Here is a 72,089-nt window from a genome sequence, read left to right as displayed (position 1 = left end):
ATTGTTGGGGCAAGAACCGGGGAAACCCCGGGAATGGTGGAGCACGATACTCAGGAAATCAAGGGAACCAGCGTAACAACAACTCTCAGCTTCGCCTTGAATATAAAGGAGGCAATAAAGCCTCATCTTCTGGAGCCCAAGGGAACCAGCGCCCCGGGAGGAGGAAACTTCTTTGCCATTACTACAGCGGAGGAGCCTAGCACCTTGATTCCTAAGACAGAAGGTAAAGTCATTTCCGGATTACTGTTATTGCTTGGTAAGTCCGCCCGTGTCTTATTTGATTCTGGGACCGACAAGTCTTATGTTTCTAAGTCATTTGTGAGATCCTTGGACTGTTCTGTTAATGTATGCCCTATAATGCATAGAGTTTACTTACCTGATGGATCAACGGTATCATGTAATACAAAGTTGATTGATTGCCCATTAGTGATCCAGGGTAAGGAGTTCCATGTAAACCTGATTGTATTTGACTTAGGAGGGTTTGATATCATTCTAGGAATGGACTGGCTAGGTAAACACAGGGCAGTGATTGAGTGCTATGAGAGGAATGTAAAGGTCGGGAACAATCCAGGGGATCAAGTAGCTTTTAATGATGGGACCATGCCTAATATTGAGCTAGAGATGATTGAGAGGCTTACAACCTTTCCAAAAAGAAGTGGGGAAGCCCAGGTCTACTACATGAGCGAGTCAACATACAAGGAGGTCGACTTAAGCAAGATCTTGATAGTACGAGAATTTTTTGATGTATTCCCTGATGATCTACCTGGGTTACCTCCAAAGAGAGAGATTGATTTTCACATTAACCTAGTTCCAGGGTCAAGCCCGATTTCAAAGGCACCATATAGAATGGCACCACTTGAGTTGGCTGAACTAAAAACCCAACTCGAGGAGTTACAAGATAAAGAGTTTATCAGACCAAGTGTATCACCATGGGGAGCTCCAGTGTTGTTTGTAAAGAAGAAAGATGGGTCTTTGAGGCTATGCATTGACTACTGGGAGTTGAACAAAATCACCATCAAGAACAAGTATCCACTTCCCAAAATTAATGATTTATTTAACCAGTTGAAAGGAGCCAGAGTTTTCTCTAAAATTGACCTGAGATCTGGTTACTATTAGTTGAGGATAGCGGAGGAAGACATTCCTAAAACTGCTTTCCGCACCAGGTATGGGCACTATGAGTTTAGAGTGATGCCGTTTGGGTTAACCAATGCCCCTGCAGCATTCATGGACTTGATGAATCGAACATTCCACGACTATCTTGATAAATTTGTAGTGGTTTTCATTGATGATATCTTGGTGTACTCTAAGACAGAGAAAGATCATGAGGAGCACTTAAGATTGGTATTAACACGATTGAGGGAAAGGAGCTTTCATGGGAAGTTGAGCAAGAGTGAATTCTGGTTGGATCGAGTTGTCTTCCTAGGTCATGTAATCTCAAAAGATGGCATAACAGTGGACCCCGAGAAGATAAGGACTATCATTGATTGGCCAGCACCGACTAGTGTAACTGAGGTAAGGAGCTAAATGGGTTTGGCAAGTTATTACCGAAGATATGTTGATGGGTTTTCTAAGATCGCACTACCGATCACCAGTTTGGTTCGAAAGAATACCAAGTTTGTGTGGTCAAAAAAGTGCGAACGGCTCTAGTGCTTGTTTTGCCCGAGAATGGGAAAGAGTTCACGGTATACAGTGACGCATCTTTAGAGGGCTTGGGTTGTGTACTCATGCAAGAGGGGAAAGTGATTGCCTACGCATCGAGATAATTGAGGCCAAATGAGAAAAACTATCCAGTGCACGATTTAGAATTAGCCGGAGTCATATTTGCCTTAAAAATTTGGAGGCATTATCTCTACGGCACTACTTGCAAGATCTACACCGATCACAAGAGTTTGACTTATCTGTTTACACAGAAGGAGCTTAACATGAGGCAGAGAAGGTGGCTAGAATTGATGAAAGATTATGACCTCACTTTGGAGTATCATCCCGGGAAGGCAAACCGTGTAGCAGATGCCTTAAGCCGAAAACCGAGAATGGTCATTAATGGACTAATTTCAGTGCCCTACGAGATTTTTGTGGAGATAAAGGAGCTAGAATTGATTGTGGTTAAGAAGGGATCATACAACAGCGTTCTCAATGCTATGAGTACAACACCGAGTCTACATGAGGAGATCCATGAGCTACAATAGTATGATGACTTCTTGTCAGAGTTGAAGATTGGTATTGAAAAGGGTGTAGTAAAAGACTTCAGTATTGCTAAAGATGGGAGTATTCATCTAGAGGGAAGGTTATGCGTGCCCCGAGATCTTGAATTGATAGAGAAAATACTCAAGGAGGCACATTCGACTATGTATTCTGTCCACCCAGGAAGGGATAAGATGCTAGCAGATTTAAAACAATACTTTTGGTGGATGAACATGAAGAAGGATGTCGAGGATTTCATAGCTCGATGTCTAGTATGTCAGCAAGTCAAGATTGACCACCAGCGCACTCCGGGGGAATTGCAACCACTTCCTGTGCCTAAGTGGAAGTGGGAATCAGTGAGTATGGACTTTGTTGTTGGATTGCCCCGTTCAAGAAGAGGAAATGATTCTATTTGGGTGATTGTTGATCGACTCACTAAGACTGCCAGATTAATTCCTGCGAAAGTAACTTGGAAAGCAAAACAATTGGCCGATGCTTATGTGAAAGAAGTACTTAGACTACATGGTTGTAACATCCAGGAAAAACTCAGATCGTTAAAAGAGAGATTTTTATATTTTAAAAGAAAATCAAGCAGGACCCGAGTTAAACCAAGATGTCATAAAGGCACGAGTAAACGAAATTTTTAAAGTTAAAACTTGCGGATCGAGTTCTACTCGAGTTATTGTAGATTAATTAGTGATATCGTAGTCTTAGCAGCGGATAAAAGATATGAAACCAAAAGTCCAAGGAGTACACCTTGAGAGCGAAGTCGCCTCTTGAATAAATCCATTTCTAAAAAGCTAATAAAGTTCGAAATATTAATCCTTCCGTACTCGATCTCTTTTATTCTTCAGATGTAATCCTCACTCCCCAGCCTGCAACTTAACTTACTGCTAGTTATTAACCCCGTAAGGTAAAACAACATCATCGCAGGATCGTTAAGATCAAAGGTACACGTCAGCAAAAACATCTCTTATAACATTAATATTATAACATAAAGCACAATGGCAACTTACCATACGTCGGCTACAGTTCAATATTTACTTTTTAATAAATTTCAAATGATTCATTGAGTCAGTCAGCCATACTGCTGTACTTTTCCTGGCCATACTGCCGGACCAAACCCCAAACTTCAAGAGTGAGACAATACATTAGGGGGAGCTAACCCCTAAGCAAGTCTCTACCATAGGCAACACGCCTTACTTCGGTGCCTATGGTTAAGTATGCATACCCCCGCGGTGGCTCATAATGCCCCCATAAACCGCGAGTAAAATTCTTTCCACCAATTGACGTCATACTACGTCTACTTTAAAGCTAGTGAGGTCATACTACCTCTACTCATCAAGTTATTGAAATCATATCTCTTGATTAAGAAAGCATAGCATCATCTTCATACTTTATTCAATATATTATTATTATTATCATTCCTTTATAACAACCAATCCACGATGTACAAAGTTTTACTGCGTGTACGTACCTTAAGAAAGCAAAAGCAAATCTTAAATGAACCTATCAAATTTCCGTCACGAATCGACTTCCTACACGATTCAATCGTACATACGGGAATAAGAATATATTCACTTTCTCAAACCACAATCAAGGCGCACACACACACACGTCTAACATCCAACCAGACTTGCAAACAATTCATGATCACACAACATATTTCATCACAACATAACATCAAATAAAATTCAGATTTAGTATTGTGTCCAGAACAGTAAGTTAACACTGTCAAACTGAAATTCCGACTTCACCATTGCGTCCGGAAGGCGTCAAAACTCCCGGGTACCAATTTTCATAATTCATAATGTACTCTAAGTATTTTTAACCTATTTTCAAGCCAAAAAGTGTCTCAAAAACATATTTTTTTTACCATTTTTCTAACCCTACGGGATTCACCAAAACTCATCAACAAATGAATTCCAAATGGTATATTGCCTATCAAATATTAATGACCAAATTTATATAATTCTTATGAACCATCTTTGAGATTAAATTCATTGTTCACATATAAAAAACATACACACACATTTTTTTTACATGAACATTCATATTTATATATAAATTTTAAAATCACCCATCACACAAACCAATCCTATTCTTCACATATATGCATATCTAAAAACTCTAAAAAGAAACATTCTTCATCAATTTAGATAGAAAAATACATCCCAAAATCATACATGAAATTTTAAATTTATAAATTAAACATGTACTATAAGATAACACATATAATAATTATAGAATTTTAAATTAAAATTTAAGAATCAACATAGATTAAGAATTACACTTACAATTGTAAAAGAAAACACCAAATGATGAAGGGTAGTGGAGTTGGGAATGTGGATTAGGAGGAATTTTGAGAGGATATGTTTTTTTTTTTGTCATTGGAAACTTTAGAAAAGAAAGGATGTCAACAATGAAATTGATTAAGGAATTAAGAAGGGTTAATTATATGAGATTAATGCCTTGATCCTTCATTACCCTAAGGGAGTTACAAGCTCCACCAAGAGTCCTTTTTATTTTATATTTTTTTTGAAAATAAAAGATGGGTTAAGGAAAATTTTGGGCCCAAATAGTTCTAATTGCCAAAAAGGATTTCAAATCTCATGACCAAGCCCAATAATAAATAAAATATATATATATAGAAATAATATTACTAGTGAATTATTAAATATATCAGAAAGAATATATCGGGAAAATATCGGGGTGTTACAATGGTATACCGATGACAATAGTTTCAGATCGAGATCCAAAATTTGTGGCTCGATTTTGGAATGAGCTACAAAGGGCATTCAGCACGACCCTTAATTACAGCACCGCTTTTCACCCAGCTACATATGGGCAGACAGAGAGGACCATCCAAACCCTAGAGGATATGCTTCGGGCATGTGCCCTTGATTTTCAGTGTTCGTGGGAGGACATCTTACCATTGATAGAATTCTCCTACAACAATAGTTACCAGAGTAGTATTGGTATGGCTTCGTATGAGGCCTTATATGGCCAAAGGTGTAGGACACCACTTTATTGGGATACCGGGAGGCCCGGCGTGCTCGTTGGACCAGAGATGATCAGAGAGACCGCTGAACAAGTCAGAATCATTAGAGACCGAATGAAGGCTGCCCAAGATCGACAGAAATCTTACGCAGACCATAGGAGGAAGAAACTTGAGTTCCAAGTCGGTGAGAAAGTGTTCCTTAAAGTCTCGCCAACAAAGGGAATTAAGAGGTTCGGAATGCAAGGGAAGCTTGATCCTCGGTACATTGCACCCTATGAAATTTTGCGCAGAGTTGGGGAGGTAGCTTATGAGTTAGCATTACCCCCACAATTAGCTAAGGTTCACAATGTGTTCCATGTGTCGCAATTGCGCCGGTATGTGTTTGATCCATCACATGTTCTCCAGTATGAGCCGATTCAACTTGTTGAAAGCTTGCAGTATGAGGAGAAGCCCCTGAGGATCCTCGGTCGAGAGGTTAGAATATTCCGTAGCCGCACGATTCCACTTGTGAAAGTGCTATGGAGTGGACAGGATGCCGACAGTGCTACTTGGGAAAAAGAGGACGACATGTTAATTAGATACCCTTACTTATTTGAGTGATGTATTTATAAACATTAGTTTGAGTTAGTTTCGAGGACGAAACTCTTGTAAGAAGGGAAGACTGAAACAGTCGTAATATTAGGAGATTTCATTAGTCATTTTTAGCGCCTAATTTTTCTTATATATTTGTTCGTTACTAATTATAATTTAATTAGTGATGGTAGTAATTTAAAAACTCTCTACAATGATTAGAAACTTGTTAATTCGTAACGCGATTATGAATCGTAACAAATAACGTAAACTTTGGAGGTAAAACTTAAAGTTGAGCAACTACCCATAACAGTTCAAAAAAAATTTAATTATTATCCAAGCATATTATATAACCATGATGGAAGTAAATTAAATATTTCTCACATATACAAGTGATTTTTAAACATGAAGTACAAGTTACATAACTTGTTACATGTACAACAATTTTTACCCAAACTTTAAACTATCTTAGATAAACATTTCTTATACCATAATAGACCAAATTGAGGACAAAAAGCACTCCAAATCAGCCCTAAGCAGCAGCTAATATGGCTGTCCCAAATCCTCTTAGTAGCTCCGTGTTCACTTACACACTAAAGCCAATCACACTACCCAAAACCCTTTTGTTCTACCCAAAGCTTGTGCATCATTACAAGCATGCAAAAGACAAATATTTGAAGCAAAAACACTCCATTTTCTGAATAATTATTCAGCCATAAACCCCAACACATTGCTCCCAAGTTCATCCATGAACAAACACTAGAATCCTTCAAACTTTCAATAACTACAACACCTTCTTTTCTCATCAAATCTCCTTCAAAAACCCATCTAAAACTTCTGAAAATTTATGTTTATAAACTCAAATCTCCCATAAAAATAATCTTCATCTTAAGAGCTTTCCACAGACACCAAACTTGAAGAAATCCACCAAGTATAGAGTAAGTTATGTTCATTTCCTTATTCCACTAGTTTTGTTAAAACTTGTTCATGTAAAACATTTTTTTACATGAATCTTTCTATAAACTAAGATCATTATAAAATGAGTATTTTATCTCTAAACTAAGAAAATCATCACTTATAAATCTATAAAAATAGGCCATAATAGAAAGTAAGAAAATGCATTTCCACAAACATATAAATTTTGTTACTTAAAGGATTCAAATAAAATTATGGGACTTAACTAAGTATGTTGCTCAACATAATAAGTATACTCTAAATATATTAAAATCATCACAAGTATTAGTCTAACAACTCCAACTTGGAAAAATTAAGTGCATGTTAGAAATCCAAAATTATTATTGATTTTTGGATGAATGCAATATGTTTAGTTGAAGAGTTGGAGTTGAGACTTGAAGGGCAAGGACCCGAAGTTAGAACCGCATCTAAGAACGCGTAGGAGCTTACGGAATAATTATATAGGCTTGGAGTCGAGGTATGTCACATGGGGTGATTTTTAAAGGATTTAATAACAAGTTGGGAAAGTTTGTGTATAAACTTTTTTTTTTTAAAAGAGAAGTTCTTAAATCTTGAAAAATGATGTCAAAATGATAAATTTGAGTATGGAATAATTTATTACATGTATTATTATTGTGGGCATCATGCATATTGATTTTATAAATTATTGTATGTTTAAAGGCATGTTTAACACTACTTTGTGAAAGTTATTGTGATGGAAATGATTATATGAATTTGAAAATATTTGAAATTCATTTTAAAAGAAATTTTCAGTAGCTATATGTTAATACTTTTTGCTGAGATTATTCATTAAATTGATATTTTAATGGATTTTAAGGTGTTAAATACTCTTATCATAAAATATGGTATTAGATGAACTCTTCATCATCAAAAATAATTAATAAAAACATATTATAATGTCTCCAACAAGATTTGGCCAGAATATATTTAGTTTGGAATTTTATTTTTTTTATTATTTTTGAATAATCGTTAAATTGTTTAACGGTAAATTGTAAAATGGTAAAATATAAAATAATTACCAAACAAAGACATATGGACTTGAAATTTTTATCACATACTCATATGGACAGTAGGTAAAATTGGTAAAATTTTGGGAAGGTTTCGTTCACATTTAAGGACCTTAATAATTTTTACTCGGTTATTAATAATCGGTAAGTTTGAAAACGGTAACATATAAAATAAATACTAAATGACGTCTTTTGGACATGAAAATTTTATGAGACACTTATATAAACAGTAGATACATGTTCAAAAATTTATATGGATTTTCATGACCATATATGGACTTAAATAAATTTTATTCGGTTTATTGGTAAAATAACGATATTAATTATTAAAAATAGCCCACATGATTTTTAAATGGTTATTTAAAATTTTCTACCCCTTAAAATAGCTTCTGGAATATCATATAATTTTTATAATATTTTATTCGGACTCAAATAATTTTAAACATATTTTATTCTATTTATCGATAAAATATCTGTACAAAATAATAAAACATCATACATGAGTTTTATAAGTTCAAATAGCCTAATAAACATATTATATAACTTCTGGAACTTTGGTATAATTTTATATAATAAATTATTAATTATTTACTAATTTATCAAATTAATAGACAATGTTTATTTATTAAAAAGTGTAATATTGTTAATTAAATTTGGGTAAAAATAGACCTATAAAAAAAATTTATAATTATATTAATAACCTACTGCCACATAGTATAAATTAAGTTTAAATTAGATGGTTTATAAATTTTACGGATTTAAGACACCATTTAAATAACGGTAAATACTCAAATTGTCGAAAGTAATTGTAAGATAGTTATAAATTTGCATAACCAATTATAATTTGATGGGACAACCTTAAATTCATTTTAAATAAGGTATTATAATGACTTGATTAATTTGGGTCTTGTTGGAGAATTAATATGTACTTTGTAAATCAATTATCGATTTTATTACCGGCAAAACTATCTCGTATTTAAGAAAATAGTGTTTTATGAAATCTTCTGTCGTAATGATTTTATAGACTTATGAATCATATTCTAGTTGTTTTGAATGAATTTCGAAACCCTTTAAAGTTATATTTACTTTACGAAGGATTGAAACGAAACATTTTAGTGGTTTCCTTAAAAAAAAACATTGTATTGAACTTTAATTACTTTTTGTTACGATGCATTTCCATACATGCTAGTGATGCCCCAATATAATACAAAGGTTATGTTTAATGATATAATTATGCTAAGCATGTTTTACCCATGTGGGAAATATTATGATTTGATTTTGCTAAGTCGCAAATAAAGTATGTTTTGCTATGTGCAAATAAAAGATGTTTATCATATTGAAAAACTTGATACTTTTGACATTCAAATGCTATTAAAATTACAAGATATATATTATGTACAAAAAAATGTTTTAGCCTAAATGGCGGGTACATATGCCACAACAAATGTTGTGTGCATGATTAAACGGCTCACCAATGCTGAGCGCGTATTGTTCACAATACCATTGTGTTACACTTGCCGGACATGTCGCGGACGGTAGACCGACTACCAAACGAGTCACAGGATGACTCACAGAGTACCCATGTAAACTTATGATATGAGTTTGAAATTGATTTAGATCCATTGAGATCTTATGATTTATGATGAAAAATGAGAATTTGAAATGACTATAGAGCCATTGAACTGGATTTGAATCATAATATGATTTATCAAATGAAAAAGCATATTTCAAAATGAATTTACTCAAAAAAAGGGGTTTCAATAACTTGTTTGACGGACACCAGTGTGTTTATACTTAGCCTTTTTGCTGATACTATGCTTTGTATGTTTTTCCAATGGTTTTGTTTTTAGAGTAAAACCCTATGGCACCTCGACGGAGAATGGATATGCGAGCGGAAGATGAACCTGTGCTGGAGTATGACTCCCCTTTTGTTTAGATCTCGTTATTTTATTTGAGAGACTATTAGTTTAGATTTAGAATAATTTAAGGATGTAATTTGAACTTTGGACTTACTTTGATTTGGTTGTAATTTTTCCTATATTTTGGAAAGTTAAGACTTCCGTTATATTGCTTGGATATTGGTTTGACCTTTAAGTAACCCCTTAATTGTGTTGGCAAAAGTAAGCTTCCGCTTGATTAATACTAAATTCCAGTTAGTGTTTGCCTTCATAATTCAAGGCGGTTACAGGTGGTGCAGTCTCAAGCGGGGGAATTTGTAAAAGGGGATTTAATTAGGGAGTCATTATAGGAGAAGTAGTTTAGGTAAAGTGTCAGGTTTAGATTTTTTTTTTCTTTTTGCGCTAGTTTTTCAAGGGAGAGATTTATCCCACCACTCTAAATTTTTATTTTTCGAATAATTTTTTTTCATCCAGTTTTTATGAAATATCAGTGGTAGTACTTTTTTAAAGAAAATTTCACATGGTAGCATCCAGTTTATCCACTATCTAATTGTCATGGCATTTTCCGTAAAGTTCTTGTTAAATTCCGTTTAATTCATCATTTTGTAAGTGTTTTCCAAATCGTAGCTTTTAGTTTTTGTTTAATTCACCATTTTAACGTTTAATTTACCGTTTTATTTAATACCCATAAGTGTTATAATAATTATGTTTTCATTCAAATTGTTGGCATTTCATAAGGTCAAATTGTTGGCATTTCATAAGGTTAAATTGTTGGCACTAATAAATAATTCCAATCAACCTATCAAAAAAATCGACAATTCTAGTCAACCAATCAAAATAATAGAAATAAACAAATAATTATTACATATTACATATTATACAAATTACAATTAACTGGTTGTGCTTATAATATAATTCATATGATATGGCCATATGAGAAAATAAGCTTAATATTAGATGCTCAATGCTAAGTAGAGTAGTGCGGCTAAGAATTATGTGTCGCGAATTATGTAGGTGCAATATAAGATGTTGAGCTTAATATTCCTAGTGGGGTATTTGTTTATTGTTGACTTGCAAAGAAGAGAACAAATCATGAACACACACTTTTTCGGGCCGGCTCGCGGGCCAAACACCAAATTCCAAACCCGTCCCAAAAAAATCGAGCCACTTATTTTCTACCCAAACCTGCCCATCGGGCCATATTTTGGTACCCAAACCCTCACTTTTTCGGGTCGGGTCGGACCGGGCCGCCCATAATCACCTCTAGAATGAGTATGGCAAAAAAAACACGACCCGTTAACCCACCGACCCGTGGCTTATAATATTATATTATGGGCGGAGTACTCGACCCGCCTTAATCAGGTGGGTCATAGGCCACAAAATAAATTAAAACGGATACTCGCCGACTCGTTATATTAGGATTTTTTTTTTGAATAATAATTTATTTGTACGCCAAGGGGTCATTAGAGTAATGCTAAACTAATAATACTCCATTAAATAATAAGATAAAAAAATTAGTCAGTAACTCACAAGTGTTGCCAATTACAACTATATTAAAGATTAAGAATCAAAAGTCAATAACTAATGTCATGAAGACTTGAAAATGAAACTTCAAAAAAATGGTCAGTAACTAATATCATAATAAAGACTTGAAGGTACCAAGCAGCTAAGTCGATGGTTAGCTCCGTTGATGATTATCCATAATCACGCAAGAAAGGTAAGATTTTAAATAGCTCGAGTCTAGAAAATAAAAAAATTGCAAAAACCAAAAGTGAGGAACAAACGGGTACCCGGTGTCCCGACCCAACTTATTCGGATACTCCAAATCCGAGTATCCGTATAAATTGGGCCGGGACACGGGCTGTTAAAAAAGGTAACCGAAATGTCTGGTACTCGCTAATGAACACCTCTAATCGTAAGGGAGGAAGGAATGACTTTTGAAATTTACACTTCAAAGTAACATTCAAAATTACATGGTAACGATCAAACTAACGTTTTTGTATGTTTAAGGCTACAGAAATTTTAAATGCAAAAGTTGGATGCTATAGTGTGGAAAATTCTTTAAAAAGTGTTACCAGTAGCATTTCATAAAACCTGGATGCTACCATGTGGAATTTTTCTTATATAAAAAGCAATATTTTTGAAAAGTGTTGTATTATATACTACTTCCTCCATTCTAAATTAGTAGCAATATTAGAAAAATGACACTATTTATTCATCACTCTCAATCTGTGGTTAGTTTTTTTAATCTATAAGTTAAAATATAATCAAGTGAGATCTTGTTTGATTCGTCTCATTGCGAAGATTATTAATATCAAATTTTAATAATTTTTTATAATACATAATTAAAGATATTAAGTATTGAATTAGTACATTGAATTGCACGAAAAGTAAACGTTGCAAGTAAATTGGAATGGAGAAAGTAGTATCCAACACTTCATTTAAATTTTTATATAAAATTAAAATTTCAGAGCTAAAAGCAACATATAAAATAAGTGTTGCAAACAAAATGTTGCTGTAGACTTATATTGTGTAGTAGTGTGACGTGTGCATTCATGTCCAGTGGTAAGTTTTGTTGCAAACATTGATAATCTTGGTGACCATCAGGGTTGGTCTTGATATTTGAAAAGTCCGAGGTGAAACGTGTATAATAGGACTCCTAATTTTTTTTTCAACATCATTAAGAAATTCCAATATTTATACTTCCTCCAATTCACTATTAAATGCATTATATTTAATGTACTTATTCAATCCTTAATATCTCTAATTATGGATAATTAAAAATTATACTTATTCAATCTTTAATATCTCTAATTATGCATAATTAAAGATTATAAAAAGTTGATACAAATAATCCTTACATTGAGACGAATCAAATAAGATCTCACTTGATCATGCTTTAACTTATAGATTAAAAATAAAATATAAATTAAGAATAAGAGTTGAATAGTGTTCAAAACGCAAATGGGCAATAATAGTGAATTGGAGGGAGTATAACAATTGATTGATATAGACTTATCAACAACTATAGTTTATATAACATTGATAATCCTCTAATTGTTAAAAATTAGTAATCCCAAATAAGAAAATTAAAATAACATGAGATTAGTAAAAAAAACATATTTGAATCAATAAAAATTTCATTATTCCGTGATTATTTTACTCAATAAAAATAATTTTAATTTAGAAAAAAAATTTAATTCGCTAAAAAAATGATAAAAGCGAAGCTTAACAAAAAAATGATCTATTTTGTTATAACTTGACCCATTTCATTATATCCGTGTATTGCACGAGTTTTCAAATCCAGTATTCCTATTATACTAAAATCCCATACCCACTTTGCAAGCAAATTTAAGAATACTAAAATAGCTACTCTTGTGAGAGACTATATCTCGGTGAGACAACTTAAAAGTACGAAACACATATGCTAATAATTACATTAGTTGAGTCATTCAACTCATGCATGAGAAACGTCTAACGTTGAGACCGTCTAATACAATAATTTGTCATACTAAAATGGGTGTTAAAAATTAGTCCAATTAGCCTTAATATTTAGAAAAAAACGGCCCAAAAAAATTCAAGCCCTAAAACAAAAGAATGAACACGCCATTTTCATCCTCTTCATCCCCATCTAATAACTTCAAGCCTCATTAATGGCGGAAGATACTACATATACCTAGACTTTGGGGCCCTGGGCGGTGGCCCTCCTCGCCCACCCCCAAGGTCGGACTATGTGACCATCTCCACATAAAGGAGCTTCAAGATTCAAGCCTATCTCAGAATATTAGTCATCTTACTTGGGTCCAAAAACTTATTACTGACGACAACAAGAAGAGAAGGGTGGGACATCCTCATTTGACTAGATTTCCAAATAAGATGGATAAGGCTTTATGTCCCAAGAGATCATGTGGTATTTTTCGAGAGAGGAATATAATAAGAAAACTTGTCCCAATCGAAATAATGGAGCGCCAAGGTGATAAATTATGTTAAGCTTCTTTGAAAATTGCAACTTATATTTAAATGTTATTGTCTTTCCATGACTAGTAATGGATTCTTACTTATTTGTTCATGTTTTTCCATTGTAGTTGAAATGGAAGAGGTTTTTCTAGATGCACTTGACCCTTTGCTACTTGAGAGTGCTATGTCTTGCATAATATACGTTACGAAACATTCACAACCCAATTTAAAATACAATGCCAGATATGAATGTTGGATAACATACTTTTGTCATTTTTTTAGAAACTTCAATGAAATTTGCAATGTTATTATGATTTATTTAAAAACATATTTTGTTTTAATTTTTTCATTTTAGTTTTAAAAAATTGTATTTTTTGGTGTTATGGAAGGAATATTGGATGTTGTGGAAATAGAAAACTATAATTTGAGAAATGTGAAGATGTTGAGTTGTACTGGTGAGTATTAAGCGATTTTTGTTTGCTATATAGTATATTCAGGTTTGCCTAATTAATAGGGGATAATATATCCTTAGTGGACAATAATTTTGTAAGTTAATATCATGTGGTATTATTAGGGAATTTCGAGACAATATACAGCATTTATGTAAATAACTCAGATGTATATATTAGACTTTATTTTTTATATAAATTCTCTTTATTAATAATAATAATGATAATGATCAAGATTACTTCCCATTCACTATAAAAATATACCTGCCAACATATCATATCAATTAACTACTCTATATAAACAAAACTATTTAGAAATCATTCTTTAAATGAAACTTAGATACCCATAACAGGTTGAATTGCTTTATGCTATGTTTGAAAACGATAATTTCATTAGAAAATTAAGAATTGATTCAAATTTAATGTTTTACAAATAAATAAAATTAATTTGGGTTTGAGTCAATTCCACCATTATTTTAGAAGCAGTTATAGTTGAGAATTTGAAAATGATTTCAAACCTTATCATTCTCAAATTCGTTCATTATGATTTCATAATTTAAATCTACAATTAAAATGAATGGTTATTTTCAAATACAACCTCATGATTTTTCAAAAAAATTCTTTTTGCCTTAGAACCAAGAAACTCCACATAACTTTCAATTCTGGCATGTTTTACGGCTGATTTTACATGGAGATTGAAATACTTGCTCCAATACTCTGTTAACTATAGCAATATTGCAGCTCACACTACATCTACTAATCTACAGAAGAATGGTGACATGGCATGTGTGGAAGCCCTCCTCAACACTGGTGACGTGGCATGTGAAGAAGCTCCAACAAAAGCAACTTTCTTACTAGCTAGGATTATGTTTAATAGTTTGTTAGAATGTATTTAGTCATTAGTTTAGTTTTTCTGTTATGTAAATCAAGTTAGTAATAAAGTAGTTATAACTAACTTATGTTTCTATATCTGAGAGTCTATATATATGCTCTCCCATCTTGTATTAATGATATATGATTCATTGAATAAAAACTCTTACTAATCTAGATAAATTGCAAAGTTATTTGATGCCATGAATTAAAGCTCATTTTGTTCCTTATAAGTTTTATTCATATAATTATTATACTTTTTGCACTCTTATTATGACCCATAAATAAATGTGTAATATTATTATGTTTGGGGTGTTCATACTTTCCATTCCTCCTTTCTGGTTTGTTTATAAATTGAGTATTGTTTTTCAAAATCATCGTAATGATATCATATGTTAGGATTGCAGATTATGTTAATATTAATATAGCATGTCATTGTTGTTGTGTCTGGTTACTTGTTAGTTTATTTATAAACCCTAATGTTATTCCTAGGACCAAATCCATAAAACCTTTATCATCTGAACCAATATAATAAGATCGACCGCACAACTAGTCTTATTATTCTCATTTTATAAAAATGATTTCATTATATAGTTCTAATTAGATATATCCAATAAATGAAAAATACTCACCTAATATATATATATATATATATATATATATATATATATATATATATATATATATATATATATATATATATATATATATATATTGTGATTTTAGAAAAAGATTATAGAACTTGCGACCCTTATCTTGCCTCTATTGTACTGTAACTAGCTTATGTTGTGTATTATTGTCTCTATTATGAGATTCATTTCGATTGTTGAACATGCATTCTCATACTTCCTTCTTAGCATACTTCGTCCATCGTAATAGTATGTATTTTTAGAATATAATGGTTACGTACTATTCACAAGCTTTGACAACATAACCAATCACTTGCCTTAAAGTTTTTACAAGTGTTTTTCACATTTAAATCACGTTATAAGTCGAGTTAAGTCACTGTTTCTGCACAATTTGGATAATAATCTAGTCAAAATTGGTTGTAGTAGGGATTTAATATACATTAGTAGGTATTTAAAGTATGTGAAGTAGGTGTTTTTGATAGGCAAAGTAGGTGTTTCCGCCTTCTTTATTAGTTGATATATTACTATTTCTGCATCGTCACTTTCTATAGCCTTTTTCATTAGCCAAGTTTTGTTTCAAATCACAATTAATTCAAATAATAAACACCTATTTTACTTGCCATAAACACCTAGTTTACATATATTATACACCTATTTCATACACCATAAAAACACATGCTTTTCATACAATAAATATTTACTTCACATACCCTAAACACCTAGTTAGAATATGATAAACACCTACTTCATAGCATAAACACCAACTTTACATACAATAAACACCTTCATATACCATTAACACCTACTTTGCATTCAATAAACACATACTTTACAAACCGTAAACGTCGAGATAGCATAAACACCATGTACAAAAACACCTACTTTATATACATAGAATATCTACTTCTCATAGAATAAACACCTATTTTGCAAATAATAAACACATACTTCATATACCATAAACACATACTTTAAATACCATAAACACTTACTTTGGATGCTATAAACATCTACTTTTCATATCTTAAACATCTATTGTTTATCATAAACATCTACTTTATATACCATAAAAACTACTTTGAATACCTTAAATATCTACTTCATATACCCTTATAAAATTTAGTGGTATTGTTATCTTCATCAATGATCAAATCTTCCCCATCAACTCGATCTAAATACCAATCAAATTTTATTTTTAAATATATTAACAATTAAGGGAAATAAAAAAAATATTCAGTAGGAATCGTGCATTGCATATATTATACCCGTAGTTTCATATGTATTGTTTTTGAGATGTAAAATTGTCGAATTCAAGTATCAAATCTTTCTTGTGATTATTGATTATTTTAATATTTGATTAGAGGGGAATGTCGAAAAAACTGATTAGAGGAAGGAATGAAGTTGTTTTAGAATGTATAATAGAGGAAGCTATTTTGAAATGTGTGTTTGTATTATGATATAAGCTTTTTTATTGTATTTTTCTATTTTTCAAAATGTATAAATGAGTTGAGTGTGCATGACGTCTTATATAGAGACTGTTCTTTCATACGAATGTCTAATATATATATATATATATATATATATATATATATATATATATGTATATATATATATATATATATATATATATATATATATATATATATATATATATATATATATATATATATATATATATATATATATATATATATATATATATATATATATATATATATATATTTATTTATTTATTTATTTATTTATTTTTAATATAAAAGGAGAGCATTGGTTTTAACTGTTCATATTTTAACTGTTCATCTTACTCCATTCTTTCGTCTCATCTACCCTCCGTTGCTTCTCAATGGCGTCCAAAAATTTTAGGGCTTCTGTAATAAGATAAATATGGGATGAATATATTTTGGGATATATTTGCTATATATGGCTTAATCTAAATTAGGTAGCCAATTATCTTGATTGATTCCCTTGCCTATTATCTTGTAAATATATAGTTATGCTATTGAATGAAAAGATAGACAATTAAGCTTCCTTCCTCAATACAGTTTTTCATGGTATCGGAGCGTTTTTTTAACCCCCGAAATATGACAGGCGGTGGTGAACCACCACCACCACCACCTCTTAAAATGGAACCAAACTCCCCTTTTTATCTAGGACCACAAGATAAACCCGGAGAATTCATCACAGTTGTACGATTAAAGCTCGATAATTTTGACGATTGGTCTCATGCGATTTATGTGGCTCTTTCATCTCGTCGCAAGTATGGTTTCATTGATGGAACCATCATCAATGTCATATCTCCTGCTACTAATGATGATTGGGTCACGATACATTGTATGCTTGTTTCGTGGCTCATGAGTACCATTGATCCAGAAGTGAAATCTTTGCTTTCGCATTATGATAATGCAAAGAATTTATGGGATGATTTAAAGGAGAGATTTTGTGTGATCAATGGACCGCATATGCAACAACTAAAGGCAAAGATCAATAGGTGTGAGCAAACAAAGACCATGTCAGTTGCAACTTATTTTGGTAAATTGAAAGTCTTGTGGGATGATCTTGCCAAATATGAACCTCTGATTAGATGTAAGTGTGGTCTATGCACTTGTGGAGTTGGGAAGCAACATGAAACAAGGCGAGAGAATGACATATTACAACAATTTCTGTTAGGCCTTTATTCCGATTATTACGCTTCTTTACGATCTAATTTACTATCACACGAACCCTGCCTTCCTTAAAAAGAGCCTATCAACAAATTTCCCAAGAGGAACGTGTTCAAGGCATATCACAAGTGAGAGATGAGAAGCCGGAAGTTGCGGGTTTTGCTGTTCGCATGGAAAATAGGGCTAAGCCACGACTTAGTCGAGCAGAAAAGGCCGCGTTAACGTGCACCTATTGTCACCAAAGGGGCCATGATACCTCCTAATGTTTTGAACTTCATGGGGTTCCGGACTGGTATGTGGAGAAGTACGGCTCTCCTGGTGCAGATTCGAAGGGTACATCGAAAGCGAAACATGCTCCTACTAATGCAGGTCGTGGTCGTGGCGTTGTGAAGGCTAATGCTACGACCTCAAATGCTCAACCCACACCACCTATTGGGACCGACACACAGCCACTTTTGGGGTTCACTGCCGAACAGTGGCAGTCGTTGGTTCAAGCCTTTGGTACACCCCCACTTCCTTCAAGGTTGAATGGTGAGTGGATTATTGATACGGGATGCTCTCATCACGTCACGGGAAATTTATCATGTTTAACCAATATCAAGGAAGTGCCACCATTTCCTGTTGGTCTCCCGGATGGCAAAAATACTGTAGCAGTTAAGGAGGGTGATGCCAAGCTCACAAATAACATCACCCTCACTAATGTTCTTATTGTTCCCAAATTGCACTGTAATTTAATTTCGGTTTCACAATTAAGTGATGATTTAAATTGTTGTGTCATAACTAATTCATCTCAATGTACTATACAGGATCTACACACGAGGGAAGTGATTGGCACGGGTGATCGACGGGATGGACTTTATTTCTTGCGTGAGGATACAATGGTGCAAGCTGTTTCGGCTGTTTCGGTGGATAACTCGTCTTCCTTGGAGTTGTGGCACAGTAGATTGGGGCATCCTTTCGAGAAACTTTTAAAGTGGCTTCCTTTTTTTAATAATACACCATGTAGTTTACCAAAAGATTGTGAAGTTTGTTATCGTGCTAAGCAACCTAGGAGTAGTTTTCCTTTGAGTGAAAATAAAACAACTCGGATTTTCGAGTTAGTACATTGTGATTTATGGGGTCCATATGACAAACTCTCTTCTTGTGGTGCTCGTTATTTTTTGACTATCGTAGATGATTTTTCTCGTGCCGTTTGGGTTTATTTATTAATTGATAAAAAGGAGGTTTTTCGTATATTCATGTCTTTTATTGCTATGATTGACCGACAATTTGGCCAAAAATTTAAAATTGTTCGTAGTGATCATGGAACTGAATTTAACTGCTTGAAAGATTATTTTTTGGTGACTGGAATATTGTTTCAAAAATCTTGTGTCGGCACTCCTCAACAAAATGGGAGGGTCGAACGAAAACATAGACATATTCTTAATGTTGCTCGGGCTTTGAGGTTTCAAGGGGGGTTGACGATTGATTTTTGGGGTGAATGCGTATTAGCCGCTGCTCATGTTATTAATCGAACACCATCTAGCATTTTAAATAAACGTACTCCCTATGAAGTCCTGTTTGGTTATCCTCCCTCTTTTAAGGAGTTACGTGTTTGGATCTTTGTGTTTTGCTCACAATCAACGGGCAAAAGGGGATAAATTTGCAAGCCGAACTAGGAAGTGTATTTTTGTTGGATATCCTTTTGGTACGAAGGGTTGGAGTCTCTTTGATTTGGACACTAAAAAATTTTTCGTGTCACGTGATGTAAAATTTTTCGAGCATGTTTTTCCTTATTTACAATCGGAGGATAAAAATCTTGTGCCTGAGAATGAGCAAAATGGTTTGGGAATTAATTTGGATCTTTGTGATTATTATGACACTGATTTGGGCCAGCTGCCAGCTCCATGCGTGCAGCCCCTACCTATGGCACAGCAGGCATTACAGCAGCCTGAAACAGCACCAACACAAGAGCTGTTGCAGCAAGCTGCACAGCCTGTTGCCATGCCAATAACTTCTACTGCAGGGGGGCCGGCCACATGTCCACCAGTAGCGTCTCCTGCAGTAGGGGATGATGTTCCTCCATCCAATCATAGTACCACAGCAGGTGCAGAAACAGATGAGAATATGGGTCGTGGTTTTCGAGAAAAATATTCTAATGTTCGGTATAGGGATTATGTTACTCATACCGTGTTCACGCAAAGTCCATCCCCCGACTCACCAACGCCCACATCACAACCTCCCTCAGGTATGCCCTATCCTATAGCACATTATGTTAGTGGTGACAAATTTTCTGTGAAACACCGAAATTTTATTGCATCTGTTACAGCAGGGAAGGAGCCTACATCTTTCAAGAAAGCAATGAAAGATGACGAATTGCGTAAAGCTATACAGGAAGAAATAAGTGCCTTGGAGAATAATGGTACGTGGGTAATGGAGTATCTTCCACCGGGCAAGAAAGCCTTAGGAAGCAAATGGGTGTACAAAATTAAGTTCAAGTCTGACGGTAGCATTGAAAGGTTGAAGGCACGATTGGTGGTCTTTGGTAATTATCAGGTTGAAGGGATAGATTATGATGAGACTTTTGCCCCGTATCAAAAATGGTTACAGTACGAGCCTTTCTAGCAATTACTGCTTCTAAGAACTGGAAGTTGCATCAAATGGATGTGCATAACGCATTTTTGCACGGTGACCTCGATGAGGAAGTTTACATGAAACTTCCTCCAGGCTTTCATTCGGATTCTCCTGGTACGGTTTGTTGCCTAAAAAAATCCTTATACGGATTAAAGCAGGCACCACGATGTTGGTTTGCAAAATTGGTCACCGCCTTGAAGAGGTACGGGTTTTTACAGTCCTATTCCAATTATTCACTCTTTACATACACTAAGGGTGAGGTTCACTTAAATGTGTTAATATATGTTGATGATTTGATAATTTTTGGCAATAGTTCCGCTGCAATTAAGGCTTTTAAAGAGTATCTTTGTTCTTGTTTCCATATGAAAGATCTTGGTGCTCTGAAATTTTTTCTTGGGATTGAAGTTGCTCGTAGCTCTAAAGGGCTATTTCTTTCTCAACGAAAATATGCACTCGATATTATCACTGACACAGGCCTTTTGGGTAGTAAACCGGCAGCCTCCAATAGAGCAAAATCATCATCTTGGGCGTGCTAATGGAGCCCTTTTCAAAGATCTCGAGTCTTATCGCCGATTGGTAGGACGTCTTATATATTTGGTTGTTACTCGTCCTGACTTGGCGTATGCGGTGCACATATTATCTCAATTTCTGAATGAGCCTAGACAAGAGCATTGGGATGGGGCTTTACGTGTAGTACGATACTTGAAGGGTACTCTGGGACAAGGCATTTTACTTCACTCGGATAGTGACTTGTCTTTGACTGGATGGTGTGATTCTGATTGGGCAGCTTGCCCACTTACTCGGCGATTTCTCACAGGTTGGTTGGTGTTTCTGGGACAGTCTCCTATTTTTTGGAAAACTAAAAAGCAACACACGGTTTCTCGATCATCCGCAGAAGCAAAGTATCGGTCTATGGCAGCAATAACATGTGAGTTAAAATGGTTGAAAGGTCTATTGTTGAGTTTGGGTGTACATCATCCGAAAGCTATACCTCTATTTTGTGATAGTCAATCTGCTTTGCATATCGCCCAAAATTCAATTTTCCATGAGCGAACAAAACACATTGAGGTGGACTGTCATTTTGTTTGTGATGCAATTCGTGACGGTTTGATAGCTCCTTCCTACATGTCTACTACAGATCAATTGGCTGACGTTTTTACAAAAGCTTTGGGGACTCAACGGTTTGACTACTTAATTAGCAAGTTGGGCATTCTTGATTTACATGCTCCAACTTGGGGGGTAATAAGATAAATATGGGATGAATATATTTTGGGATATATTTGCTATATATGGCTTAATCTAAATTAGGTAGCCAATTATCTTGATTGATTGCCTTGCCTATTATCTTGTAAATATATAGTTATGCTATTGAATGAAAAGACAGACAATTAAGCTTCCTTCCTCAATACAGTTTTTCATTCTGACTCATTGGTATTTTTCTTTTCTTACTACTTACTCCTGGTGATGAGGGTTGACTATGTCCGGCTTGTGATTGCAAAGCTGACTGCATTGACTTGATTAATGATTTTCAGGGAATCAAGCTTTCAGTTGAGGACAATTGAGAGGTACTACAAGGCATTTCCCTTTACTGTTGACATCTTTTTGTTGCTTCTCATTCTAATGCTGTTATGTACCTGTAGAAAGTTTACCCCGAAGCAGTAGCAACAGAAAATGGCAAAGGGTTGGATGATATTATGGTGGAAACAACTTGTTTTTCTTAATAATATGGTGGCAGAATAAGATTTACCTTTTTCCTTGTTTGTTTTTAAAAAAAATGTTTGCTTCCTTACTTACTAATTGGTTTATGTTGTAGAAATACTAATGGATGATCGAATGCAACAAGAGGGGGGGGTGAATTGTTGTGTAGTAGGTTTAAGATTTTTGCCTCTAATTTTTGCGGAATTATATTAAGTAAAGGACAAAACTTAAACTTAAAAACGAAAAGAATAATAAAAGAAGACAAGGATTTTTACGTGGAAACCTTCTCGGCCTAATAAGAAGGAAAAACCACGACCCCCCGGGATTTCAAAATTCTCACTATGTTAAGGCAATCAATTACAATTACACATAACAGTGTTTTGCTTCACTTGAAGCTTCTCAATACTCTAAACGCTTTACTCAAAGCTTCTCTACTTAGGCCCACTTCTCTTCTCTTCTCTTCTCTTCTCTTCTCTTCTCTCGTTTCTATTCTCTATTCCCTTAGACTTCCCATAAGTCTAATTACAACAAAACACTCAAATACCCTTTACAAGGCCAATTCTCAAGAGGATAAGAATTAAAATAATTACTTAAGAAAAATATAATAAATTAATTGGCATTGGAAAACTGAAAATATTTTTCTTAAGATGATCTCCCTTTAATGGACACTCTTGAATCCTAAAAGGATTGATTTTTGATTCGAGCAAAGTCCCTTCTATTTATAGAGGGAACAGCCAGCAGTTACCATAAGCATAACGTCCACTATCTCACACATACCTCCACTACCCCCACGTTCTCAAAACAAAAGGTGGTGGAATTATGAAAGTGTCCGGCTGTTATTTGCTCAAGGAAAAATCAGTTTCCTTAATGCTAAAAATAGCATAGGAGTTTAAAACATAAGATCCTAAAAAATAGGAGATCTAAATCTAATCAAGAAAAAGTCTTGGGCTATTTTTAGAAAACCTAAAAATAGATTTGCCAATTAACTTACTAATTAATTTAAGCAATTAAATTAATTCTAAACCATTACATCAACTTAAAAACAGAAAATAATTAATTCGCAATTTTTCAGTCGATGCTATTCTTCAGACCTGCTACGTAGGAACAGTGTACTGTCTCCAGCTTCAACTTCAGTCAGAATGTTCATTTTAGGAACAGTAGACTGTACGTCTACTTTGAACATTATAACACTTATCTAACATCTTGGACATATTAAGACATGTACATCTTCCACGAACCAAGTCATAGGCTTCATCAACGATTCAAATTAAATCGGATATATACCTACAAAACAATCTCTAAAAATATGTTTGTTTATTAAAAGTGAAGTCATCATCAAAACCTTAAGAGGCCAACAAATTCCCCCTTTTTGATGATGGCAAACTTTATAAACAAACTTAAGTGAAACAAAATTCATAGAGCATACTAGAGATTAAAGTAACTCTAATTAACTTAGCAAATCAACTTGTTAGAATATAATTTACCAAGCATTCATAAACGAACAGTTTACTCTAAAATATCAAATATTTTTCAAAAAGTTTTTAAAATTAATTAACTTAAAACTTAAATGAAATAAACTAAGTTAAACGAAAATAAATAAAAACTAACATAACGAAAATAAATAAAAACTAACATAATAATAAAAATAAATAAAAACTAACATAATAAAACTATAATAAACCTAATAATAATAAACATAACTTATTAAGTATTTTCACAGAATCAAATATTCATGAGGACTTCATGAGAACTTCAACAAACTTAGCAACACAGATGATCACTAAACTAGCATAAACACAGCAGCACACATATCATTCATAAGAATCAATATAAATCAACAAGATATGTAACTGTGTATTCACTGCTCCTGTTAAGTTTGTGCAATAATCTTCCCCCTTTTGACATCAATCAAAAAGAATTGGGAGTTATCAAATCTCAGCACAAACCATATAGATTTGTTAGTGATGAAAACAACAAACAACAATAATAAAAGCAAGTGCTATGAACAATGATTAAAACCTGCATAGAGTTAATTGTCACAGACCATAGAAAATAAAAACAAAGAAAAGTAGCAATTGTTCAAAGTTACAACAACCATGTACCCCAGATGGTACAAGGCAAAAAGAGAAATTGTTTGATAAGTGATACAGCCAACAAAATTTTTTAAACCAGAGGGAGAGGGTTCAAGGGTCAGTCTCTTCATCAATGTACTCAGTCTGCACCTCCACTGTGTCCAGCTTGGCACCAAGGCGTTGTTCCATTTGGTTTAGCTGATCCACAATTGAAGCAAGCGAGACACGAGTTTCATCCTGAAATGCAATGAATTGAGACTGTAGATCAAGGAGCTTGGAAAGAATGGAATGTAAGGTAACTGCAGGAACAGAGTCAAAGTTAGTACAGCCAATATTGGGTGAAGTGTGTGATTGTGGTGGTGGTGTACACGGGATAGGTGATAGTGGTGGTGATGGAATTTGATGTGGTGGTGAATTGGCTGGCTTGGGAGAGGTAGGTTCATCAGGTGTTGGCTCAGGGATGGTGTCAGAAGGTGTTTCATCAACCAAAGTAGCCTTGCGTTTCGAGGCCAACCTCCTACTCTTCCTTTGTATTGACTTAGCCTTTTTCCTCAGAGCTATCACAATCTCTTCATCACTTGTATCATCACAAAGATTGTGATGAGCCTCTTCTCCTAAGGCTCCCTCCTGTTCTGCTTCCCCCTTACTAGGTTCTCCATCCTGTTCCCCTTTTTCTTCTGTTTCAATATGGTCAGTGGGAACAGGCTCTTGCTCCTTTTCCTCTTTTTCTTCCTGATCTCTCTCTCTCAAATTTTCTTCTTCTTTTTCAATATCTTCCTCATCAGATTCTACTTCAACAACCCCCTCATGCATCAATACCCCCTCATCATTCAATTTCAAATGCAAATTTTGTAAACATTTAGCACCAATTTTCATATTGGGACCTATTGGGAATTCCAACCCTTCCAATGGGACCTCAAACTTCCTAAAAATCCATGTTAACAACCCTCCATAACCAATGAAACTTTTCTTTTCAATGCAGTCTGATAAATGAGAGATCATCAACGAAGGAAAATTTATTTAAATATGTTTTTCCATGCAGTAAATCAAGGTGGCATCACGCAAACTCACTTGACTACGTTTTGAGTTTCGTGGTAAAATGAATCTGCGAGCAACATTATACAATAATTTATGCATAGGGGACAGAACATTGTGACTTATCTTCCCCTTTTTATCAATTCCTAAAAATTTAAAAATTGTTCGTTCATTGATGCCTGAAAATGCAATCTTTGACCCAATATGATATGTATCAAAACCAACATTTGGAACATTAAACCATTTCCCTAATAATGCGCTGTTAAATTCAATTTTAACAGTTTTAACAACACTAGTACACATACCGCCATCATTAGAGAAATTTACAATAAATTCTCTCATTAGGTTTGGAAAAATTGAATTGCAACTGAAATTTGACATTAACAGTTCCCATTCTTGATACTGTAAAATCTCATGCAATCTAGGAAAGTTCGTAGAATCATACCAATATTTGTCCAACCCGAACCCTACAGTCATCTCCTTTGAAACTTCTTCTGCGCTGTTTGGATCAACCTGCTTCGATCGCTTAACTACTCTAGAAGATGAACCACCTGTTGACATTTTTCTTTTGGTACTAGTGGGTTCAGTGGAGTGTTTTGGTGATTCTTGTGTGGTTTCAGTTGGTGTGGGTGGTGCATCCTGCAGTAATGGTGGTGGAAGTACTACTCTTAGTGGTTTTGGTTGATCGGGCATACAGGATTTGGGAGTTTTCTTGCCTGATTTAGAGGATTTGGGGGTTTTCATTTTTGAATTTTGAAGGTTTTGAGAAAGGAAGAAGGACGGTTCTTGAGTGAGAGATTGAGAGAAGGTTTGGGAAGGTGACGTGAAGCAGGGGTTTTTAAATTATTGAAGTGACGGTTACTCCTCCAAGTCCCATCTCTTTATTGCTTTGCATTACTTGAGTGAAGAAGAACCGTTTTCCCAAAAGCTCTCAATTTAAGTTGACCGTAAAAAAAATGTGAAATATGAATAAAATATAAAATAGGAAATAAAGAAATTAATTATGATTTTATGAATTATTATGAAGAAAATAATGAACATATTGCTTTGGTCTGTTTGAATTAACAACATGCAAATGTAAAAACATTCATAGTACAAACTTTATTACGTGTTTACTTGATCCATGCAATAATTGATTTTCAATCAAAATATTGAGATTGATTCCTGATTTTTTCATTCTCATGATGCTTCAATGGGAAATATATGCAACTAACTTTAGTGGAGCTTAATCATACCAAGTTCCAATCTCATTTTTTCATATTGTTCCCTAGGAAGTGGTTTGGTCAGAATATCAGCAACTTGTTCATTTGTGTTAACATGCTTCAATACAATATTTTTGTGTTCTACGTTATCCTTTAGAAAATGATGTCTAATGTGTATATGTTTAGCACGTGAATGATGCACTGGATCTTTAGATATACATATGGCACTAGTATTATCACAATAAATAGGAATGCATTCAACTTTAATACCAAAATCTCTAAGTTGCTGTTTTATCCAAAGCATTTGGGAACAACAAGCTGCTGCTGCTACGTATTCAGCTTCTGCAGTGGATAATGCAACTGTGTTTTGTTTCTTGGAACTCCATGAAACTAAACATGAGCCAAGATATTGTACCATACCTGATGTACTTTTTCTATTAACAAGATCACCTGCATAATCTGCATCACTAAAACCTTTTAAATCATAAACATCACTTTTAGGATAAAATAGGGACAAGTCGTCTGTTCCCTTCAAATATCTCAAAATTCTCTTTACTGCCGTGAGATGTGATTCTTTAGGACTTGATTGAAATCTTGCACATAAACCAACACTAAAAGAAATATCAGGTCTACTTGCAGTTAGATACAATAAAGAACCTATCATGCCTCTATACATGGTTTGATCTACGTTGGTCCCATTTAGGTCTTCATCTAGTCTAACATTGGTAGCCATAGGTGTATGGTTGGTTTTAGCATTGTTTAGTCCATATTTCTTAAGAAGTTCTTTAATGTATTTTTGTTGATGAATAAAAATACCATTTTCAGTTTGTTTAATTTGCAAACCAAGAAAGAAATTTAATTCTCCCATCATGCTCATTTCAAATTCTGTACCCATAAGGTTAGCAAATTCTTTACATAATGAATCATTAGTAGCACCAAAAATAATGTCATCAACATAAATTTGAACAACCAAAATATTAGAACCTTTATTCTTAAAGAACAAGGTTTTGTCGATTTTTCCTCTTACAAAGTTATTTTGAATCAAAAACTTTGAAAGTCTTTCGTACCATTGTCTAGGAGCTTGCTTCAAGCCATATAGGGCTTTGTCAAGCTTGTAGACATGATTAGGACAAGAGGTATTTTCAAAACCTGGGGGTTGTTCCACAAAAACTTCTTCATCAAGATAACCATTCAAAAAAGCACATTTCACATCCATTTGATATAGTTTAAAATTCATAAATGCAGCAAAAGAAATTAAGATTCGAATAGCCTCTAACCTTGCTACTGGAGCAAAAGTCTCAGTGTAATCAATACCTTCTTGTTGATTATAACCTTTAACCACGAGTCTAGCTTTATTTCTAACAATTATTCCATGCTCATCAAGCTTGTTCCGAAATACCCATTTCAAACCAATAACTTTCTTGTTTTTCGGTTTGGGTTCCAAGTGCCACACTTTATTTCTCTCAAACTCATTCAATTCATCTTGCATGGCAACTATCCAATCGGAATCCTTTAAAGCTTCCTCGTGATTTTTAGGTTCAAGTGATGATAGGAACGCAAAGTGTGCACAAAAGTTTCTCAATTGAGATCTAGTTTGTGTTCCCTTATTTATATCACTTATAATTGAATCAAGAGGATGGTATCTTTGATACTTCCAAGGTTTAGGCACAAATTCTCTTGAAGGAACAGTAGCATGTTCTTGTTCAGCAACTTGATTGACATTCTGTTCAGCTACTGGATCATTTTCAGCTACTGGATCATTTTGCTCATCTGTGGGAACAGCTGGATTGGGAACAGTCTGCTGGTCCTGTTGTGCTGGCAGTTCCTGGATTTGGTCAGTTTCTTCTGCCTCTTCTTGTATCGACTGTTCGCTTGCTGTTCCTCGATCTTGCACTTTTATTCCTTCATCTTCATCTTCCAAATTTGCAAGACCTATTTTAATATTACTTGTTTCCTGTTCACTTGTTGAAAAGTTAGTTTCATCAAAGATTATGTGAACAGACTCCTCTACACACATTGTTCTCTTATTATAAACTCTGTAAGCTTTGCTTTGTGATGAATAACCTAGAAATACTGCCTCATCACTTCTTTCATCAAATTTACCTATGTTTCGTTTTCCATTCACATGAACAAAACATTTGCATCCAAATATACGAAAATAGGAAATATTTGGTTTAACACCTTTGAGCAATTCATAGGGTGTCTTTGAAGTGATTGGTCTAATTAGTACACGATTTAATGTATAGCATGCAGTATTAATGGCTTCTGCCCAAAAATTCCTAGGTAGACCACTAGCAATCAACATGGTCCTTGCCATTTCTTCTAAAGTCCTATTTTTCCTTTCTACCACACCATTTTGTTGTGATGTTCTAGGTGCGGAAAAATTGTGATTTATGCCATGTTCATTGCAATAATTCATGAAGTTTGAATTTTCAAATTCTTTTCCATGATCAGACCTAATGTGAACAATTTGATTATTGGTAGATTTTTGTGTTTTATTAGCAAAGGAAACAAACTCATCAAAAGCTTCATCTTTGCTTGCCAAAAATAAGGTCCACGTGAATCTACTATAATCATCAACAACAACAAATACATACTTTTTGCCACTACGGCTTTGTGTTCTCATTGGTCCACATAAATCCATATGAATTAATTCTAATGGTCTAGTGGTAGTCACAACGTTCTTTGATTTAAAGGATGACCGCACTTGTTTCCCTTTAGCACAAGGATCACAAACTTCATTTTTAAGAAATTTTATTGCAGGTAATCCTCTTACTAGGTCTTTTGATCTTAAAGTGTTAATCAATGAATAACTAGCATGACCTAGACGCTTGTGCCAAAGAAGTGGGTCTTCTTCAATAACACTTAAACACGTTAGACTGTTTCTGGGAACAGTGTCCAGGTCCACCACATAGGTGTTCCCTTTTCTGATTCCCTCCAGCACAGGGTCTCCTGTACTGTTCCTAGAAATTATGCATTTTTCAGAAATAAACTTAACAGAGTTACCTTTGTCGCAAAATTGAGAAATACTTAACAAATTGTGTTTTAAATTCTCGACTAAAAATACATTATCAATGGCATGGGAACTAGACCTTCCAACCTTTCCTTTGGCGATTATCTCACCCTTCATGTTGTCACCGAAGGTTACTGTTCCCCCATCATAGGCTTCAAGTGAGAGAAATTTAGATTTGTCACCCGTCATATGCTTGGAACACCCACTGTCGAGATACCATGAGTTGTTCCCCCTCACTTGAATCTGCAAAGCAAATTAGTGGTTAGGTGCAGGAACCCATTCATCCTTGGGTTCCTTGTCGACAATATTTGAATCACATTTCTTAATCCATATACGTTCGACATAATTTTTATTTGCTTTGACATGCTGTTCCCTCTTTGTACATTGATGTTTCAGGTGTCCAATTTTACCACAGAAGGAACATATTTTGCTACTGGGGAGATCTACATAGAACTTTTTCTTTTTATCATTCCTTATATAGCCTAGACCTTCTTTACTTTTGGTTTTAGCATTTAGAATCCATTTGGGAATTTCATTGATTTTCCCTTTTCCTCTTAAGTTTATTTTATTTTTCAAATTTTCATTTTCAATTTCGAAGGATTCTAATTTTGATTTCAACCTTTGAAATTCAGTGCTAACCACGTGAGTGGTTTTATCATTTTCAACCGATTTTGATCTTAACAAATTGCTTTGATTCAATTCAATATTAAGAGTGATAAATTCCTGTTTTAATTTCTCCAACTGCTCTTTCAAAATGATATTCTTATCTAGCAAATCAAAAAATCTTCTTTGCACATCGATTCTAAAAGAGTTTAAATATGAGATATGATCTTCACTTAAGTTAAGATCTTTCTCAATTTGGAGACACTTAGCTGTTTTTTCATCTAGCTTTTCTTGTGTCTCTAAAAGCAATTTGATTAGTTTATTCTTACTTATGTTGGACAGATGTTTAAGAGATGGACCAGAAGACATTACCTCTTTTTCTTTGGATTCTTCATGAGATGCCATGAGGCATAGGTTTGCTGTTTCTTCTTCCACTGGAGATTCTGTCTCAGCCTCGCTCTCCGTATCTCCCCAAGCTGCTATCATTGCTTTTCTAAAATCAGTTTTGAAGTTTCCCTTCTTATATTGTCTTCCAACTTCTCTTGCTTTTCCCTTACCCTTCTCATTTTTCCATTGAGGGCAATCCTTGATGAAGTGTTCAGTGCTCCCACACTTATGGCATTCAAAGTTTGTCTTCAAGTTCGGTGTTCCCTTTTCTTTGTTATTCCTTTGATTACCATACCTTCTGTTCCTGAAGAATTTTTTGAATTTTCGAGCCAACAATGCTGCTTCCTCTTCACCAGTTTCTGATTCATCGCTATCATCAGCTGCTAGAGCCAGTCCTTTGTTTCGGGAACTGTCAGCTGTTCCCAAATGCAATTCATGGGTCATTAGGGAACCAGCCAGCTCTTCCAAATTGAACTTGGTGAAATCTTTGGACTCCTGGATGGCTGTAACCTTTGCTCTCCAGCGTTCGTCTTGAGGAAGACTCCTAAGTACTTTTCTAACTTGTTCATCAACGGGAATGATTCTACCAAGAGAGACTAACTCATTCGTAATATTTGTGAACCTAGTGAACATTTCTTGAATGTTTTCCCTAGGTTCCATTACGAATCTTTCATATTTGGACATTAGCAAATCAATCTTGGATCTCTTTACTTCACTAGTACCTTCATGGGTAACTTCGAGCAGGTCCCAAATCTGCTTAGCGGTTTTGCAACCCATAATTCGATTGTGCTCATTTGGACCAAGCCCACAGTGAAGTAACTTGATAGCAAGAGCGTTCATCTCCATCTTTTGAAAATCTTCTTTTTCATATTCAGTGATTGGCTTTGGAACAGCTTCATTGTTGGAGTTGATGGTCGTCACCTCAAAGTCTCCAATTTCAATGACTCTCCAAACTTGATAGTTTTCGGCTTTTATGAAGATTTCCATTCTATTTTTCCAGTAAGTATAGAATTTCCCATCGAACATGGGTGGCCTTTGTGTGGAGTACCCCTCTTCCATGCGCTCGTTCATCTTCAACATCTTTCAAGGGAACAGGATACTGCTCTCAGGGTTTCCTGATTAAATGAGGAACAGGGCTCTGATACCAATTGTAGAAATACTAATGGATGATCGAATGCAACAAGAGGGGGGGGTGAATTGTTGTGTAGTAGGTTTAAGATTTTTGCCTCTAATTTTTGCGGAATTATATTAAGTAAAGGACAAAACTTAAACTTAAAAACGAAAAGAATAATAAAAGAAGACAAGGATTTTTACGTGGAAACCTTCTCGGCCTAATAAGAAGGAAAAACCACGACCCCCCGGGATTTCAAAATTCTCACTATGTTAAGGCAATCAATTACAATTACACATAACAGTGTTTTGCTTCACTTGAAGCTTCTCAATACTCTAAACGCTTTACTCAAAGCTTCTCTACTTAGGCCCACTTCTCTTCTCTTCTCTTCTCTTCTCTTCTCTTCTCTCGTTTCTATTCTCTATTCCCTTAGACTTCCCATAAGTCTAATTACAACAAAACACTCAAATACCCTTTACAAGGCCAATTCTCAAGAGGATAAGAATTAAAATAATTACTTAAGAAAAATATAATAAATTAATTGGCATTGGAAAACTGAAAATATTTTTCTTAAGATGATCTCCCTTTAATGGACACTCTTGAATCCTAAAAGGATTGATTTTTGATTCGAGCAAAGTCCCTTCTATTTATAGAGGGAACAGCCAGCAGTTACCATAAGCATAACGTCCACTATCTCACACATACCTCCACTACCCCCACGTTCTCAAAACAAAAGGTGGTGGAATTATGAAAGTGTCCGGCTGTTATTTGCTCAAGGAAAAATCAGTTTCCTTAATGCTAAAAATAGCATAGGAGTTTAAAACATAAGATCCTAAAAAATAGGAGATCTAAATCTAATCAAGAAAAAGTCTTGGGCTATTTTTAGAAAACCTAAAAATAGATTTGCCAATTAACTTACTAATTAATTTAAGCAATTAAATTAATTCTAAACCATTACATCAACTTAAAAACAGAAAATAATTAATTCGCAATTTTTCAGTCGATGCTATTCTTCAGACCTGCTACGTAGGAACAGTGTACTGTCTCCAGCTTCAACTTCAGTCAGAATGTTCATTTTAGGAACAGTAGACTGTACGTCTACTTTGAACATTATAACACTTATCTAACATCTTGGACATATTAAGACATGTACATCTTCCACGAACCAAGTCATAGGCTTCATCAACGATTCAAATTAAATCGGATATATACCTACAAAACAATCTCTAAAAATATGTTTGTTTATTAAAAGTGAAGTCATCATCAAAACCTTAAGAGGCCAACATATGTAATTGTAAGTGTAGTAAATTATACTCCTTTTTTCATTAATATATTTTATAAATATCAAATTTGGTCATTTGGGTTTTTGCTTAAGGTATCAAATTCACTATTTTTTATGTGATTTTTTTGATTTTGATTTGATGGGTTTCCTTCTTATGTGATGTGATGATTACATGTGGGTTTTGGTTTACAGCTTAATAACTTCTGGAAATAGTGAACTGACAAAACAAGTATAGACGTCTATAATAAGTTACTTCTACAAGTACATCATTTGTTGTCATAAACCAATTTTCCCATAGTGTATTTCATTTATAATTTCATGGGTTCTTTTTGGTTTTTGATTATACCCATTGATTTTAGTTCTTAGAAATGTCAAGTGTTTTTAAGTTTATGGGTTTTATTGGATTATAGTTTAGCTGAGATGTTATGCTAGCACCATGATGGCGGATTGATATCAGTTTTATGGGTTTTATATATATGACCTTTTTTCTCCTTTTCTAAAGCTCTTGTTTGGGTTCTTCCTCATTTCGTTTTCTTCCTGATTCTTCATTTGATTTAGATTTGCTTTTCTTTATTTCAAAGATGATTTACAGGTTTTGATTTCAATTCAAAAGCTAACTTGACTTTGTTGAAACAATCAGGTTATTTGCTTTCCATCGATACTTCGACGTGATATCGAATTTTGTCGGCATACAGGAGGTTCTAAGAACCCCGCTGATGGTTTATGTGAAGTAGAAATTTGAAAGTAGGATAGTGGCTTATCTAAAATCGACTAAGAAACTGAAGAGATTTAAAGAACCTCAGAATGAAATGAGATTTATATACATTACTTATAAAATACAAGAAGATATCTTTTAGCTAATGAACAATTCTTTTAGCTTCAATCAGGTTCAAAAGGTTTGTTGCTTTTGTGTCATTATTTTTATGTTTATAAAGATTTGAAATTGAACCCGATGTTTGTGAATGATCAAGTTCCCAACTCTTATGATTGTACTTCTAGAATATTATGTAGAATGTGTGAAAAGAGGAGATTACATGGAAGTTACAGACTATAGTGCTGACATTAGGGTGCAAATTTAGAAAGTTGCTTATGTCAATTTGTGTTTTAATATAATTGGTCAGATTCTCACTAGCCTTATAATGAGCCCTCCAAAGGTATTTTCCATTTCATTTTAACTGTATAATGAGGATTTTTTTTGGTGATTGATTGTTGATAATGTATTATTCTTTTTCTATTTTTAGAATTAAGTTGGTATTTTAATGTACCTCTAGGATGTTAATTAGTTATGTTTTTGGATGAGTTTAATGCTTATTTGTGTTTCGTTGGATTTGCAGATTGATAGTTTGCCATGTCGATGTTTATTCGAAGGACAAAAATTCTCAACTCGAATTCTCTATTCACTTTCGCAAGCTGCTTTCTATATTAAACTCTATATTTTTTTTGGAAATATCCAGTTTATTACCCTTACGAACATAGAAACATGTAGGATTGAATCTCAAAAACCGAGAGCTTTTGATGTGTGACACTCTTTTTGGAATCAAGTATTCATTATTTTTATGACTAAAGTAAGTTTAAAAGTAATTGTGTCAAGTTTAAAAGCACCTTTTTGATTGTATTTCTGAGTGATATTTGTTCACTACATGTTAATGCTGAAAGTCTTATGATTTTAGGTTGTGGAGAATTCAAGAAAGAATGTAGATCTTTGTCTTTATTTTAACACTACAAATCTTATAAGCGTCTAAAAACAAAGAGTTACAAATCTTCGATGCTTTATTTTAAACGCTTTATTACGTCTAAGTAAGATTGTTTTATCAACTCTTAAAAGCTTCTAAAATGTATTTACCCACTTAATAAATAAGTTTAAGTGCTTTTATTTTATATGCGTTGAAAACATTTTAGTTTTTAGACGTTTTTTATGCATTGAAAATATTTTGGCCGCTTTTAACCGTCTTAAATATTCCCCTTTTATTATTAAAATACAATATAATAATATAAATTTTCAAGTAAAGTTCATAAAAATACTTTTAACACTCAAAGTTTATCACAATACTTAACAGCAAATATCTTAAAATTCCAAAGATTATATCACAAAAGTACTGTTGTGATCAGATTTTCTAAGGGTCGTATACAAATATCTTAGAGGCAGAGGTCGGGCGCAATGCCCTCGAAATTTTGTACATTACAGGTTCACATATCTGTTTGATTGAAATTGTTATTCAATACTTTTTCATTTAGAAACTGCTGATTTACAATACGTCTTACGATGGTACTGTCTACTACTACTTATATATCTTCAGTCTTTTTATCCTTCACATTTTTACAACACATTGACATTCTAATATTTTCATTCGTATTCTTGATAATAAAAGTATATAAAATAGCATTATGATATCTAAAAGTGTAATTTAAGGGACTGCGGCCCCACAACTAGTATAGTTAAATATATCTTATGTCATGGATTGTGTATCACGATTAGAATTCGATGAGGTGTGTAGAATAATCTCCTTCATTTAATGTCTTGTATATTAATTTTCTATATATCAATAGAGATATGACCAAAACCATCGCTTTAAGATGTACACATTTTCTAGAGAGTGGGGTTATAATGGATGTCTTACAGCACAACTTGCTCGCCCTATTGTGTCGGTTATAAGAGATGCTCGTAACATGCCACGATTCGATAATTACTCTAACCTTGTAATTTAATTCGATTTTATTCCAACTTCAAAATATATTTTAAATTAAGTAAAAATAAATGTAAACATAAGACTCGTTTTTAAATCGGCTTGAAACATATGGCCCATAATTGAAACAAATGACTCAAATGAATACCTCTAGACCTAAATTAATGAAGCAAACACATCATGACTCGCGATAGGATGGGTCAACCGCGCTTATTGTAGACCTCATGTAAAGTTATAGTCTTAAAGTAACCACTTATAATTTTAAAGTGATTAATTATAACCTTAAAGTAATTAGTTATAATTTCAAAATTATCAGTTTTTGGTCTTAAAATAATCACATTAAAGTATCACCATTTATAGTCTTAAATAATTAGTCTAATTTAAAAGTGATTACTCGCAATTTTAAAATAATCACTTACAATCTTAAAATGTCTAATTATAACTTAAAAGTGATCACTAGCAGTATCAAAATGATAATTTTTTTAATAAATTGACTACTTTTATAGTCTTAAAGTAATGTATAATAATCTTAAAATAACAATTTATAACATTAAAGTAATCAATTAAAGAAATTAGCTAATTGTTTCTATCCGTCTTATCATATAATAAGGGTGTTATTATTTATCGCCACCTTTTTCATTTTATCGCCACCTCCAATGAAATTACGAATTTGCCCATGGAATTTAAAATATTATGAAATTGCCACTGGACTTAAAACATGTTTAACAAATGTAAATTGCACATAATAACACTATTATCACTTAATAACATTATTATCGGGACTCTATATATATTGAATTTTTATAGGCGTTCTTGTAGTATATTCGAATTCAAACACGGTACTATCTCTCTAAAAACACTACGTTAACTTAAACAAGCTAGAACTCTACATCGAACAACAATGGTATACAAAACGAGCATGATAACGATTCGGTAAGTAATTAATCGATTCAAAATTTTTCTTTAAAAAAAAAAAAGTTTTTCCAGAGAGGCCAGTCGTACAAAAGTGCGACTGGTTCAAATTAATTTTTTTTTATTTTTTAATTTTTTTGAATTTCGAATTATAAAATTTCTTTCGTGTAATTAATTTATTTTTTAAGTTGTTATTTAATAAATGTTGAAATAAATTAATTTATTTTAATTTATTATATTATGATAATGTTATTATAATAATTAGTGTAATAGTGTTGAATATTATAAATTCGAAATTTTAAAAAAAAAAAAAAAATACCAGTCGCACAAACCTAGGTTGAGTCGCACAATAAGTTCCACTGGACCTAGGTGGAGTCGCATAGAGTCGCGCTTTTTGTACGACTGGTAAAATTTTTTTATTTTTTTTATTTTTTTTTTGAACTTCGAATTATAAAATGTATTTTGTTTAATTAAATTATTTTTTAAGTTATTATTATTTCATAAATGTTGTAATATATTATTTTATTTTAATGTATTATTATATTATGATAATGTTATTATAATAATTAGATTTGAATTGGAAGGATTAATTTATTTAAATGTTTAGTTATTTTTTTGAAAAATTAATTCTTCTTATTTGTTATAATTATTTTTGAAGTTATTATTATTTATTAAATATTAAATTAAATGATTTTATTTACTCATATATTTTAATATATTATGATAATGTTATTATAATTATTATTTGCAGGATTTTGAAAACTTAGGGGATGATGTAGATTATTTTGATAGATTTGTTACCAATAGAGAATTTGATTCTGTAGATGATTGACATGCTTGGGCTGATGAGATACACATGTAGTACGTAGTAGCCTGAGTCTCCAGAGACTGAGAACGGTGGCATAGCTGCAACAGTGCACCAACGTTAATGCTCCCGCTGGTGAAGTGCCCCTTCCCACCCAAATTGGCCGGCCAGGCCAAGCTGCCAGTCACGATCAGCAGGTTCAACGGGAAGTGAACCTTCAATGCTAATTCCTAAGATGCGTTGCACGTCGTGCAACATTATGGTCATCTCCCCCACGGCATGTAGAAGGTGTTGGTATTAGGCTACCACCTTTCCACAAATGCCGTAATGAGAGCACTATTAATGTGCTGGTGCATTATATACGGCAGACGACCAAGAGAAGTGGTAGGTAACACCTCGTAGAGTTCATCAGACATGTCTTGAAGTCTGATGATTGCATCCAACGTCCTCTTCCTAGGACGACAATCCAAAATCGGAGACGTACGCTCCGATCCCTCAAATATAACCTTTGCTACGTGCCCACCGTAGCTGGGTATTAAAGTGGTGTCAACAGGGCCCCCGAGCTGGGATGATGTGATCAACTAGTCCATGTCCGCGGACTGTGAGCGCCTCCTTCCCCATGGAGCCGCATCCTCAACCTGGCTTACTCCTGCCTGATCAGAAGTGCCAGCCGTGCTATGCCCTCTAATCCTAAACTGACTGGCATGCCCTCTAACGAGCGTCCAATCAACAAGATGACCGGCAGACTCATCCTAACCAACAGACTCTTCCGGACTAACAGAATCGTCGTAATCAGTAACATCGTCACCTGAGCTGACCGTATGACTATGCAGGCTACTCTGGCGCTCAAAGCGACTACGCACATGGTCTAGGGTAGTTGAACGTTGGGCCTGACGATGTCTGGCCGCCTGTTCTTGCCTTGCTCGCCTTGCAGATCCCGTAACCCCCCTCTCATGGGGATCCCCTCTCAGTAAAGTCGGCCTAGAGCTATTGCTGCTCAATAACCCTCTAAAAAACACTTTTCCTTTTCCTTGATTTCCAGCCATTTACTACAATTTTCATATTTTAATAACTATTAATAAAAAATTAAAAGCATAAAAAATTATATTAAGTTATATTCATTTTATACACTTACAATATTAATTTAATAAACATTTAAGTTAATTTAATAAACATTTAGAGTCATATAAATTACCTAGGTACAGTTGCACTTTTTGTGCGACTGATATTTATTTATTTATTTATTTTTTAAAATTCGAATTTAAATTCAAAACTACTTCTTATAACAACATTATCATAATATAATGTATTACAACATTTATTAAATAACAATAACTAAAAAAAGAAATTAATTAAACAAAACAAATTCATTCAAAATAAAAAAAAAAAAATTTGTTCATACCAGTTGCACAAAAGAGCGACGATACCTAGGTTGAGTTGCACAAAAAGTGTGACTCGACCTAGGTACAGTCGCACTTTTTGTGCGACTATTAATTTTTATTTTATTTTTTATTTTTTTTATTTCGAATGAATTTATTTAGAAATTACCTCGAGTTTTTGTTAACGACTTCGATTCCAAAGCTTTAGCTCCGATTAATTTTTATGTGAAGATTTTGAGTTTTTGGAAATGATAAGAGTGTTATTGAGTGAATTTAAAGTGTTTTATAGAGGTTTTAAGTTCAGTGGCAATTTCGTAATTTTTTAAAGTTCAAGGGCAAATTCATAATTTCATTAGGGGGTGGCGATAAAATGAAAAAGATGGCGATAAATAAGAATTGGGTATAATAATCTCTTATAAAGCTTGCTAACAACTCGTTGACACGAAATAAGCCACATAATGAAGAATTTCAACCAACTTTTAAAAATCAACCAATCACATCAAATCAACTTCGATTAATCAAAACCAAACACATGTTAGTAATCTAATTGGTAAATGTTTTTTTTTTTTCCGAGTTGCACTATACTCCCTCCTATTCATCTTAAGTCTCTCATTTAAATCGAGTTATTCAATCTTTACATCAAAACGAATCAAATAAAATCCCACATGACTATGTTTTAACTTATAGATTAATAATAAAATGCAATTTAAGAGTGATAAATGAACAGTGTCCCTAAGCTGAATAGGAGGGAGTATTATTTAATTATATGAAAACTTTTTGAGTCATGAGTTATAAGAACTAAAATAATAGGGACCCACGTAGTAGTACATAAATCCCAACTATTCAAAGTGTAAATCAAAAAAATCAATCAATCTTTTTGAAAAAAGAGGAGGTAATTAACTAAATATGTATCAAGATCAGCCACCCCCTCCTGAAAAAATCACTTATGTTGAGCATGTTAAGAGACGCCATGAAGAGAAGGGATGCCTTTATGCATGGTTCGTGTTCTTTTCTCTTATATTATCTTGTTTAGTTATGCCTCAAAGTTTTCTTTATATTTTGATTTTTGTAACATATGTATAAGAGTATAATATATCATGGACATTAACCACGAGTTTAAGCTTTTAGCAGTGTTAATTCTTCGATATAGTATCAAAGCTCATGGTTAAGCTCATATCAACTTAAGCTTATGGTTAAGGTCTCAAGATATATTACATACACGAGGCCTTTGGGCTAAAAGTGTAAATACAACACAGGCCCTTCTCACATGGTTATTAAAATCGCGATTCAGATATACGATTTTACGATCCAAAACTAAGCTAGCGATTCGAATTGTAGGTAGAATCGTAAGTTGGTACAGTCTTATGCTTCTAATTAAAATAAAATTTGTAGAGATAGAATCATAACACGATTCTACAATTTTACGATTTTACGATTCGATTCTACAAATTTATTCTAAATTTTTTAAATTTTTTTCTTATGTACCATCATCTTTTATTATCATAATTTTTAAAAGGTGAATTTTTTCATCGACATGAAGATTTAAACTAATTATTAAATATCTATCTATTTTATTCTTAAATGAAGTGGATGAAACCTTTATTAATAAACTCAAACTTTTGAGGTAAATAATTATGACTAGATAGCAAATTCAAATTTATTGTAGAATCTTACGATTCTATGATTCGGTCTACCGATTCGATTTTATAGGTCTAAACGATTTCAAGTAGAATTCCGATTTTAACAACTTTGCTTCCTCATACCTAGTACTAATATTCCACTTTAAATGAGGGGTGGTTGAGGGGTGGTTGAGATTCGAACCTGTGACCTCTTGTCATGTTGGCTTCGGATACCATATCAAAAAGCAACTCAATCAAAAGCTTAAACTCATGGTTAAGGCTCCAAACCCCAAGATGTGTGATATACTCTTACAATATGTTTACTTGTGTTCATTATAAATTGCTACTATAATTCATTACTGTTCTTGACTTGTTACTATAATTTCTTTTAAAGTACTATGAAAATATTTTTCAATAAGGAGGTAGTTTAATACCCCCCACCACACACACACAAAGCTAAACTTTATCAAACATTTAAGTAGTAGTTTGTCTAGATAGGCAAGCTGTACTAGAGAAGGATTTTTTTTAGTTGAGGGTTGTCTAGAGAATTCCTGCCGACAAGGGTGGAGAGAGCATTGATTTTTCTTGTAGGTGGTAATAATCGAATCCATATCAAGAGGGTGAAAGAGAACCGAAAACATAACCACTAGGCTTCTTTTCTTTTCGATTTTTACTAAATTGGTAATCTATTTATTATCACAAAATCGGATCTTATATTCACATTGGGTTTTACATAATTATAAATCCATTTATTAGTCGCATCAAATCAAGCTCGCTCACTTGGTTGGATGAATATTGGGTCGTCGAGTCTATTTTGAACATCCCTATACATTACTGTTTTTAATAATCGATTCTTAATGTTTATTGTTTTAGAATTTAGATAACATCCCTTATGTTTTTAACTGGATGCAGTTGTTTTGCATTGTGCTGCTGCTTCTGCTGCTACGAAACCTGCGAGTGCATCTTTGATATTCTCTGCTGTTGCTTCTGAGCAGAAGCTTTAATCAAGTGCAAAACAGGATCATGTCTGTATTTGACACTATACAGTATACTCTATTGTGAATGCATTTTGTTATATCATTAAGATGGTTGTGTTATTGTGTATCATAATCATGTAAATTCAATACTCGCCGCCGTTCACCTATTTCGACAACATACCCCACTGTTTTTGAGTAGCTTTTACCTAAACTGGCCTTTCCCCAATTTCGACAACAACATGCCCCAATGTTTTTAAGTAGCTTTTACCTAAACTCCAATGCCATATGTATGCTTGTTTTTAGTTAAAATCCCGTCATTATTTCATAATAAATTCTTGTATGTCATTTACCAATGACATTGTGTTGGGTGTTTGGACAAGTTAATAACAAAAGAACTTCACTTACGAATACTTTGCAATTTCGAGCATGAAAATAACATAACTGAACTTCCTACAAAACTTCAATTGTTATGAAAAACGCGGTAGAAAAAAACAAAAGAGTCTATAAGGGAATTTACATGTGAAATTTTGAACAAATTTTAACCAGCCAACTAATGAAGTTTATATCTATTAAACTGTAAAATCTTCAAGGTAATGAGAATTCATCAAAGCATGTTAGGCAGTTTGTGTTGAGGAGTATTTATCAGCTCAGTATCTTAGAGCATAATACAGGCTATCAAAAATCTGAGTAATTATGCATCAGAATCTTGCAAATCAACATATTCTAAGGCATACTTGAGAACCAGAGTGTCAGAATATGTAAGCACAGGCAACAGAAGTCAGCAGGGTGGTGAGCAGCACCGAGACCATATTGACAGCATTATTGTCGAGGATATCAAGACCTGAGATTCGCTTGACAGTCGGTCCCCGGTTCCCTACAACCTTCAAGCAGGATTTTAGAGTCGATAAGTTTTTAGACAGAACCATCGTGCAAGTAAGCAATTGCATAATGGTAAGTTTTTAGAGTCGATAAGTTTGAAGGTAACCATCAAAATTAAATTTCAAGCTCAATAAGGATAGCTCCGTTTTGTCTCAAATACCTGACTACCTGTTGCAAACATGGGTCATACTGTTCTTTCAGATTTCTCTTTGGAGCTTTTAAAACAAGAAACCAATTCTGGTGCAACGATGCGCTTGCCCAACAGTAATATGAGAGTTCAATCATACGCTAAAACGGTTGTAAATACTAACTTTAATAAAGTTGATCAGTATTATTTAGAGGTAGACAACTGCAAAAAGACTGTTTTCAATGAGAATACGGAAAAAAGACAGGAAGAGTCCTGAATAGATCAAACTTGCGGATTAACAATGGATGGCAGAGTTACTATGGCAAGAAGCAAAACATATGGCATGAAAGTTAATAAAGAGAAAACATTGGCAACAAGAATTTGAAAAAGAAATTAGTGAGAATGTAATTTTGGAGTTAAATGCAATTGAAGCACTATAGCACTAGTATTGAAATAACAATAAAACTACAAAAATCGAAATCCCAATCAGTGGGCATGTTTTTCCTATTTCTCCCAACTTTTACACTGCTTGGATAGCAAATTCAGAGAGAAAAGAAAGGAAGGAAAGGGGAAGGATAGGAAGGGGAGGGAAAGAGAGGGAAAGACTACATTGTTTTTATAGGAAGGATGGGGAGGGGAAAGAAAGGAATTTTATTTTCCTTCCAAATCTTTCCTCTTATGGAGAGATTTGGATGTTAACAAAATGAAGGGAGTTAATCCCTCCAAATCCTGTTCCTTTGTTTTTGCTATTCAAACAAGGAGATTTCATCCCTTCAAATCCTTTCCTTTCTTTTCCCTCCATTTCCCTCCATCCAAACAAGGCCTTAAGGAAAAATATTGACAACTGAAAGAAAAACCTACAAGAATAGGCAGAACCAGATTTACAGGCACGCCTAAACGAAATAAATTTTGGCTGCAGCGTAGGAATACACTCATCAAAAGATGAGGAGGTTAATCAAGACAAAAAACCAAGGAAGATAGTAAGAAAAAGTAGTAATAGATGGAATAACGAGCGGGAGACAATGCCAAAGCAAATGAAGTAAGTAGCGGAGGAGCAACACAAAGGATGCAAACATCTAGATGAATGCATGAAATACAATGTAGGTACAGAAAACACTAAAGTAATACTATATGGAAAGAAAAAAGAGAAAAAAAGAAAAAGATATGGTTGATTCAAGCTCGTGTTAACTAGAAGTTGTACTATAGAAATGACCCAAATGAATATGGGTGATTGTGTATGCAAATGAAGGTTCTCTATAAAAATATGCAGGAAATCCCAGACCATTACATTAATGCTGTTCACAAAAGGTTGGGAGGGACATATAAGTAATTAATATGTAGATGAGGCTTGATGTGTTCAAAGAAACTACAGTGCTATTTACCCTGAGATAATAATCAGTAGTTACCTTCTTACGAACACTGCAGAATCCACTAAATTGCAGAGTTGCCCCCAAAAAAGAATCTAGCAAACTTCCTCCTAGTCCAGCCAGTGCTGCAAGAGGTATCACCAACAATTGTTTCAGAGCCACGTCTGTAGGGCATCCAGCTGTGCCAATGCCAAAGAGAACAAAAGTAAGTCCAATAACAGCACCTCCTGCAGCAGCTGCCAAAAGTCCTGTCGTTGTAACACCACCATTTGTACCCTTACAAACAGGCTGATAAAAAAAACGGAACAACCTTAGAATAGAAATGCTATCTATAGAATATTAGAATCAACCGTCTTTATTTCATAAAACATTGAAAATTCCAATAATCCTGAGTCAAAAATTTGACAATCGGATAAGAGAACCGAGTGAAAGTAGGTAAACAGAGTATGCAGAAGGATACATACAGGGGCGGTCTCAGAAAGTACAAGATCCTGTTGTAAGAGATTATATATATATATATATATATATATATATATATATATATATATATATATATATATATATATATATATATATATATTAACCGTATTTAAACAAAGTTTTATGATTTTAAAACTCGTAGGACTTTGTATAACACAACATCTGGTTATTTCTTTTCTTAAAACCATAGCAAACAGTGCAAAAATTCAGTTAAGGTCTGGTAATGGTCGGAAATGAGCCGGATTATTTTACAGTCGCGGTAAGCTCAAAAACCTTTATAATACAGTCGCCATATGGTGACGCCGCCTTGTTTTTGCACTATTAAGTTGATATAACTCTATAATTGTGCAATGGGCTGGGGCCCACAAAAAACCTGTGATCCAGCCCATTTTAAAGGGTCAACCACGTTAATTTTTCTAAACGGGTCAGGCTTTCAACTGGATGAGGCGGGCTTTTAACAGGCCACCTTTATTTTAATACACAAAATTCAATTTATTTTTAATACGTTCTTCTAATGGGGTAGATACTTCTAGCATCAAGAACATACTGCTTAGGCTAGAGAACATCTTGAGTAAATTGCCTCCTACACATTGTGTCTTGACCAACAATTAAAGCAAACAATAAATCGTTACTAAAGAGAAAGTTGTGTCTTAGGCAAATGCTAATTTTAATTATATTACAAATGCATCATTCAACAACCAAACACAGTATACACAATTATATCATGTGCCACTAAGATATTTATTCATGTAATAAAATAGAAATTTTAAATATATAGGTTGAGGTGGGGCGGGTCAAATGGGCTTTTGGCCCACCTTACCCATAATATTTTCACCAGACCCGACTTGATATGAAATCACCTCGACCCGCCTCATTGAACACTTCTAAAAAACACTAACAAAATCAAGAGATAAAAGGAAGTAGCCAAAAAGTTCAGTTCATTCATAAAAACAATTAAACTGGATCTATAAAAAAGAAATTTTGGCAATTAATATAGATTGAATTACCAAAATAGCAACAAAGAACCATGAGAGCCCCTTAGGCCAAGCACCAAAAAGAAAAAAAAAAAAAAAACCTTAGAACACAAACCAAATCCAGAATAACAGAACATAGTCCAAAAAGGAACGCAAAGCAAAACTCGTCAAAAGATAAGGCCAAACGAATACAGGAAGAAAAAGGAAGAAATCCAGCAACAGCAATCTGCCAAGGAAGCAGTTTAAGTCCATTTTTATACATGTGTCCAAGACTTTTAAGGTTAAACAATATATTGATGGCAACCTGTATGGCTGTATCATTGATGACTGTGCAGTTGAGCGGTGGAGAATTATGCTACCTCAAATGAGGTTGCAGGTTAAAAGCTAAACATACCAATTTTTTAATCATTTTTAATGGGGTTGCATATGCAACTCCATGCTTATACTGGGTCTGTTCATGTTTACACGATTGTACATTGTATCTAACATTTTCACATGTATGGTGTATCAAACACTTTTATGCACATTAATGGTCAGCCATAATCGTAGAGTTTGTTAAAAAAAACATGTCATTACCCCAATGCCAAGTGGCTCCCGTTCTCAAATGTAAGCAACATAAAATGATTGTTTCCAATTGACTATTGACTACAAATATCAATTGCAACTTCAAATAATTTGAAATTGCAAGTGATTAAATGAGGCATTTTACAAGTTTTTCTAAAGAAAGTAAAAGAAAAATCCGAGGATCCAAGATTTCAAATGAATAGATAAGGATCATGCAGCAGCACCGCGGAATCCACACAAGCTTAAGTCCGTTGCCAACTACAATTTTCCGGCATATGAACCACTATATTTGAAAGATTTGGGAATGTACAAATTTATAAGTATATGCACAAAAGATTATAAAGTTATTAAATCTTCACCTTCAAGGTAGTGATTAGACGAGGCTGCGAATCACTAAGAACACCAATTTCAGAGGACCAAGTATCTCCATTGCTACAAGAGTAGTGACCAATTATGCCACCCATGAGTGAGGTAATGAGTGCAGATTCTCTAGTGTCCAAACACTTGTCTTCCCATCCAATCAACTTCCAAATTGCCACAACCAGAGCACAAGCAATGGCACTATTGAAAAGTACCTGTATCCTAAATTTTCATAAACCACAAAGATGTAGTAAGAATGTATAAAATGACCCTCCAACATGAAAAAAAAAAAAAAAAAAAAAAAAAAAAAACCCACACTAAGCAAATGAGCTTTAGCAAGTAAAATAAACAACGAAGGGCTAGTTTACTAACCTATGTTAGCCTGGGAAAGCTCCATCTAAAAATATTATATAAATGACATCTAAAATAAATTACACTATACATCACAAAATTCTAGACTTAGTATGCAACATGCTTTAATTTTTGCAATGTACTAGGATAGATAAAAATAATATAGTCCCAATTATTCCGACAAATCCATATAAAATTAATCAGAAGTAAATTCACCTTTAAGATACATTATCTTATGATATACCTTTAAAAACCGAATCAAAGCTCTAAAATCAATTCTTTTAATTCCATCAACAAATTACATTCGTATTCTAATGAGAAATAATAATACTTTCTTAAGAATTATCATAAAGAATATACAAGAAAGTAAAACTGCTTCTATTAATACCACTCCTAGAAACACATAGGTATATTAATCTGTCTCTCAGTTATGCGTGCACAATTTCTTTTCAGTATTTCAAATCAGTAAAAGTGATTTATTAAAGTCAAACTAGGATTAGTAAAGGTCAAACCAGTATAGAGTCTCGGGCTATGGACTTTTACTTCAAAACTTTCATGGTAGTAAATGCAAAAAAGAAAAACCAATGTGCTAATCGACCAAGCTTTGCGAATGTAGTTGACAAATAATTTGAATTAAAGTATTATTTTAGATAAGAATAAGATAAAAAAACATCCGACTTTTCAGACAAAAACAAATAAGAGTAAATTTTAAGCAAAAATCCTGCAATTGATCTAAAATAAAAGGCCAAAAATGATTGCAATGAACAGCAAAATATTAGAAGCGAAGGCATTTATAATATAAAAAAGAATCATTTATTTATTATAGACATAGTTAAGCTCACTTATTATTTATAGCCGCAAAATTCATTTTTTACGAGTTATAAATAACCACTATAAATCAAAAAGTACATTTATTGTAACCATATCACTAGAATCCGATGATCAAACTTTTTAATGACTGTTGACTCAACTTAAATACCTTTGACCTTATCCAAGTTACCCAAACTACCCCCACCTTTTCCCTCTTTCTTTCTTCTTCTTTCTTCAAAATTAGGAATTTCCTCCATTTTTAACTTAAATTAGCTTGATTCAAGATTTTGATTTATTTCACTCTTTTTAAACGCCAAACCAATCCAATGCAACTAACAGAAGAAATTATTCACTTATTTTTAGTAATTTGTAAAAAACAAAAAAGATTCAAACTTCCCATTAGAAAATTTATATTTAAAACTAAATTCCAATAAACTAAAGGAATTGCAAACAAAGAAAATGGCATAAACTAAAGGAACAACAGCTAAAATAAAGAACAATAAGAGTAAGAAACCATAAGAGGTTGAGGACTGAGGAGCATCCAAAACTTCATAACTCATAAGACTCCATATATGATGTGACTCACATTTGAACATTCAAACCCTTCAACAAATACCAATAAATTAACAAAAGAAACCAAAGCCAAAAAAACGATTTCGAAAAATCCATCCTTCACAAACTTTTTGGTTAATTAGTGTACAACAACAGCTCAAATGTATATACCCACAAATTCTTTTTCAAAATGATCAAATTCGCAGAGGTTTTAATGTGAATGTACTTAAGATTATACAATTTTTGATTTATTCCTTCAAAAATTTAACTTTTGATTTAATTACACTTCCAGCACTAAAAAAAAATCTTTCACGGAATAAAATGAATGTTTCTCGAGCACGAATCAGTGAAGAAGGAATGGTATAAGAGCCGTGTTTTAATGGAAGATTTAGCAGGGTTGAAGAGAGAAGGTGAAGGTAGTTTGGTTAACTTGAGTAAGGTCAAAGATAATTAAGTTGAGTCAACGGGTTAATCGGATTCCGGTGACATGGTTACGATAGATTCACTCTTCAATTCATACCGGTTATAGCAACTAGCGGCTATAAATAATTAATGAGCTAAACTAAATGGCGGTAATTAATAAATTATCCTAAGAAAAATAAAAGGAATTGTAGAAACTTCTTGTTTCATCAAATTGATAACTCGAAGCCTAAATGATGTATTGATAAAAGTGATATTTCAATCAAAAACGAATAATATCGGACATTATAGAACAATGAACAATTACCAGTTCCTTTGACCACCATCCTTGTATTCAGCATCAGATTGACGTTTCTTCTCAGCTCCGACTTTCGTCAACTGGGATGAAGTGAAGAAAAACACCAACAACATCGCACCAGCCCTAGAATTACAATTTTACAAAAATCAATCACAATCAAAGCAACAATTGACGAATCAACGACTCAACAAAGCAAAATCAGTTGCGAGATGATAATACCTGAGATTAGTAGCGAGATGGATGAAGACGACGAGAAAACCAACAATAGCGCCAGAAAGATCGAGAGATTTCTTCCTGTAGGATCGGATAGCGATAATTGCCGCCATTAATGCTGCAAGTAAAGGTTGAATCGACGTTCTATCCATTTTTTTTTTGGAAGTTCTTGTGAGTGTTGAAGTGAAATTAGTTACTAAGAGTGATTATACAAGTATTTGTTGGAGACCACACCGGAATTTGTCTTTAAAATTAGAAAAATTGTATTTGGAATTTGCATGATTATAGAATAGAAGTAGTCAATTATTGTTGGTGGTTTAATTGTCATCGTGCGCCATCGATAATAGATGCTTGAGATTCCCATGTGCTCCCGGAGGATGGGAATGGGATCACACTCATATGATCAGCAAGTCTTGTATGAAAACCGTCTCATCGTAAAATAGGTCCTAACACATTAGTAAAAGAACACAAAAAAACCATAAAAAAGTGAAATTTAACATGTATAAGAAGTGGTTATTTATTTTTAAACAGAAGTGGTTATTTATTTTTAAACAATATGGGTTTACCCAATTAAAGTCGTCTCATAGTGAGACGACCTCAGCCTGTAAATTCATAGACATAATGTAGGTATCTCCTTTGGATAGAAGAAATTGAAAAAGTAAAATTGGGGAGAATAGGACATGAATCCTTTCGATAAAAGTGGTATTTATATCACAAGAATGATATCTCAACTCGAAAAGCAAGTTTAGTGTGGTGCACTATAATTCAACCTATAGAAACTCCGCTTGCTAATGAGTGCCATCATACGGTACTCTTATCATCGCTCTATTATCAAACGTCATAGATAAAGTCGTTGGAACAAAACACAACTTTCATTCCGATAAAAAATGGTTTGATCTCTCATTTAAAACAAAGAAAATTGAAAAACTGATCAAAATATGTTATACATGTACAGTTTGTTCTAAGAGTGGATAGGTCTTGATTGATTTAAGTGCGTCATTGAAGCCTACCTATCCATCACATTCTTTGATTGAAATTTCGGATCAGCTGCTACAGTTTTGTTGGAATGTCGGTCGATTCCTTAGAACGTGATTTGTGTGAAACATGAAAGCTTCGTTGCATTAGCCTCTACCTCTCCCTCTCCCTCTCCCTCGGCCCCCTCCTCTTCCTCTTCCCCTCCCTCTCCCTCTGCCCCTTCCTCTGAATCCAGATCCGTGGAATTCATTATCATCTCTTTCAAAAGTAAACATGTTCATCCTTATGTTTTCTGCCTCATCCCTCTGAGGATCCCATTGTTCCTGAGGACAAAATAAAGCAAAGTTACAGATTGATTAATCAAAGCTCAAGGTCTTTATGATTGAACGGGTCTCGAAAGTAAAACTAAAATTTCAATAGTTTTATGAGGAGAGATAGATGCAGCTTGCAGATCTCAATTTTTCAAAAATAAACTAAAATTAAGAGAGGAAAAAAGACATTGAAACAGATTTTCAAAGAAACATCATACGACAGTATTTTTATTAGATTAGAAAAGACGAGTGGATGTCACCTGATGAACTTCCAAATTAAACTGGTTTTGAAGTTGCCTAGCAAGATACTCATCATGAGTGATATCAAGAGGCTCTTCTCTAGCAGTAGGAATTCCTCCTGCTTTTCTCCTTTCCCACTCTTCAAGAGTGAAAACTTGTTTCTCTTCTTGTGCCCCCTTCCCCTTGTACCTTGATCCTCTGTACCTTTCATTCTTGTTTGGGGCATTCATCTTTTGCAGGAGTTTTTGTGCAGCAGCTTGATTCTGAATAGGAATGTACTCTGCCACTGGAAAGGGAAAAAAGACCATCTTATTTGACAGTGATTCATACTAGAAAGTTATAAAAATACACTCGATATACAAAATATTTATCATCACGTCATCCAGGCGGTTTCTGATGGCGATAAACATGGAGCAGATAGCGTAGAAATTACACATAAGACATAATTTGAGGTAAAATGAGATTGGACCTTCTTTTGGTCTATTATCAGAGCTACTTGGATTTTCTTCAGCTCTATGAGAACTTAAATCAATCTTCAGATTAGCATTTACACCAGCTTTAGTAATTGAAGCTTGCTTTTGATCCAACTGTCGGATATCAGCTTCTCTAGATGATTTAGCAGCACCAGATCTGTTGTTCCTGGGGACTAATCCAAAGGAAATTTACCCTTTAGGAGCATGAATAAGAACACAACTTTCACGTAATCAAGATAAGATAACGTGCTAGCAAGTGCCTTACAACCATAAATGGTTTCATGTAAATGACTGTTATAAAATTGGATAAATGCCTGAATGGAGATGTATACTAACAGTAGTTTTGTTAAAAAGAAAACAAATACAGAAATCAAGTATGACTAACTAACAAGAGTCTACACTCTTTCCCAGAGATACAAACTCAAGAATTTAATCCTCTGCTCATTTTTTCTCTCCTTACTCCTCTAATTATAAGATTATGCTCCCCTTTCTCTTTAACTAAATTATATTGCCATTGCCACACTACTCCCCATGGCTTATTCAGCATACTAATTCAAAAGCATTTCAAAGTGCCAGCTCAAAAAATCAGGTTCCAATTCACAAATTCAAACAGTAAATCTAGTTCAATCTAACAGAAAACGAACTTCTTAATAGCATTTCTATGAGGGTGTCTAAAAAGAGCTATAAGATTCTGTCACAAAGGATGGGTACTCCTACCCATCTACCATGGTAGACCTGACATCATGATATGCGTAGGAATGGAAAAATGGGTGAGTTGGTGCAGTATGCTCTCCCCCATACCCATACCCACATAAAAGTTTCATACCCACCACCCATGGAGGGCAAAATTTTCATAACCACGCCGACCCACCTGAGTATGCATTCAAAGTTCATACTCATCCCCACCCACTATGGCCAACTGGGTATACCAAAACTCACCTTATACATAAGTCTGCATCATATACTCCATGAAATTGCAGTTCTTTATAAATTTAAGTCTATATCTAATTTTAGTTAAACCATACAACGTAATAAAATAAGATTGATATACATGAGTACATTTTAGATATGGGGTGGGCAGGTATGGTACGGGTCATGTGGGTATGGGGTGAGGCAGGGCAGGCAGATATGGGTCGGGTAAGACCTCATACCCGCTATCCACCAACTACTCACTATCCACCAAATTCATACCCCTACAGTTGGAGCCCGTATAATTTTACTTGTCGGCCATCCCTAATGATATATATCCTTTAACCATTTATTTAAAGGTGGTTTAATTTAATCAATGATATATTCATAAATTAAATTAATTAAAATATATTTATGTGTGTGCGGTTATATGTAATTTTTTCAAGTGGACGACTAGTATTCTTAAAATTAAAGATATTTTAAGTCAAACTATCAATAGTAGGAGCAAGAAAATTAACCGAGCATAGAAATGTAAAACAAATTTGGGCTAATTTGGTATTGATAATTTTATGTAAAATACAAATATATATATATATATATATATATATATATATATATATATATATATATATATATATATACATATATATATATATATATATATATATATATATATATACATATATATATATATATATATATATATATATATATATATATATATATATATATATATATATATATATATTAATGGGCTAGGGTTAAGGTTTGAGGGGAAAACACAGACTTTTTCCCTTCCAAAAGGTTTATAAACTTTCAAAAAAAGTTAAATAAATAAAACAAAACCAAAATCACATCATCCTTATCCTTTCACGTAAAATGCAACAAGATATTTATGGTGTGATTTGTTACTAAATTGCTTGAAAAGCTTGTTTCATGGTTAAATTGGGTTGATAGTACATAATTCATGAACGAATATAGGTTTGAAACGCTTGTGTGACTCAAATGTGATAGCATAAGTTGAAGCTTGTTGGAAATGTTAAAGAGTTCCATTCTTTTAGATCAAGACTTCTTTGATGTATCTAAGTAGACTTATTAATTCTACTTCAAACTTGCATAGGTGCCCGTAAGAGGAATATAAAACCTCACTTTGTGTGATTTTGGTGTTTTTGTCATGCAATATCAATTACTAATTAACTCTTATGTATGTTTTGCTTCTAGATATTATTGATGATTTTGATTATATACGTTGTATCGGAACTATAAGTTGCTAGTGAGTAAACTTTGTTTGAACTCGATTATGTTATTTTTGAGTTGAGAATAGTGTAGTAGAATGAGAGTATAAGAAGATGGGAGAGATTCCCTTATTGGTAAGGTGATATCCACTTGCAATTAGAATGGTTTTTTTATATATGAAACTAAAGGTTTTGACCTTGTTGGCTTTGCAAACCCGAGGCTCACCAATAGTAAAAACTAGGTTACCACTGTTAATGAAGAAGTCGCATATGCTTAGTTAATCCGGTTGGTGTAGTTTTCGTGGTGAGATCAGAGTGGATTAGCATACAGAGATATGAGCATACTTGTCTCATTGGGCGTCAGTTGGCTAATAACGACCCTTGATTGAGGTATTGCCATGCAATGCAGGTCTTGCTTACTCTAATATGATGGTATCTTTGTTGGATTGGCACAAGTAAGAATCAGAGAGGATCAGTTGGATGGAGTATGAACTCAACTTGGGTGTTGTTTAGCCGATAACGCCCTTAGTCTAGTCATAAATGTAGAAAAGCTAGAGAATAAATAGACTATCCATGTATTTCAATGGTTAGAAGATATGAAGCAAACAGCAGAGTAAATAGAATATGGTTAGGCAAACAAGTAACACTTTTGTTATAGTATAGCGTATTGTTTTGATTAATCTATTTTGTTGTCCTTACTCTATTGAGTTGTTGATTACTGATGTGTACGCGTTGTTTATGTTTGTTTGACTATTGTTCTTTCTATGATGAACCTGCTAGATAAGTTTGGCGTTTGATCTCACGTTAGGATCAAAAATCATAAACAAACACAATAGGTATTGAAGCTTACTTTGTATTGCATTTACAGAACTATAAGTGCGAGCACAACATGTGATATGCAATTGATTTTTTATTTCACAGCTCCAAGTATATTTTATTATACGTTGGTAGGGCCGACCATGGGGTGGGCAAGAGGGGTAACCGCCCACTGCCCAAGGATTAGAAGTTGAATTAGGATAAAATAGGGGGCGTAGGAGAATCAGTAAGAAAGCCCATAAAAATCAAGGGTAAAGGCATGTAAAAGAAAATCTGACAAAAGACTGAGTCTTGAAAATTGAAAACGCATCAATGCACTAGAATAAGTTTAGGAAGGAAGAAAATCATTATTTTCTTAGTCATCGTTTTCTGAAGAAACTTTTTTTTTAGCTACATCAAAGTGTTGTTTTTGAGGTAAATGTCTTTTGAGTTGATATTTTAGAGTAATATTAATATTATTAATATGGTTGTTGATTTAAATTTATGATATTGGGTGATTATATTCACATAGTTTTATACGATATTAAAACTTTTAGTCAACAAAAATTAAGAAAATACAATTTAACGCGATATTTTTTCCATATATATAATTTTGTTACCATGTTCAACATTTTTATATTATAAACTTAGAAACTCAACAACTAATTCCAAAATAGAGAAAAAGTCGCATATGTAATAGGACGAAGAAAATACTTGAGAGGGCCCCAACTTACTATCTCGCCCAAACCCCAAAAAGATCAGGCTGTACGTTGGATTGTATATGTTTTAGTTTGAGACTTATGACTCTTTTGAATAATTGCAATTTCGACGGCGTAATTTATAGTTATGTATGGTTGTGTTTGCTGTAAAATTTAATATTTATTATTTTCAAACTCAAGCTTTTGAAATAGAACCATGAACCCTACTTGGGATGTCGTTGAAAGAACCAACAATGAGATGTTAGTTCAAGGTTGGTGTTGCCTTATTTATTTCTATATTATTCAATGCGTATCTTTGACAATAACTTATAAATTTCAAGGCAGATGCCAAAGTTAAAACTCATATTTCAAAAACCCCTTGATCGTTCAATCAGTTACTTTATTATTCTTTTCTTTGATTAATTTAAATGTAATACCCGAATTTCCTTCCTTCTATAGCGGTTTTGGTTTCGTTTAAGGAGTCGGAAAGTCAGGGGTGTTACAAGACCTTTCCATTTCAGTTTCTTCTGCACAGATCCACCACTTTAGATATCATTTTTGGTTGTTAAAAATAGAGGAGAGAAAGAACATAATCGTGTGTTGGACGGACCAATGTCAAAGTTATTAAAAAAAAAATAACAAAATAGCTTTCAGCGTATTAGACTCCTTCATCCGTGTCCAACCCGTATCCACATTGTACCAGCATTCGATATAGGTAATCCTACCCTGGAAAATCCCTTACAATAATGAATAATTCATGTAACAAACTGTCACAAACTGGATAAGTGGAGATGGAGAGACTAAGAGGAGTTTTGAACTTCGATTAATACAAAAGAAAATACAGAAACTAAAGATCACTATCTTGCTTTCTAAAGGCTTCACTCTCCAAAAATAAGCTACAAACCCAATAATTCAATATTCTGCTTGATTCTCCTCTCTTAACTCCTCTATTTGTACAATTCTGCTTCCCTTGCTCTTTTTCCTAACTACATTATGCCGCCTGTGCCACACTACCCCTATGGCTGATTCCTATACCCAAAATCAGAAATTCACAATAAAAGCTCAAGTGTTAAAGAAGGCTCTAATTTATCCCCCAATGCACACAATTAAGGCCATTCTCTCTAATGTCTGTTGCTGATTCTGTACATTATGCATGAAGTTAAGCACTTAAGCTACAAGCCTACAAGGTCCTTTAACATAAAAGAATATTGTAGATGTCTGTTGCTGGTTCTGTACATTATGCATGAAGTTCAGCTACAAGCCTACAAGGTCCTTTAACATAAAAGAAATTTCTTCGAGCACAAGGTCATTGCATTGGATCATAAACTGGAAGCAAGGTAGATTCATCATTTGAGGGTAAGGGCAATTGCTACAAGCTGTAGTGTCTAAATAGAAATTAGTTATTAACTCGGAGACAAGGCCTAAGCAAGAACGCATGACAAGCACCACCATTGGACCTTTAGTAGGTATACTTCTCTGTATGTTGTTTATATTGAAGTTTCCAGGCAGAAAAATTAGAAGCTCTTACTATAAGGAATATAGACTGATCAAGACAACCTCATTGAGGGCCGATTCTCAACTGGTGTGTCATGTGTGTGCACTCGACAAAAAAGAAATTCCTACAACAGTATACTTTGCCTCACTTCACTTTGTGTCATCAGAGGCTCACAACATGAAAAGTTTGGAAAAGTCAGCTTTGCACCTTGCACGATTCCTCCATTAAGGCACCAAGATGTGCCTAATTAAACTAAGGCTGAGATCATGAAAAATAAAATGAGACAAGAAGAAGTATACCATTGAGAGCATAACCAGATTTAGTCCCTCCAATCTGCAATTTCTCAAAAGGTGGGGGACCAGAAGCATCATTGTCTAGACCTAGCTTGATAGAGGATCGGGAGAAACCTGCATACTTCTGATTCATCTGCCACTCTTCATACAAAGATTCCACAACTCCTCCCAGGACAGTTATCACATCTGATGTAAGGCAAACAATTCCATATCGAACCACCAGTTTCTTTTCTATCCGGACCTGCCCAACAGCAACACATTGCCTTCACCAACAGAAACTAATGAAAATGAAAGCGACAAATGTCATCATAACCACACTGTGTCATAACATATTCAAAACTAACTGAATGATCACATATTCATAAAATCATACTTCAAGTGCACTGATGCCAATTTGGGAGACAATGTCTAATCACATTCAATATGAATTAGAACTTTGCATTCAATTCAATTGTACATCTAGTATAACACTCGAGTCCTAGTCCCATATGAAGAGCATGTACTCCTTTACTTCTATTTTCCCTTCTCTAAAAAAACATCAAGATATATTTGCACATGTTAATTCTATTATCCTTTTCTGTAATTCTCTTTAGCAACATGCATTTCAAATAAAGCAAGGTTCTAACATTGAAGGAATATAGCCTTTTGTACCGTGAGAGTTAAACAACATTTTATCACCCTATTGACATTGTGTCTCCGAAGTCGACCCTTATCCTTGTAAAAACGAAAAAGGTTGTTTGTGATATACCCTTGATAACAAACATCTTCACAAAACATAAATAAGTTTACACCTGATTCAGCGAGCATTTTACTATAGTCTATCATAATTCAAAATCAAAGAAAAATTTAACCATTAGCTTTATCGAGAATGGACAAAGGGGTTTAACATTTACTATATTTCAAGCACAATCGAATGAGCCATACAATAAAAAACCTACAACGAAAGACTAATATAAGCGTCAAAACATAAGAGTCCTTTTAGCTTCTGATTTGCACCATAGTGTAAAAACAAGGCCACGATGGCGGCGTTGCAAAGGTTTCAAAAATAACGAACCAATGTTTCCCGTGTATAAAGGCGTAAACAACCACGTTATGGGCTATACCTGTCATGAAAAAAAAACCGCGGTCACGGATTTGTTTGCAGGAACGGTCGCGATGTCGCGGAAAATGGTTGTAACGGAGAAATAACGTGAATCACGGCCAATACGATGTGATTTTTGAAAAAAAAATCACTAAAGTGGAGTTTTGACCTTATACTTACATATTTGTTGTTGAACTATTATTATTATGCAATAATATGCCTACAGCTATTGTAATTGCAATATTTGTGGTTCTTTTAGTATATAATTAATTAACTTATCAGTTATTAGTTAATAATTTTGTTTATCAACTAAAATTTTGAGTAACTATAATTTAAGCGATCATCAAAATTAAAGTTAACGGGTATTGATGAATTTTAACATGGAGACAAATAACGCAGTTACAGTGAAATACCGTTATAAGGGTTACATAACACTCAACGTGGCGTTTTGATCGTGAAATTTCATGCACGATAACCCTCGAACAGGTTACATAACAGGCTTTACGTAATGTAACGGGGAGATTAACAAAATCATTCACAACAATTGATAAAAAAGAAAGCAACCTTAGTTCCAGGAACGACATTATCGGACAACGAGGGGATAGGAGAGTATTCAACGGCTGTAACTTCCGATTGTCCATCACTCAAAACAATCTTTAGGAGCCTTCGTTTACTCGAACTCTTGTTCACATCAACCTCACTGCTCCTACTTATATCCTGCACTGAAGCAATCTGCAAGGCCCAAAAAACATTGAACATAGCTAATCAAACCCTAAATCTAGTATAAACATATAATAAAACCCTATACCCAAATTAGACATTGAATGAAGGCCAATGCCTAAAACGTACATTCTCCCAATACCAGTGGCAAGGGCCGAGATACATGCGATTGCGAATGAAAGCTGGCCAAGGCCCACCCTCAAAAATATGGTTGCCCACATTATTTTAAGTCTTTCAAGGTCAACATAGCAAAACTGCTCAAATACACAAAACTTCAGGTAATATTCAATCCCACCTACAAATCTTCAGCTGAAGTCCTGACTTACTAAGAGACGGTCAATTAAATTTGGTGTTTAAGCCTTGAATGTAAACAAAAAACAAAAATATAGAAAAAAAACATATAATTCGAACTTTTAACATAAAACCAAGAAAACCCTATTTTTTGGGGGGAAAAGAGGATTCAGAAAATTTTACTTGAAGAACTTTAGGAGGCTGAAGAAACTGAGATGCCTTCCGAAGAATAGAAGAATCTGGTAATGATTTCCCGCCAATAGAACGTAAGTCAAGATTACAAAGCTCGGATTCTAGGGATTCGATAGTGAAGGAATCGCCATGAATGGCAGAATGTATAGCGATAATAGGTCGAATTTGAGTGAGATCATTAAAAAACCAACCTCTGTTGGTTAAGACATTCAATAGGGCTCCTGTAGAGGAAGTTGGAGCTGATGACTCCATCAATGGCTTTGTTTTTCTTCAAGTGAAAATTGAGAATGTCAAAAACACAACAGGGTTTTAAAACCCGGAAATCTTAATCTTGTTTCTTTTGGGCGGGTTGTTGGGCCTTTTCCCTCTAAAATTGAGAAAATTAAAAATGAAAAAAGTTCTTTGTAAAAAAATTTCCAAAGTAAGATTGGAAATTTTTTTTAACTTTTAAAAGAAGCATCTTCGGTCTGAAATTAAGGTTAGGGGTCAATTTGTTGTTATTAATATCGAATAAAGTAAAATTGTACAATATTATCAGTTAAAAAAGTAACAATTAATAAAGAAGATTTTGTCAAACAAGATTAAGCCTTTGTTCGTTGTTAATAACCATGAAAAGAGGCCTGACTTTGTTTGATCAAGTCTTAATTTTTCGTTGTTACTAACAGAAAACTTAGCAAGTGTGACTTTTTTTTGACTTTTTCTCTCAGTTATTAAATTAACTATTATAAAAGGTAAAACTAGTTATTTGCATGTTCATTGTTAATACCAATGAACAAGAATTCTATAAAAACAAGCCAAATTTTCTAGTTTCATTCCATCTAAAATCTGTAAAATATTTACAATACGGTTCTGAAATAAAGTTAAGGTATATTTCTATAATTTTAGTTGATTACTCATTATTTTAATGATTATTAAATTGTATTTTTTATTTTAGTTAATAATATTTTTAATTTTATTATTTTCTTTTGGGGTAGATGTCAAAGAATCATTCAATTGAAGAGCAGTGTCACTATGTTCTTGCAGTTGAATATGATCGAATTGGAGCGACTTTGATCCCGATCATCAGTTTGGTTGTTGTCCATTTTATCTTGATGAAGGATTAGGTTTTAGCTACTTTAGGTGAGTTGCTTCAAAGAGCACCCAATGACCGAAGAATATCACTACTAAACTCGATAAAGAGAAATAGAAGCTTAAAATGAGGTACTTAGCTTGAAGAGGCAAGCAAATAATATTACACGTCAGAGGAATGAGACGGAGAGAAACATGAGAAAGTTTATAAAGTAATTTTAATTAGTATTGTTTTTATTCTATAAATAAATAATATAATTTGTTATAGTTAAGGAGTATTAATGAAGTTGTGTCATATTTTTGACAATATTATCTCTATTTTGATTGTATGTTTGATTTATTTGGAGTAAGTAAACTTTTCAAAGCTAAATTAAGCCATCATACGCCAATGATTATTCAAGGGGGAATGATTTATCATCGAAACCTTTGAGTATTCATAAGTGAAAGAAAATACAATATAATAAACATAATATAATTATAAACAGAGAAAAATATATACAATAATTGTTCAATAAAATTTGTAAATATGATATAATACAACTACAACTCCTACGATAGTAAGAGGCGGTCATGTGACGATTGAGGAGGAGAGGTGACTTGTACTAAACAGATGCAGCCTTAAAGGATCCTATATCATCGTGAGGATATGACAAGTTCATCTTGTCCAAATGAACGTCAGATGGTGGAGACTAGCTTTGCCCCTTGCCAGTAGGTTCACTAGTAGGTTGGACCGTGTAACACCCCGTTAGTGTACCATTTAAATAAATAATTATTTAATATATTTTAGTCGACTAAAATATATATACACGTAATTTTAAATTCGTCATCGTTTAAGTTCTAGCGATGCGCATGTTTCGTCACGTAATGGTTTTTATTGTCATACAAATTATTTAAACAATTTAATCAAATTATTATTATTAAATAAAGGAATTAACAAGGGGAAAGGGAAGGGTTGATTGGTTTCTAGAAGGTTCATGTAACTCATCCCCTTAATGCCATTTATCGGGACATTTAAGCTTATGAATTAATTTTTTTCTTAATCATGCCATAACCCTTTCATATGGATGCTTAGTGTAGAACCAATTTTTGCTTCATTTCCTCCAAATCATTCAAACAAACAGAGAAAAAGAGAGATAAAGAGAAAAAAAAATTCAAGATTTGGTTTTAGGTGTTCAAGTGTCCTAATTTAAGCCTTTTAATCTTTGATTGGTTAGTCTTTATGATTCATAAACCTTTAACATAAGTTTTATTTTGTTTAAAGGATATGTTCATACTTTTTATTTGAAATACATAGAAAGAAATAGATTATTAGTGATGAAATCATGTTATTAAAAGTATGTTTATATTTTGTTTCATGATTTTATATGATGATGAAATGATGTATACATGTGTATACATCACTAATTTATAAATAGGTCTTTCATGAGTAGAGATTTAAAAGAAAATGTGTGAGGGGTTGATTTAGAAAATAAGGTAAATTGTATTCAAGATATAAGATTGATAATTATCATTGAAGCAATTTAGATGTGTTTGATTTTTATGGATCGAATTTTATATATACTAGTATGAAATATGAATTTTTAAATGAGAAAATGAAAATGGAGTTAAATTTACTTATTTTTTGTTTTTATAAAATTATTTATAATTTTGGTTGATTTAATTATTTTGGTAAAAGGGTGATAACTTATGTTGTTGTGTCACGGTTTTTGTATTGTGCTTGAAATCCATTGCATTGAGGAATGAGATTAAAAGAATTAATTAAAGAAAAAAATAATTTCAAAAAAAATATATTCTGTCTCAGGAGGCGCTCCTTATGCCTTAATGGTTCGGGTACGTTTCGTTCATTGTTTCACTACCGTTTGAATTAAAAGTCGCTTAAATGCTAAAATCAATTAAAAATAGTAAACGAGTGTTAAAAATTTTGAAATGTGGTATCCAAGGTAGTTGATGCCTTTCGGACGCAGTGGTGAAGTTAGATTTTCGATTTGAAAATTTTAAACTATCAATAAAAGCTGTAATGTTATTGGTCGTTTTTAAAGTCAAGAAATATTGGGTTTTATGATTTAATCATTTAACATTATGAAGTATAGTGATGCCTTGTTTGTAGCAGGAGTGGCACTCTCGATACATAATTAACATTAATAATTATACTTAAGATAAATAATGCGTAAGTGTAAAACGCCGAACTGCTAAAAACCATTTAAACTAAAATCGTTCAAAACATAAGTAAATATATATATATATCTATATATATATATATATATATATATATATATATATATATATATATATATATATATATATATATATATATATATATATATATTTATATATATATATATATATATATATATATATATATATATATATATATATATAAATATATATTTATATATATATATATATATATATATATTTATATATATATATATATATATATATATATATATATATATATATATATATATATATATATATATATCTTACAACTGAGAAAATATAAAATAAGGTCTACTTAAATACGATAAAAAAAACATAAGTACAATATAGTCATCAAGTAAAATCATTGAAGCTAAGTCCTCGATAAAATAATTAAAGTTGCGGCCTAGATTGAAACCTGAGCTAAATTTTCCTGCAAAATACTGTCATCCATAATACGGATGACAGCCGATTAAATCGGTCAGCGATAAAGCCGAGTACAATTTTCTCAACAAGCTTATGATGCGATAGTTAAATCATGCTTACAAAATAATCATCAAGCACAATATAGAGGGTTATTACTCATTATTGACCTTTACTAAGCGATTAAGTTACATTCTCAATACTTGCAAAAGTTCATTACTGCTATAAATACTTGGTAACCCTAATGCTTATTTAATCAAATTCAATTAAGCCTCATAACTTTACCATCATAGCACATCACAAGATCACAACAATAATGACAACTGATATATGTAAGGGTCTGGTTAGGTGAGGACCGTAGTCCTAAACCCTAACTGTGGTGGGAGTCGTCACTCCTCTCAATACTGTTATGCTCGAGACTTCACAGGATGGGTTTTTCTCGGACCCCCTGTCTGACACCACATTTTACGTGCCGGCTAACACGGACGCCGGGATTTTACATGCCGGACCATGGTTCGACGTTACCTTACTATCAGAGTCATACAATCAATATCATGCAATATCAAGCAAGACTATAAACCGAAATAGTTTACATTCTTATAAGTCAAACTGACACTAGTCAAAATTTTAACAATTCTACCCTTTTAATAGAAACAAATTACTAGTATCTAATAAATTAATATTAATTAAATAACAAATTTTCGTAGCTATACTAAGATTCATGAGGCTAAACTAAGTCATTATTATGTCATAAATAATCATAAAAGTCAAGAGTAATATTAATAACGTATTTTATCAAATCATCAGTAAAATAGTAAAACGGATCTATCATAACTATAAAAAAAAACATAATCCGACAAGTTATTAAAAGTCCAAAATCTAAATGAAATGAGTTTTCGAGAAAAACAACGCTAAGCATTTTAACAAATTTGTTTGACTATTTTACCAATAAACCGGTTAAAAATTTATCAAAACACCAAGATGATATGGAATCATTTTAAACACATAAGTTTATTTAACTAGTAAAATTCATATATATTTATATTATCATATTAATCAAAAATTTCCATATTTATGACTTTTTTTTTTAGTGTCCCAAAAGTATTATTGTTTTGAAGAAAATATCACTAAACTGAATATGACTTTAATATTATTATGTAAAGTTTAAATGACTAAAATAAAATCATGTTGATCATGCTTTTATATTATCGAGTAACCATAAATAAATATCACATAACGAGAAAGTTAAGAAAATGTGTACCATTTTCCTCCGAAGGTTGTGCTAAACCAAGTAAGAGAATAATAATAAGAAAATAAGAACTCAAAGAAATAAGCTCCAAAAGAGAAAGTCTTCAAGGTTCCAAGCTTCGAAGAAGTAGATCTTCAATTACCCAAAAGAAAATGATATCCAAGCTTTAAAAGATAATACTTGAGTTTTTAAAAGTTGATGATTATTGGGTTAAGAAGTGATAAGATCAATCTCCATCTTCATTTGATTCTTCAACAAATAAAAAGGGTATAAAGTTAGTAAGATGTTAATGAAGTGAAGATATAAGAAAGAATGATAGAAAGATTTGATGATGGGGGTGCAAGTGATCTTATGGCTAAGGAGGGGTATTTATAATGGATTTTGGGCAACTTTTTAGTTCATAAGATTGTATGAAAAAGAAGGTTAACTTGTGTAAGTGATTTAGAGTGTGTAAGTGAATGTGTAAGAGTTGGAGTGTGTAAGTGGATGTGTAAGAGTTTGGAGAGTAGAAGAAGGTTAACTTGTGTAAGAAAATGGTGATAGCTTGTGTAAGTGATGAACATTATGTATTGATGTAGAAAGGATTTTGATTCATCAAATTTTTGTTTTAGTTTATACTAGTGAAATGATTTAGATTAATGGGAAAGTATGATTAAGGTTTGATTATGAAAATATAATAGTTTACTTAGAAAATTTTAGTTAAAACTATACTTAAAGTTAATAAGAAATATATTAGTTAATTTTTAGGTATAAAATAATTAAATCGAAGTTGTAAGGTTAAAATGATATGCAGTAAAGTTAGTTTAAGGAAACGAAATTGAAACTTAACATTTTAATAAAACCGTAAATATAATATTAAAATTTTCGTAGTATAAAATAATAAAATACTATTTTAATGCTTATAAAGAATTTTAAGAATATATATACACAATTTTTTTTTAAAGTTTAATATTTGGGAGAAATTACAAAATCGAAATAAGGTTTAGGAATTAAAGGTGATTTGAATTAGATAACCAAAGCATTAGGAATTCGAAATGAAATTTCGGAATAATTAATCGGAAGATTAAGATTAAGAAATTTGAACCTGTTACAACTCTTTCCCCCTTTAGATAGTTTCGTCCCGAAACTAGGACTTACCAAAAAGGTTAGGATAACGCTCTCTCATGTCGACCTCTTTTTCCCAAGTTGCCTCTTCAACCCCGTGGTTTGACCACAAAACCTTGACCAATGGAATCCTCGAATTTCTCAACTCTTTTACTCGGGTATCTAAGATCCTGATTGGTCGTTCCTCATACACCAAAGACTCCTCAATCAAAAGCGGCTCGTGAGCTAGAACATGAGACGGATCATGAACATACTTCCTCAACTGTGAAACATGGAACACATTATGAACTTTTGCTAAACTTGGAGGTAAAGCCAACTCATAAGAAACTTCCCCGACTCTACTCAAGATCTCAAAAGGTCCAATAAATTTTGGACTCAACTTTCCTCGAACTCCAAAACGCTGGACACCCCTTGTAGGTGAAACCTTTAGGAAAACCTTGTCGCCAACCTCAAATTGCAACATCTTTCGACGATTATCAGCATAACTCTTTTGTCGGCTCTATGTTGCTCTCATGTTCTGTTGAACATTCTTCAGAGCATCAATGGATTCCTGAATCACATCTGGACCTTCGGGAATGGTCCTATCCATCAAATCCCAACACAAAGGTACTCGGCACTTCCTTCCATAAAAAGCTTCATACGGTGCCATCCTAATACTAGATTGGAAACTGTTGTTGTAGGCGAACTCCACCATCGGTAATTTATCTTCCCAGGTTCCTTCAAAGTCCAACACACAACATCTCAAAAGATCCTCTAAAGTCTGAATAGTTCTCTCAGTTTGACTATCTGTCGCAGGATGAAAAGCAGTACTCAAGCACAACTTACTCCCAAAAGCTTCCTACAACTTTTCCAAAAACCTCGATAAAAACTTCGGATCCCTATCCGAAACAATAGTCCTCGGAACACCATGAAGTCTGACAATCTCTCGGACATAGGCATCTGCTAATTGCTTGGGCCCCCAAGTATTCTTCATTGGCACAAATCTAGCGACCTTGGTCAATCTATCAACAATGACCCAAATAACATCATTCCCTCGCTGGGTCCTTGGTAGCCCTACCACAAAGTCCATAGAAATCGAGTCCCACTTCCCATCTGGTACCGACAACGGTTGAAGCAACCCTGAACTCTTTTGTCTCTCAAACTTTACCCTTTGGCAGACTAGGCACTTAGACACAAAATCAGAGACGTCTTTCCTTAGACCTTTCCACCAAAATATCTCTCTTATCTCTTCAATCATCTTATCTCGACCTGGATGCAAATGAAATAAACTTTGATGACCTTCTTTCAGAATCTCATTCTTCAATTCAAATTGATTTGGAACACACAATCTACCTTTCATCCTCAACTCTCCTCTTTCTCCTAACTCAAAAGCATCAGTCTCATTTTCCTCAACTCTATGGATCAACTCAACAATCTCTGGATCCTCAAGTTGTGCCTCAATTATACGATCAAACAAAGTGGGTTGTATAGTCATTGCTCCCAAATACTGACCAACCTCGTGTCGACTACAAATCTCTAATCCCAAAGTCTGCATCTCACGATACAACTCCCATGGTACAGACATAATGGCATTCACAGACACTCTCGGTCTCCTTCTCAAGGCATCAGCTACCTTATTCGCTTTTTCAGGGTGGTACACAATTTCAAGATCATAATCCTTAATAACCTCAAGCCACCGCCTTTGGCGCATGTTCAATTCCTTTTGGTTGAAGACATACCTCAAATTTTGATGATCAGTATAGATCTTACACGGTAACCCATACAAATAATGTCTCCACAACTTCAAAGCAAAGATCACTGCAGCAAGTTCAATGTCATGCACGGGGTAATTCACCTCATGTGGCCTTAACTGCCTCGATGCATAAGCTATGACCTTTCCTTCTTGCATAAGTACACAACCCAAACCTTCGAATGAAGCATCACAATAGACCTCGAATGGCTTGCTACAATCAGGCATTGCTAATACAGGGGCGGTAGTAAGTCTCTTCTTTAATTCCTCGAAAGCAATTGTGTGCCTCTCATTCCACTGAAATTGTATCCCTTTCTTCAACAGCTTAAACATCGGACGAGCAACCTTAGAAAAGTTTTCAACATATTTCCTATAGTACCTAGCTAATCCCAAAAAGCTCCGAACTTCAGTCACATTTCGAGGAATCGGCCATTCCGTTATTGCTTTAATCTTCTCAGGATCTACAGAAATTCCACCCTTAGACACCATATGACCTAGAAAAGAAATTTCCTCAAGCCAAAACTCACACTTACTGAACTTCCCATACAATTTCTCTTTTCTCATAAGCTCCAGAATCATTCTCAAGTGTTCTTCATGTTCTTCCCTACTCCTTGAGTATACCAAAATATCATCGATAAAAACAACCACGAATTTATCCAAATAAGGACGAAGATACCTCTGCATCAAATCCATAAATGCTGCAGGTGCATTTGTTAACCCAAATGGCATCACCAAAAACTCATAATGTCCATATCGGGTCCGAAATGCTGTTTTAGAAACATCCTCCTTGGCTATCCTCAATTGATGATATCCAGACCTTAAATCAATCTTCGAGAACACCTGAACGCCTCTTAGCTGATCAAACAAATCATCTATCCTGGGCAAAGGGTAACGGTTCTTAATGGTGATCTTATTAATCTCCCTATAATCAATACACAATCTCATCGTTCCATCCTTTTTCTTCACAAACAGAACAGGGGCTCCCCAGGGTGACACACTAGGTCGGATAAAACCTTTCTCTAATAACTCATCCAATTGCTTTTTCAATTCGGCTAACTCAGCTGGAGCAAAACGGTACGAAGTCTTAGAGATAGGGGTAGCATCAAGATTTAGATCTATATGAAAGTTAACCTCTCTCCTTGGAGGTAAACCAGGTAGATCCTCAGGGAAAACATCAGGGTAATCACAAACAATTGGGGTTTCCTCAAGACTTAACTTGATTTTCTCCTCACTACTAGCAATAAAACATAAATATCCCTTATCTCCATGTTTAATCATCTCAATGGCTTGAACTGCAGTAATGGTCTAAATGGGAAACACAGAATTCTTCCTAACCAAACATTCTCCACCTGGAGCCTTTAACCCGAACGATGTTCTCTTTACACAAAATCTCCGCATGATGACGTCCCATCCAGTCCATTCCCAAAATAATATCATATGTACCCAACTCAAACACTATTAAATCGGCAGGTAAATGGTTGTCCGAAATCTCAAGAGGGAAATTAGGAAAGATACGGTCACATAGGAATGGTGAACCGTCAGGTAATAGAATTTGGAGATTAAATTTTTGAGGTTCAAGAGAGATAGAGGATTTATGAAGGAAAGAAGTAGAGATAAAAGATCGGTCAGCTCCTGAATCAAAAAGAATATGAGCCAAAGAGTCTCCTACGACAAAGTGACCAGAAATGACCTTACCCTCAAACGCCTGATGAAGATTGTTTACATGGTTGCTAATAGCGTGCAAACCGGCAGTCCTCCTAGCTGCAATACTCTGAACATTTCCTGAAGAACTAGGAGCTCCATAATTACCAGTACTAATAGCTCCCAACTGGATCCCTCCTCGGCAGTTAGTGGAAACATGACCCTCCTTTTTGCATTTGCAGCAGATGATCTTCCCAGTGCATGAACGACCTCGATGATGCTTACCACATATGTGACACTTCCAAACTGTGATTCTTGTTGAAGTTGTTGGTTGGAACGGCTTGCGATCCCAATTGGTCGGCCTCTTGTTCCTGTTGTTGTTGCCTCCACCAAATTTTCTTTTGTTGGTGTTGTCCTCCTTGTCAAGGATCCTCTCATACTCAAGCGCTCGGCCGTAGAGATCTCGGAAGTCAGAATACATCCCGATCCCCTTTTGGATCTTAAGATGAAAACCCTCAAAGAAGCAGGATGCACGAACACTTTCTTTGCTTACGATGTCAGAAGCAAATCGAGACAGCTCATTGAACTTACAATTGTACTCAACACGGTCATAAGACCCTGATGAAGATGTAAGAACTCATTCTCCTTTTTCCGTTGGAGTGATGGCGGATAGAATTATTGACGAAGAGTTATAAGGAAATCATCCTAAAAGGTATCAGTCATAGTGGCCTTGACAGAACGCCACCATAACTCTGCTGGACCAGATAGATAATAAAAAGCCAGCTTTACTTTTAGGTGCGTTGGACAGTTAATGACCTCTAAAAGTTTCTTCATCTCTGCGAGCTAATTCTCGAAGCGAACCGGATCAGCTTCTCTGTCGTATTGCGGCGGACGATGATATGCCATAATCTTAAAGTATTTCCCGTCGTCATTGGCCTGTTGAACCTGATTCTCCATGAGGGTGATCAGTCGCTCATTTGTCCTTTCCATCCGAACTAGTTGTGGTTCTAGCTCTCGAACTCTAGCTTCGTGATCAGATGAAGTTACGCCGTTTCTTACCTAAAACAATTTTTTTTAAACATGTGACTAACTTTCACATTAACTTAATTAATCTGGCACGTAATTTTACACATAGTCACATAAGCACATAGAAAACAAATAGAATTTTTAGGAAGACTTGTTTTGAAAATCATTTGAAATTCTTCTTTTTTTTTTTTATTAAATCGGCTATCGAGCCTTTTACATTGAACTAAAATTCCAAGATTCGAGTAACTTAATTAGCTCTGATACCACGTGTAGCAGGAGCGACACTCTCGATAAGTAATTAACATTAATAATTATACTTAAGATAAATAATGCGGAAGTGTAAAACGCCGAACTTCTAAAAACCATTTAAACTAAAATCGTTCAAAACATAAGTAAATATATATATATATATATATATATATATATATATATATATATATATATATATATATATATATATGTATATATATATATATATATATGTATATATATATATATATATCTATATATATATATATATATATGTATATATATATATATATGTATATATATATATATATGTGTATATATATATATATATATATATATATATATATATATATATATATATATATATATATATATATATATATATATATATATATATATATGTATATATATATATATATATATGTATATATGTATATATATATATATATATGTATATATATATATATATATATATATATATATATATATATATATATATATATATATATATATATATATATATATATATATATATATATATATATATATATATATATATATATATATATATAAATATACATATATATATATACATATATATATATATATATATATATATATATATATATATATATATATATATATATATATATATATATATATATATATATATATATATATCTTACAATTGAGAAAATATAAAATAAGGTCAACTTAAATACGATAAAAAAAACATAAGTACAATATAGTCATCACATAAAATCATTGAAGCTAAGTCCTCGATAAAATAATTAAAGTTGCGGCCTGGATCGAAACCTGAACTAAATTTTCCTGCAAAATACTGTCATCCATAATACGGATGACAGCCGATTAAATCGGTCAGCGATAAAGCCGAGTACAATTTTCTCAACAAGCTTATGATGCGATAGTTAAATCATGCTTACAAAATAATCATCAAGCACAATATAGAGGGTTATTACTCATTATTGACCTTTATTAGGCGATTAAGTTACATTCTCAATACTTGCAGAAGTTCATTACTGCTATAAATACTTGGTAACCCTAATGCTTATTTAATCAAATTCAATTAAGCCTCATAACTTTACCATCATAGCATATCACAAGATCACAACAATAATGACAACTGATATATGTAAGGGTCTAGTTAGGTGAGGACCGTAGTCCTAAACCCTAACTGTGGTGGGAGTCGTCACTCCTCTCAATACTGTTATGCTCGAGACTTCACAGGATGGGTTTTTCTCGGACCCCCTGTCTGACACCGCATTTTACGTGCCGGCTAACACGGACGTCGGGATTTTACATGCCGGACCATGGTTCGACGTTACGTTACTATCAGAGTCATACAATCAATATCATGCAATATCAAACAAGACTATAAACCGAAATAGTTTACATTCTTATAAGTCAAACTGGCACTAGTCAAAATTTTAACAATTCTACCCTTTTAATAGAAACAAATTACTAGTATCTAATAAATTAATATTAATTAAATAACAAATTTTCGTAGCTATACTAAGATTCATGAGGCTAAACTAAGTCATTATTATGTCATAAATAATCATAAAAGTCAAGAGTAATATTAATAACGTATTTTATCAAATCATCTGTAAAATAGTAAAACAGATCTATCATAACTATAAAAAAAAACATAATCCGACAAGTTATTAAAAGTCCAAAATCTAAATGAAATGAGTTTTCGAGAAAAACAACGCTAAGCATTTTCACAAATTTGTTTGACTATTTTACCAATAAACCGATTAAAAATTTATCAAAACACCAAGATGATATGGAATCATTTTAAACACATAAGTTTATTTAACTAGTAAAATTCATATATATTTATATTATCATATTAATCAAAAATTTCCATATTTATGACTTTTTTTTTTGAGTGTCCCAAAAGTATTATTGTTTTGACGAAAATATCACTAAACTGAATATGACTTTAATGTTACTATGTAAAGTTTAAATGACTAAAATAAAATCATGTTGATCATGCTTTTATATTATCGAGTAACCATAAATAAATATCACATAACGAGAAAGTTAAGAAAATGTGTACCATTTTCCTCCGAAGGTTGTGCTAAACCAAGTAAGAGAATAATAATAAGAAAATAAGAACTCAAAGAAATAAGCTCCAAAAGAGAAAGTCCTCAAGGTTCCAAGCTTCGAAGAAGTAGATCTTCAATTACCCAAAAGAAAATGATATCCAAGCTTTAAAAGATAATACTTGAGTTTTTAAAAGTTGATGATTATTGGGTTAAGAAGTGATAAGATCAATCTCCATCTTCATTTGATTCTTCAACAAATAAAAAGGGTATAAAGTTAGTAAGATGTTAATGAAGTGAAGATATAAGAAAGAATGATAGAAAGATTTGATGATGGGGGTGCAAGTGATCTCATGGCTAAGGAGGGGTATTTATAATGGATTTTGGGCAACTTTTTAGTTCATAAGATTGTATGAAAAAGAAGGTTAACTTGTGTAAGTGATTTAGAGTGTGTAAGTGAATGTGTAAGAGTTGGAGTGTTTAAGTGGATGTGTAAGAGTTTGGAGAGTAGAAAAAGGTTAACTTGTGTAAGGAAATGGTGATAGCTTGTGTAAGTGATGAACATTATGTATTGATGTAGAAAGGATTTTGATTCATCAAATTTTTGTTCTAGTTTATACTAGTGAAATGATTTAGATTA

The 72,089-nt window shown here is 33.5% G+C and overlaps 3 protein-coding genes and 1 long non-coding RNA gene across 5 annotated transcripts; 1 reads left to right on the top strand and 3 right to left on the bottom strand.

The window, feature by feature from the left end:
• Window positions 1-39,334: 39,334 nt before the first annotated feature.
• On the top strand, window positions 39,335-41,722 carry LOC130824556 (uncharacterized). The gene is made up of 2 exons (XR_009046735.1): window positions 39,335-39,991; window positions 41,525-41,722. It is a non-coding gene; the product is annotated as an uncharacterized LOC130824556 (long non-coding RNA).
• Window positions 41,723-42,125: 403 nt separating this feature from the next.
• Window positions 42,126-50,129, bottom strand: LOC130824554 (protein PGR). Its single transcript, XM_057689610.1, has 6 exons — window positions 49,995-50,129; window positions 48,991-49,430; window positions 48,781-48,894; window positions 46,340-46,562; window positions 44,002-44,250; window positions 42,126-42,470 (listed from the first exon to the last, which is right to left on the bottom strand). The coding sequence occupies exons 2-6, from the start codon at window positions 49,134-49,136 to the stop codon at window positions 42,339-42,341; spliced, it is 864 nt and encodes a 287-aa protein (XP_057545593.1). The 5' UTR covers window positions 49,137-49,430; window positions 49,995-50,129; the 3' UTR covers window positions 42,126-42,338.
• LOC130824553 (uncharacterized) lies at window positions 49,838-59,099 on the bottom strand. 2 transcript variants are annotated; one of them, XM_057689608.1, is made up of 6 exons: window positions 58,684-59,099; window positions 58,054-58,221; window positions 56,415-56,649; window positions 50,980-51,156; window positions 50,531-50,796; window positions 49,838-50,282 (listed from the first exon to the last, which is right to left on the bottom strand). In XM_057689608.1, the coding sequence occupies exons 1-6, from the start codon at window positions 58,942-58,944 to the stop codon at window positions 50,106-50,108; spliced, it is 1,284 nt and encodes a 427-aa protein (XP_057545591.1). In that variant the 5' UTR covers window positions 58,945-59,099; the 3' UTR covers window positions 49,838-50,105. The 2 variants fall into 2 exon arrangements, with proteins under 2 accessions (XP_057545591.1, XP_057545592.1); XM_057689609.1 differs by lacking the exon at window positions 58,684-59,099 and adding an exon at window positions 58,339-58,677.
• Window positions 59,100-65,234: 6,135 nt separating this feature from the next.
• LOC130823317 (uncharacterized) lies at window positions 65,235-66,953 on the bottom strand. Its single transcript, XM_057687935.1, has 4 exons — window positions 66,870-66,953; window positions 66,641-66,788; window positions 65,793-65,935; window positions 65,235-65,573 (listed from the first exon to the last, which is right to left on the bottom strand). Exons 1-4 carry the CDS (start codon window positions 66,951-66,953, stop codon window positions 65,235-65,237), a joined length of 714 nt encoding a protein of 237 aa, XP_057543918.1.
• Window positions 66,954-72,089: the final 5,136 nt, after the last annotated feature.

This window comes from Amaranthus tricolor, chromosome 9 (assembly GCF_026212465.1).
Source record: "Amaranthus tricolor cultivar Red isolate AtriRed21 chromosome 9, ASM2621246v1, whole genome shotgun sequence".
Taxonomy (NCBI): domain Eukaryota; kingdom Viridiplantae; phylum Streptophyta; class Magnoliopsida; order Caryophyllales; family Amaranthaceae; genus Amaranthus; species Amaranthus tricolor.
The sequence above is the reverse complement of the archived record's forward strand: the minus strand, read 5'-3'. Positions and strand labels throughout refer to the sequence as shown.

Coding starts and splice junctions, on each gene's coding strand:
- LOC130824553 (XM_057689608.1), bottom strand. CDS start 58,944: ATGGAGTCATCAGCTCCAACTTCCTCTACAGGAGCCCTATTGAATGTC. Junction 51,157..56,414: donor ATCTGGTTATGCTCTCAATG/GTATACTTCTTC, acceptor CCTTTGGATTAG/TCCCCAGGAACAACAGATCT. Junction 50,283..50,530: donor TTAATTTGGAAGTTCATCAG/GTGACATCCACT, acceptor TTTTGTCCTCAG/GAACAATGGGATCCTCAGAG.
- LOC130824554 (XM_057689610.1), bottom strand. CDS start 49,136: ATGGATAGAACGTCGATTCAACCTTTACTTGCAGCATTAATGGCGGCA. Junction 48,895..48,990: donor CATCTCGCTACTAATCTCAG/GTATTATCATCT, acceptor TTGTAATTCTAG/GGCTGGTGCGATGTTGTTGG. Junction 46,563..48,780: donor GATGGTGGTCAAAGGAACTG/GTAATTGTTCAT, acceptor ATGAAAATTTAG/GATACAGGTACTTTTCAATA.
- LOC130823317 (XM_057687935.1), bottom strand. CDS start 66,953: ATGGTGTCTAAGGGTGGAATTTCTGTAGATCCTGAGAAGATTAAAGCA. Junction 65,936..66,640: donor TTGTGATGCTTCATTCGAAG/GTTTGGGTTGTG, acceptor TTTGGTGGAAAG/GTCTAAGGAAAGACGTCTCT. Junction 65,574..65,792: donor CGATTTCTATGGACTTTGTG/GTAGGGCTACCA, acceptor GAAAAGTTGTAG/GAAGCTTTTGGGAGTAAGTT.